A 72089-nucleotide genomic window follows, 5' to 3' on the forward strand; every position below is an offset into this window, starting at 1 on the left:
CACAAAACCCAAACTGCCACACACACTGTGTCACACTTGGTATTCGTACAGCCAAACATTGAGTGAAACAATCTAGGCTGCATGTCATTATGTGGAATGGAGTTCCCAAACATAGAACTGCATGCATTGGTGACTCAGTGTCTGTGCCGATTATGTTAAGTACTACTGCAAAATAAGCCACCATGGGGTCAAACAAAGTGGCAAGTGTCAACACATTGATTAAAAGAAGGTGACAAATATTGTTCAATTGAAGGAAAAACTTGAAGCTTAGTATTAGAGTGCCTCTCCTTTCACTTCCTCTTTGTTCACTCATCGCCTTCTTCGCCCACAAGTCTTCAATCAATTAAAAGTGTTCCTAAATGTTCTTTATCCATTTCATTTATAATTTCTATCCATTTTACATTTTCTTGTGCATGTAAATCTATAACTAAATGCTATACAATTTGTTTTTTGTTCAGATTAGAACTGATTTGCAATATGTATTATGAAAATGGATTTGTTTCTGTACAATTCAGTCTTTGTCCAACCTTTTGTTACATATTACGAATAGAGTTTTTTTTAAATGAATATATAGACACCACTGTTCAATATTTCAATGCCTAAAACAGCTGATTTGACTATAAAAGTTTAAACAAAACATTTATATACACTACCGTTCAAAAGTTTGGGGTCACATTGAAATGTCCTTATTTTTGAAGGAAAAGCACTGTACTTTTCAATGAAGATAACTTTAAACTAGTCTTAACTTTAAAGAAATACACTCTATACATTGCTAATGTGGTAAATTACTATTCTAGCTGCAAATGTCTGGTTTTTGGTGCAATATCTACATAGGTGTATAGAGGCCCATTTCCAGAAACTATCACTCCAGTGTTCTAATGGTACAATGTGTTTGCTCATTGGCTCAGAAGGCTAATTGATGATTAGAAAACCCTTGTGCAATCATGTTCACACATCTGAAAACAGTTTAGCTCGTTACAGAAGCTACAAAACTGACCTTCCTCTGAGCAGATTGAGTTTCTGGAGCATCACATTTGTGGGGTCAATTAAACGCTCAAAATGGCCAGAAAAAGAGAACTTTCATCTGAAACTTGACAGTCTATTCTTGTTCTTAGAAATGAAGGCTATTCCACAAAATTGTTTGGGTGACCCCAAACTTTTGAACGGTAGTGTATGTTCCCACAAACATATTTTGTTTTGTTTTGTTCATTTATTATTTACAAATGTAACTGTATGTATTTATTTTTATTAGGTTTTGCACTATTCCAACTGAGATATCTTTATATAATTATCAAGTCTATGTATATTTGTTCCCTATAAAAAAAAAGGTCTGTATTTATATGGGGCTTTTACTATACCTGCACAATACAAAAAAGCACTTTACATTATACATCACAGTCACTCATTCACACACTGATGGCAGTAGCTGCCATGCACGGCGCTAACTACAACACGTCAGGAGCAAGGTGGGTGAAGTGTGTTGCCCAAGGACACAACGGCTGTGACTTGGATGGCGAAAGCTGGATACGAATCAGGAACACTAAAGTTGCTGGCAGGACCGCTCTGCCAACAGAGCCACACAACCCTAAAGTTAGAAATAGGGAAGATTTAATTGATACCCGTGCCAAATCAGTACTTTAAAACAGAAGTTCTTAACTTTTTTGACCTCAGGACCCATTAATTTCACTACAAGGGGGCCTGGGGCCCATTCAAGTAGTAACACTGAGTTAGCAATCTTACTCTTGATTTTAATCGGATTCAATAATGATATCTAACCTACAAACAGTTTAACAGGCTAAACCTTTTAAATGATATGAAAGCATGTGTGTTTTAAGATTAGTATCCAGGCTTAGGTCAGGCTGATTCCAAATATAAATCAAATATAGTGGTGGAAATATCAGAATCAGAATCAGAATCAGAATCAGAATCAGAATCAGAATAGTTTTTATTGCCATTGTTTGAGAACGGGTTCACAAATTAGGAATTTTTCTTGATGCAATTGTGCAAAATAAAACACATATAACACAGAATATGTATAACAACTGAGCACCACAGCTGCCGTACGGACCACAACTGAGAAACATACATTTTTTGGCGTTCCTCTAGGGGGCGCTCGCGGCCCAACAATGGGCCATGGCATAGGCGCATATCCTGTGGGTGCTCGGGCCCCGAAGCACCCACAATTCCGAGCACCCACGTAGGATTGATGGCAAATTATTTCTCACCACCAAGCAAAAACCGCGTATGCTCTGAAAAGTAGCGTCAGATTTACCGCCCGTCCGAGCACCCACTGGCATAAATGTAGATTGGCGCCTATGGGCCATGGCCCTATGGTTAAGAAACACTGCTTCAGATAATGTGCAAAAATAATACTTTTTGGTGTTGTAATATTGATATTCAGAACTCTCTGTGGCCATAAATAGTGATTAAATGATTCCCGGGCGCGGCTACGCTGCTGCCCACTGCTCCCCTCACCTCCCAGGGGGTGATCAAGGGGATGGGTCAAATGCAGAGGACACATTTCACCACACCTAGTGTGCGTGTGACAATCATTGGTACTTTAACTTTAACTTTAACTTAATGAGGAAAGGTTGTGTTGCTGTTGTGACAAAGCGGCAACATGTTGGAACTGAGAGCTACTGTTTGAGTGTTAGGGTAATAAGGCCAGAGCATCTTCTGCCGGGGCGCTACATTACTTACAAGACATTACTTGCACAATATCACCTTGAAGCATTTGTTGCCTGTGATGCTACTTTTTTGGTGTGGTTACAGCCCTTTACATCAGCACCGGTGATATTGTGGAATATTTGATACAAATCCCTATAGAGGGAAAATTAAACACAAAACATTAACAATCAAGCTGGTTAAATAGGTGACTCAACTGCTACTTTGGTGCCTTATTTACAAATGACTGAACTTATTTGTGTGATTGTTTTGTATTGCTGACATGTCAGGTGGGTATCCTGCAGGTCAAGAATTTCTTCTCACGTATTTCCTGCTAACCAGATTTTAATCTTTAGAGTTTTTGAAGCTTCAAAACATGAAGAAAGCACATTTTTAAGGCTTGCGAAACCTGTTGCGGTATTGTTTGATACATCATGAGTACAGGCAGCAGGCTCAGCAATGAATGCTAGGACTACAGTATGCCGTGAGTTGAGGAGATAATGCAACAAAAGGTAAAAGGTAAACAAGAGTGTCGGTCATTAATCAAGCTTTCCGCCGTGCCCTGCTGCCGCCACACCTTAGCTGGTTGTGACAACAGTGCCAGACGGAGCTGCCAGCCCACATCAACTCTCATATTTTAAGGTACGTTGGACAAGCTCAGGTCTAAATAAACACTGACATGACCTATTGACTCTCGACACATCCGGGATGCAATAAAACGTACATAAAACTGTCTGCCTTGTCCCACAATGACAGTATAATCAGAGCCAAACAGCCAATATTTTTGTTTGGCTTCTTCATGAGCGGCGAGCTGCAAGCCAGAGTGAGAGAGAGGAAAATGGCTTTGAAGGCTTTCAGCGTGCAGCCAGTTGCGGAGAACCGTGCACGTCGCTCCAATTGGTGCCTTTCACTCACACGCGCCTCTCCCGTCGCTACGCTCGCACGCAGCGTTTGACCCAAAGGGTGGCTGTTAATTTGGCATGGCCAAAACATGACTTGAAAGGGAATGGTGGCTCTGATATAACCACCCAGCGGGTAAGGGAGCATTGGACTTTCTTAAAACTTGTGTTGTACAATTTGGCACTGGACCAACATATCTAAGAAAAAACGCCGATAAAGAATTATTTTTTTTTAGGTTATGTGGGTTACATTTATACTCGAAAATAGCAAATAAAAACAACAACAAAAACAAAAAAAAAGTGATTGAAACACCCGCCTTGGTAAATGTTTGGCACACTCACTGGCTGTATTGACACAACACTGATATTGTGTCGGTGTTCCATATTGGCGCCATCTCCTGGATTAAAATAAAAGTCACTTCATTTTACATGCAGTGACTAATTAAAAAGTGAGAAACAAAATCAATTGGTAATAATATTTATTTTATTTTTTGACAATTAGCTGTGCAGAAATTAATATCAAACTTGCAACTCTGGCCAATGAGCCAAATTGCAAACAGGAAAATACTTTTGTGGTATACGATCAACAATATCACACACTTTTTCATTTTCTCATTCTCAGACTAAAACCAATGTCAAATACGACACTCCACCCCTTTGACTTCTTGCTCTCTTCTATTAAGCTTCTTTCTTGTGGATTTGGCACCAATTGCAGGGAGTACAATTTACAAATGAAAGCGCTCAAACATTCAAATTTTATACCTACATACAGTACTCTGTGGTACGCATACCACTAGTGGTAAGTGGTCTTCATCTAGTGGTATGCCAAATAATCACTTAATTAAATATTGTATTGATGTGACTCAAACCATTATCAAAGGTTTATAAGCCTTCAATGTAAGTCGTTACAATCCGACTACTATCGGCCATTGTCGATGCCAAAATAAACAATTGAGACACAAACAGATTTTATTTGATTCATTATTTAAGTAGAGTGTTTTATTTTCCTATATTCAAACACAGTGTTACTGTACAAACTGTGTGTAATGTTACAGTGGCCTAACATATTAAATATATTTGTTAAATACAACTTATGCCTTCTGTTTTTAATGAACACTTGGGCCTACTACACTACTGTAGTTTATTGTTGGTCTTTATGTTGGTAGTTGGAGAGCTAAGTGTTTTCTGAGGTTGTAGTTGGTGAAACATGTTTGAAAACCCCTGCTCTGTATCGTATATTGGATTTTGTACATGGCCAATTTGAATAAAAAAGGTATGGGGTAGAATCCCTAAGGCCCCTATTCGCCCTATTACACACTAGCAGTCACACACATTCCTCTTATTAGTATTCTCCTATCCAGCCTATGGACCAACCCACCCAACGTAAGTGTCGCATGTTGCGAATAAGATTGCCAGGCAGAGAATGGCGCGAGGCAGGAATAACTAGCTCTCTGATTAGTGAACGGGAGCAGGTGAGTGTCCCGACCACTAATCAGAGGCAGATGAAAAAAACTCAGTACCCATAGCAACAAAGTAAACAAACAAGGGTGCTGAAACAGAACTAAACAACTAAGGAAATTCAAAACTAAACAAAACATTTTAGTTTACCCTGAGGTCAGGATGGAGGTTAGGTCTTTTGAGCAGAGGATGAATAACTGCTTTTTTTTAATGTTAGGACAACAGTACCAGATACGTTAATAACATTTAGCACTGATGGTCCCATTATTACAAACAGCTACATGATAAGTTTTCCAGGAAGTGGGTCAAGTAAACATGTTGTTTGTTTTGTCTCATTTACAAGTCAGAGGAGTTCCGTTAATGTTATTTCTTCAAAAAGAGAGGGATTAATTTGGAGGGCAATATCCGTCTTACATAAATTCGTATCTGTGTTAATAGAACCCAGTTGGAGCTGGCACGCGTTATCTTTAATCTCCTTTCTAATAAATTCAATTTTCTTAGTAAATAATTTCCTAAAGTCATCAGCCGAGTGGGTGGAGCTACTGGGAGAAGTCCCTTGTTGGGTTGGCTATGCTACTGTACTGAACAATTATTTAGGATAGTTTTTATTGGCGCGGATGACATTGGACTAGTAATTAGTTTCCGCTAAGGTAAGCGCATGTTTATAATTTATTAATCTATCACTCCATGCTTGATGGAAAACCTTTAGTTTAGCCACCCGCTATTTGCATTCCAGCTTTCTACATGATAGTTTAAGAGCTCTGGTTTCTTCTGTAAACCACATGGTACGCCTTTGATGGGCCTTTTTTAGCTTTAGCGGTGCTATACTATTAATGGCGTAGCGCAGGGCATCATTAAAATTGTTGCTGAGGTTATTGATGGAGCCCACATAATTTGGGAATGGTGCCAATATCGAAGGAAGTAGGCTAGCAAGAGTCGTAGTTGTGATGGCATTAAAGTTGCGGCTGCTAAAGCATTGGTTATTAGTAACTTGTTGACAATGAGTCAGAACTTCAAATTTTATAAGGTAATGATTGGACATTACTTTAGTGTAAGGGAGTACCATAACTTTGGAGGTTGTGACACCCCTGACAAGGACTATAGGTCTATCATATTTATCGCTGCGATGCGTAGGTTCATTTATTATTTGTGTAAGACCACAGCTATCAATTAGAGTCTAGATCGCCATGTACTGCCATGTCTGACGGGGTATTCATACGAGTATTAAAATCCCCCATTATAATTATATTATCTATGTGCGTCACTAGATCAGCGACAAACTCTGAAAATTCACTGATAAAATTCGGGTAGGGCCCAGGGAGGCTTTAGATAACAGCCAGATGGATAGGTAGTGGTGTGACAGACCTCATAGTAAGCACCTCAAATGATTTATATTTATTACTTAGGTTAGGGATAAGGTAACGGTTTTCATTGGTTATTAATGCCTCGTTAAGTGGGGAAAATCAATCTGGTTTTAGCCAAGTTTCACTGAGACCAATGACGTTAAGATTGTTGTCTCTAATGACCTCATTAACTAATAACGTTTTGGGAGACAATGATCTGATGTTTAAAAAGCCCATATTATAGGTAGTGGGCTGTTTTGAGGCATTTTTGTTAATGGTAGCTGTAGTAATGATATTAATAACCTTATGCCTATTTTCTGTAGTGCGATTTAAATAATTTCGATCACATCTTGGAATTAATATGATGGGGATCTTGAGATTATTTGCTTGGTGCCGCAATATATTTAATGGGTCATAACTTGCCAACTCAGTAGAATGCATGTTCACCTCTGGCACAGTCACTACAGAAAAAACTTTACGGGAGTTGTGTATTATTCTACAATAAATGCTATGTGTGCAGGAATTTTCCACTCTGGCGCTGGTTAGTTTTACCTTAAGTGACTCCTCACTCTGGCTCACTGACACTGCAGTTCCCTGTGTCCAAGCTTGCTGTAGTGTAGTTAGTCAAGCTTAACTCAAATAGTAATATACTGTATATTTCTGGAGAGTGATGGCGCCTTCCCGGTTAGGGTAAAGGCCGTCCCTCCTCAGCAAGCCCGGTTTGCCTCAGAAAGAGGGCCAATTATCAATAAACGTTAGTCTCTGTTCTCTACAAAAACTAGCCAACCACTTGTTAAGCGAGACTATCTGCTATACCTCTCATCATGGCCTCTCGCATGCAGGGGGCCAGAGACAAGTACTCAATGCAGAGACATCTTTCTAGCGAGCTTACAAGTCCTAGCTTTTAAGTCTCATCCTAGTGTCATTGGAGCCGACATGTACAACTATGTTCGCGTAGCTAGTGGTGTGATTAGCCTGTCATATGTGTTTACTAAGCCTGTTGCCAGTCAGCTCCCTAAGACTAGCTTAAATTTTGGGTGCTCTGGCCCCGGGAATACGCTTAATTATGGCTGGTTTACTAAGCTGTCTATTCCGGGTGATGGAGTCCTCTATAACTAAGGTGTGGTGTCCGGTAGACTAGGGTGTAGGACTAGTTAAAGGGCTAAATCAATCATGCATCTCAACTGGTTCAGGCTGCTTAGGGCTGCTACAAGCTGGGCTAGTCAGCTCGCTACAGCTAACGCTAGCAAATGTGTCACGGCGTCTAATGTTATGAAATTACTTTGCTCTAACTGGCCGACACGGTCTTCTAGTAAGGACAACCTATCCATGAGAACTGTGCACGAAGAGCAGGCAGCCATACACACGTTGTTTCTTTCACCGAGTCGATTTATTGCTGTCTTCGGAGCTATAGGCGAAGAGTAGCAGCCGCATGAGGAAGCAGACGCTTTCGGAGCATAGTTGCTTTGGACCGCCACTAGCTTAGCTTCGTTAATTTAGCAGCTAGCAAGCTGAGATAGAGTCGGTGAGACAAAGAGTGGGTGCTTTGTAAGTTTGATAAGACCATACTTGCCAAACCTCCCGGATTTTCCGGGAGACTCCCGGAATTCAGCGCCTCTCCCGAAAACCTTCCGGAAGAAATTTTCTCCCGAAAATCTCCCGGAATTCAGCCGGAGCTGGAGGCCACGCCCCCTCCAGCTCCATGCGGACCTGAGTGGGGACAGCGGCGACAGTCTGTTTTCACGTCCGCTTTCCCACAAGATAAACAGCGTGCCTGCCCAATCACGTTATAATTGTAGAATGATTGAGGGTGAGTTCTTGGTTTCTTATGTGGGTTTATTGTTAGGCAGTTTCATTAACGTCCTCCCAGCGCGGTAACAACACACAACAACAGCAGTCACGTTTTCGTCTACCGTAAAGCAGTTCGTCTGCCGTAAACAGCAATGTTGTGACACTCTTAAACAGGACAATACTGACATCTAAATCTAAAAAAAATATATACATATATATATATATATATATATATATATATATATATATATATATATATATATATATATATATATATATATATATATATTTATATATATATATATATATATATATATATATATATATATATATATATATATATATATATATATATATATATATATATATATGTATATATGTATATATATATATATATATATATATATATATATATATATATATATGTATATTATCGGCCGATAAATGCGTTAAAATGTAATATCGGAAATTATCGGTATCGGTTTTTTTATTATCTGTATCGTTTTTTTTGGTTTTTATTTTTTATTTTTTATTTTTTTATTAAATCAACATAAAAAACACAAGATACACTTACAATTAGTGCACCAACCCAAAAAATCTCCCTCCCCCATTTCTTTCTGTTATCAATATTCTGGTTCCTACATTATATATCAATATATATCAATACAGTCTGCAAGGGATACAGTCTGTAAGCACACATGATTGTGCGTGCTGCTGGTCCACTAATAGTACTAACCTTTAACAGTTAATTTTACTCATTTTCATTAATTACTAGTTTCTATGTAACTGTTTTTATATTGTTTTACTTTCTTTTTTATTCAAGATAATGTTTTTAATTTAGTTATCTTATTTTATTATTATTTTTAAAAAGTACCTTATCTTCACCATACATGGTTGTCCAAATTAGGCATAATAATGTGTTAATTCCACGACTGCATATATCGGTTGATATCGGTATCGGTTGATATCGGTATCGGTAATTAAAGAGTTGGACAATATCGGAATATCGGATATCGGCAAAAAGCCATTATCGGACATCCCTAATATATATATATATATATATATATATATATATATATATATATATAGCTAGAATTCACTGAAAGTCAAGTATTTCATACATATATACTGTGTATATATATATATATATATATATATATATATATATATATATATATATATATATATATATATATATATATATATATATATATAGCTAGAATTCACTGAAAGTCAAGTATTTCATACATATATACTGTGTATATATATATATATATATATATATATATATATATATATATATATATATATATATATATATATATATATATATAAAATATACATGAAATACTAGAGTTGGTGAATTCTAGCTGTAAATATACTCCTCCCCTCTCAAACACGCCCCCAACCACGCCGCCCGCCCCCAACCACGCCCCACCCCACCCCCCACCTCCCGGAATCGGAGGTCTCAAGGTTGGCAAGTATGGATAAGACTACTAAATATGTTTGAGATTGAATAAAGACATATGTAAAACAATTAGAAGCAGATCAAAAGACAGTACTTAGCGTTTTCGCAGGAGCGAGTAGCAGCATATTTTTCCAGACGTGACATCCGGTACTCAGTTGTAATTTCTCGACAATAGGAGCAAAGGAACAATAACACTTTTTTTTTTCATCAGCATTGATTGAAGGTGCTGATTGAATATGCCTAACCCAAGGTCAACTTGCTGGATTAGTATCTGTTTAGCCATAAGGACTAAAAAGATACCTAAAATAAGGTAAAATCAGTTCTTCAGTAGGTAAAATCCAATCAGGACAGTATCTGGAAAAGTCATGTTAACAGCTTGTGCCTTTTTGAGGGACTACAAAATTGTGATGCTCATTAGAGTCTCCATGGCTCCACAACGGTTGAAGCAAAGTCAAAAAGACTAAAAAAGTTATGGAGGAAAACATTTTGATTTCTATGCCACACAGAACAGGAATATCCTCGTCTATATTTCACCCTGAAGTAGACGATGATGTATGACGTCACGTCTAAACAGGAACTGAATTGCACCGCATCATTCTTACTAAAAGCACAAATGGGCACACATTTTTGCACCGCAGAGTACGATTTTAGCTCAGTGAGTGTCTAACGCCTTAACTCTGTGTTCTTGGTGGGATGCCACCCCAGCAGGTGAAAAAGGAAAAATCTTGTGATGATAATCATAGAAGACGTGGTAATGTAAACTATGCAAATCTACAAAAATAATTTAAAAATAAACAATACATGACCTATTGCACAGCCATGTTAATCTGAAAGCAGCAGAATATCCCTTTTATCATATCTCACTGTCACTTATAATCAAGTGTAAATACACAATTTCAACAGTGCATTTATTTTACTTCTTCTCTTGCATGAGTAATCTGTACAAGTCAGAGATGAGGACGACAGGTTGGGACAGATTAAGTATGTTTACAATAGTTCCTATAACAAAAACTGATTCTAAAGCTAAACTAATTGCATTTGAATCCTAAAAATATGGAGGACATGATATGCACCTAAGAGAAACATTTAGGAAAATGTCTGCTGTGGAAACATGCCGATTATTACAAACTCATGAAGTTTGTTGTGTTTAAGTGTCATTACTCTAGATCACTTTCACAGTTCAGTAAAATCAGGTATGCATGTTCGGAATGCATGTTGAGTGTAAGATTTTGAGTTTTGTTGTGTTTTTATTTGGAAAGAAAATGGTGGGGCACCGAGCACTCACTGTACTGTAGGTATGCTCTATATCAGTACAATTACAGTACCTACTTTCTAATGTGTTTTTTTGTTTCCTCTTCTAGTTTCTTTTTTTGTAGTGATGCACAAAACAGCCATGATGTTACCATTAAAAAAATAAATAAATACTTGCAGAGTTATAGAGCGAGTTTATGGAGCACAAGCTAAAAACAGTCCAGTTGTTTTTAATGTTGTGGCCTGTGAGTTGCGCAATTCAGCACATAAAAAGCAACAATAATGACTGAATAGAGATCAAATGTATTTTAAAAGTGAGAGGTGTATTTGAGCTGACATGGGAAATGACAACGAGAAGCTGACAGCCTCACAGAGACAAAGGGCGAGTGTCAAGGTGATAGAGGAAGTGCTTTTCTCCTCTTCCTGCGCTCTGTGGCACAAGAATGAGGAGGATGTGTCCATATCCATTACTAAGTTAACAACGTCTCAGCTACTTTATAAGTGAAACCCAACGTTGAAAGACAAACACACTCTTCTGTGAGATGTTACTCAGGGTTTCCTGCCCAGGGATGCTAAGTCGTCCTTTAAAAACAAAACAGTGCTTACAGATCCGCCACAATGCCATCTTGGCATGGTGTCTCTGCTAACGCCAATAGGGAAATTCTTGGAAGGACAACTCCTGCTAAATGGACTCGTTCATCCAGTGGAGACACACATTTTCATTTTAACGCTAAAGCTTGTTCTAACTTACTGTCGGTGTAGAAAAGTCAAACTCTGCATACAATTTCATATGTACTACAATATTTTCCAATATTGTATTACAGCTTAGGTTTTGAATTTGGTACTTTTAAAGCTAGCTATCGAATTCCATCTGTACTACTAGGTATCGATTCACGTAAAATCACACGGTACCATATTTTCGATACATAGCTTTGTCCAGTGTTGGGACTAAAGCGTTACTAAGTAACGCGTTACTGTAACGCCGTTAGTTTCGGCGGTAACTAGTAATCTAACACGTTATTTTTTTATATACAGTAACTCAGTTACCGTTACTGCATGATGCGTTACTGCGTTATTTTACGTTATTTTTATGTAGTATCGGCTAGAAACTGAAGATCTTAGTGTGTTTTATTGGAGCGCTCCGGTGGAAAAGAAGAGGCGTGCTTTCCCCCACCCACAGAAAGCACGCCTCGCCGCAGAGGAGACGTTCCTCCAGAGCCGTACTTCGGGTCTAACAACCTTCACTTTACCCGGAAGAGGGTCTTTACAGCTGAGAGTGAATGACGAGCCCGGCGGTTTGTTGCAACTTTGTGACTTTATTGCACGCAGCCATCCAGGGGCGCCGAAAAGGGGGGGTTAAAGGAGACGGATTCTAGGGTCCTGATAACAATACCTTTATTTGTTTTGGAAGCATCAACACATGCAGGGCCCTCCCTTCCCCCCTCTATTTACGTAAAATGGTTCAGTCCGACTGGACCAGCTGCAGGTAGAGCACCGGCGATTCGTCACAGTCAGACAGCTCCACAGCGGGCAAAGCGGAGGAGACAGCAGTATGCCTCAAAAATCAGGCAGCCAAAAAAGAAAGGAAAATAAAATAAGAGAGGAGAAGGAGTTGAAGGCTCGACAATATGTCACCCAATATTTCCAAAAAAAAGGTGGGTTTGTTAGTTGTGGTGGAAAGTTATGCATATTAACTTTGTCCCTGTCTGTGGTAATAAGCTAGCTCACTTTTCTCACCATGTTAGCTCAAGAAAACTCTGGATTTTTACATTTTACTGCTATATTAGTTAAATAATCAATCCAGTCAAACATTTATCAAGCTGTTCTTATTCAATAATAGTTGATCTCCCCTCTGTCAAAATGATGCCTCATTCTGAACAGAGTCAAGTGCACCAGCAGCAGCAGCAGCTGTCTGTCAGCCCCCAAGTCCCCCTGCCCCTGAATCAGCCCCAGTGCCCCCACATGAGGAAGGAGGTGAGCAGCTGTGTGTGTTGAAATAATAATAATAATAATATAATACAAAATATAATACATTTTACTACAGTCTCAAGAATCAGTGGTGCAGCAAATAAATTACTCAAAATTAATTCCATTGTATTCAGAATACCATTAAAATGCATAATTGTATGTAAAATAGCATCAACAAATGTTGCCGCTGTGTTGGGGGCCCTGTAAAGATTCTTTTCATGGGGCCCAAAATCCCTAGCGGCGCCCCTGCAGCCATCCACCAAGCTAGAGCACCTACAGCACTCGCCGCTCCCTCACCTCTCTCGCCCACTCACTCACTGACGTCACTCACCTCTCATGCTGTCATATCTTAAAGGGCCACACACACACACACACATACGCTACTCTCATAACAACTAACAAGACATCATGGCGAAGCCAGAAGTCGAGTTTTTTAACATGGAGACATTCTCAATACTTTTCTTTTGTCGAGCACAAAGAAAATAACATTTTAGTTAAATGTAAGTTGTGTCTTGGATCAAAGATCCTATCTACTTAGAGTTAAAGTTAAAGTGCCATTATGTTGCAGCTATTTAAAATAGTTTTGTCAATTTTTTCTGGCCTGAAATAAATTGGCCCTTTGAAACATATCTTTGTCTTTGTGTGTTGTATGTAGACCACATTGCTTTCTGAGTTCAGTGATGCAAATGCATGTCAAGTTGATCAACAGATTGTATTATTCTCCAGTGCAATAACAGTACCGAAATGAAGGCTAAAAGGGCATTAATGGGAGCCTTAAAAAAAGAGGGAAAACAAGAAGTAACTAAATAGTTACTTTTCACAGTAAGGCATTACTTTTTGGTGTAAGTAACTGAGTTAGTAACTGAGTTACTTTTGAAATAAAGTAACTAGTAATTGTAACTAGTTACTGGATTTCACTAACTAACCCAACACTGCCTTTGTCACATCGGGTTGCATACTATTCACCGGCTCAAACTCTTGGTGGGGAAACAAGCACTCAATCGCTCAGAGTGGACTCAGCCAAACTGCTTCTAGATAATGTTGCAATTTTCAATTACAGCAAAGAAAGTACACCTGATATAAATTGCTCTATTGAAGAGTAGTACTTTACTAATAAAACATGCTAATTTACATTTTATATGCCATATACATGCTACTGATTAGCATTATTGAATTTACATGGGGATTTCAACACCTCCAAATTTAGTAATGCAAACTATTACTAAGATGCACGGTACAATCAAACAGCTTGTGAGTAATAAGTATAATACTTACAGCATAAACACCTTGTAGGGCTCAACATACGACTAGACTGGTATGTTCAACTTAATGGCAAGGACTACTTCCTGGCTAAAGCAACACCCCATAGTCTATATACTACTGCCATCTGGCATCTTGAAATTGTAACTGCATGAAAAGTCTACTTAGAAATGAGACACAGAAGAGTAAGGAAACCATATTTATTAACTGGACAGCATTGTTATCACATTCAGCTCACTGTTAAATGTTAAAGTAAAAAAAATAGATTGTATTATTAAACAATTAACATTTATAACCAAAAAAGTACCCAAAATTGACATAGCTGATTATCGGTATCGATCCGGTTCAAATTTGAAAGGTACACATTCCTAATTGTGTTACGTGTGGTCCTCAGGTTACAAACAAGGTCTATGACTTGTTGTTCGTCAAATTTTAGTGTAAGGCAGAACTCATAGCTTAAGTAACAGTTCGGCTCGGTACCAAATTCAGTATTTTTATATTCTCAGGGCATTCAATCGATTGCAACTGGTTTGTCCTAGAAGATGTTTCGACTCTCATCCGAGTAGGCTTCATCAGTTCTTGCTCATAGACTTAGATTGGTCAGATATAGTGGCTGGTGCCAAAACCCCAAATATTTATATTCCAAAACCAGGAGGGTGTGCCTGGGCAAGGATGGTTTCACCCTATTGTAGTGAGAATAACAAATGTTTTGAATCAAACGAGCGATCCTAATGTCAAAGCCAATGACAGTCGTTGAAGGGCAATTTTCTTCTAAGACAAACCCAACAGTCCAGTTGTGATCGATTGAATGCCCTGAGATTACAATGACCTGAATGAATGACAACATTCATAGACTAATTATCGACAGTTAATGAGTAACGATTCATGTAAAATCAATATGATACCTTAGTTGCACGGAACGTCACGACAAATTGCAGACTGACAGGCAAACGGGCACTTTTTTAGCTGATTTAAATTTTCCTATGCAAACAACCTAAGCAAGCATGCCTGATAAAAGTTGCTACTGATTAACAATACCAATTTTACACAGAAATTCCAACAATTCCCAATTTGGTAATCGAAACTACAAGTAAGAAGCATATAACAATCAGACAGCTGTTTTTTAACAAGTACAATACTTACAGTGTAAACACTTTGTAGGCTCAACATAAGACAAGCCTGGCACTTTCAAAATTATGGCGGAGACAACTTCCAGAAAACTGAAACACAGCTAAAACAAACTAAAAAGAATGCAATGAATGAGACTCAAAAGTGTGGGAAAACAAAACATAACAGCTGGATAGCACAAATATCATGGTAAATGTAAAAATGAGATTGTATTAATGAACAAATTAACAGTCATTACCACAACATCAAACACAGAAGTACCACACATTGGCACCGTTTATTACTGGTAACATTTCCCAGTTACAGGGAATTTGTTCAAATGTGGAATAGAATAGAATAGAATAGAAAGTACTTTATTGATCCCCGGGGGAAATTCAGCACCACAGTTCGCTCACAATAGACAATAATAATAATAAATAATAAATATATATATATATATATAATATATTATATATATATTATATAATATATGAATAATATAAATATATTCTACATATACTGTACATTCAAGTGCAGTCAAGGAACATACGCATTATACAGTCTGATGGCTGTCGGTATGAAGGACCTCCTGTGTCGTTCCGTGTTGCATTTTGGGATTCTGAGCCTTCCACTGAACGTGCTCATTCTCTCCGCAAGATGGAATGTATCCATCCCTACTCAAACTACATAAAACACATTAAGTAGATAAATACAGTAATACAAACATAAATAGAATAATTGAATGAAACAGTATTAAAACAGAAAATAATTCCTTACTTTTCTTTCATAATTCCAATCCATTGCTGCTTCATCATCCGCACCAGTAGCTTCACCTTGAATCTTAAAGGGGAACGGCCCTTTTTTTTGAATGTTGCCTATCATTCACAATCATTATGAAAGACAAGACAACAGATATAATTTTAGATTTAATTTAAATTCTAACTAGTAAATAAACTTAAATAAAAGTCTGCTTACAGCAGAGCCAATGGGAGGTCCTCTATTCGGCCCACAAACCCCCCCCCCAAAAAACATCAAAAAAGCGCCAACAATACTCCATTTACATTTCGTGACTTGAATATTAACCAAGTATTAGTGATATTTTTATTATGAGCTCTAACACAGACAAACTATTTATAGCTGCGCCGTGATCACGAGCTTGTGTGCCAATGTTGAGATGAGTGACTGATCAACTGCTTCCTCGTTTCCGTGCTCGTCAAACTGTATTGTAGATCATGCCTCTCACCTGGATAGTAGAAGGATAAGGACATATTCCGACAAGGTGGTAAACTTTGAGAGCCAATTTAGACCCACGAATGGTGAGAACGACACAAAAAGATAATTGGTTCCACCCCCCTTTTCTTGGCAAATGGGGATATTGTCAGGCTTGGTAAAAAGGATAGGACTCAAGTGCAGAGTAGGGAACTTTGACAGGCTTTTATTTTGGCAGGAAGAAAGGAAAACTCAAAATAGCCACGAAGGGATTCAAGATAAAGGAACATAAGCATGAGACAAGGCAAGGCATGGACATATGGGCATGGACGCTAGAGAGCACGAATAAACGAGACAATCTGGCACAGAACAAAGGGAGGAGTGGGCTTATAAGACACAAGAGGCTAATAGGGAACAGGTGGAAACAATCAGGGAACAGGGATGACGTCAGACTGATGACACAAAAGGAAGGGCAAGTGACCTGAAACGAGAGGAGAGTTACTTTTCAAACCTAAACATGCAAATCACAAGACAGAAAAAAACAAGACAAGACATCCCTCACCGCGGTGTGACAGTACCCCCCCTTCTAGGGCCGACTCCTGACGGCCCAGATTGTCCAGGATGGTCCCTATGAAAGTCTTCAATGAGGGTGGAGTCCATGATATGTCGAGAAGGCACCCACTGTCTCTCCTCCGGTCTGTACCCCTCCCAGTCTACCAAGTACTGTCTGCCCCAGCCCCGACTGCGAACTGCCAACAACTTCTTGACCTTGTAGACAGGGCCGCCCTCAATCATCTCGGGTGGTGGAGGGGACGTGGTGGCCGGAACCAGCGGGCTCTCTTTGACAGGCTTTACTCGACTGACGTGGAAGGTCGGGTGCACACGCAGGGACCGAGGCAGACGGAGTCGTACTGCTGAGGGCCCGATGATTTTGGTAATGGGGTATGGACCTACGAACCATGGTGCTAGCTTCTTGGAGGGAACTTTGAGCCGCATGTCCTTAGCTGAGAGCCATACTCTCTGCCCTGGCCGATATGCAGGGGCGGGTCGCCTCTTGCGATCCGCTGCCTTCTTCACTCGGTCTCCTTGTTGAACCAGCACCTGACGAGCTGCTGCCCAGATGCGTCGGCAGCGTCGGACCATGGCATGTGCAGAGGGGACCGACACTTCCGGCTCATTGTCTGGAAAGACTTGATGATGAAAACCATAAGCACTTTTAAAAGGAGAGAACCCTGTGGCAGATGTAGGTAACAAATTGTGTGCATACTCGACCCAGACCAGGTGTTTGCTCCATGTAGGGGGATTTTGGGACACCAGGCACCGGAGGCAGTTTTCCAATTGTTGGTCGAGGCATTCGGTCTGGCCGTTGGCCTCCGGGTGATAACCTGAGGTCAGGCTGGCCTTAGCTCCGATGAGCCTGCAGAACTCCCTCCAAAACCGTGAGACGAACTGGGGCCCCCGGTCGGAGACAATGTCTTTAGGGAAGCCGTGAATCTTGAAAACATTGTTCATCATGATTTCTGCTGTCTCCTTGGCGGAGGGCAGCTTAGGCAAGGCAATGAATCTCACCATTTTGGTGAAACGGTCCACCACCGTGAGGACGGTGGTGTTACCTTGAGAGACCGGGAGCCCCATGACGAATTCCATGGAGATGTCGGACCACAGTCTGGAGGGAATGGGTAGGGGCTGCAATAGGCCCATTCAGGCTCCAGAGGACGTCTTGTTCCGAGCGCAGACCGAACATGCCTCCACGTACTCCCGTACCTCTGGTTCCATGGATGGCCACCAAAACCGCCGGGAGATGGCGAACATCGTTCTCCGAACTCCCGGGTGTCATGAAAGCAGGGAGGTGTGAGCTCAGTGGATCACCTGTGGGCGCAACTCAACCGGGACAAACAAGCGATTATCTGGGCACCCACTAGGTGGCGGGACTCCACCATTTGCCTGCTTCACCTCATCTTCTATTTGCCAGGTGACTACTCCAACCACACGGGTAAGTGGAAGGATAGTTTCAGGTTCCTTGGCAACAGGCTCGGGGTCGAACAGTCTAGACAGGACGTCTGGCTTTACGTTTCGGGACCCCGGCCTGTAAGAGAGAGAAAAAGAGAAGCGGTTGAAAAAGAGCGCCCACCTGGCCTGGCGAGAATTGAGTCTTTTAGCCTTTTTGATATACTCAAGATTTTTATGGTCAGTCCAGACAATGAACGGGAAACTGTCCCGTCTAGCCAGTGCCTCCACTCCTCCAGAGTGATTTTGAACGCCAACAACTCACGGTTACCGACATCATAATTCCTCTCGGCTTTGGATAGGCGTCTTGACAGGAAGGGGCAGGGATGCATTTTACCATCCTTCTCCGAGCGTTGGGAGAGGACGGCTCAGATTCCTTCGTTGGAAGCATCCACCTCTACCACAAACTGGCGTTGGGGATCTGGCATGGTGAGGATAGGAGTTGAAGTAAAGCGATGCTTGAGGTTCTGGAACGCCCTTTCAGCCTCTGGAGACCAGCGGAACTGCACCTGGGTGGAAGTGAGAGCATGGAGAGGGGCAGCTATTGTGCTAACATCTCTGATAAATTGTCTATAAAAGTTAGCAAACACCAAGAACTGTTGAAGCCTCTTCCGGCTATCAGGAGTAGGCCAGTCGGCTACGGCGCTAACTTTAGCCGGCCATCTGGCTAAAGTAACTCCTCCAGGAGCTACTATAAAGCCCAAGAAGGAGATAATAATAACTGTGATTTATATAGCGCTTTTCTAAGTACCCAAAGTCGCTTTACATGTTAAAATTAAGTTAAGATAGTGTTGGCATGAAACTCACTCTTTTCGGCTTTGACAAATAGCTGGTTCTCCAGTAGCCTTTTAAGGACCTTGGTCACGTGGACCTTGTGAGTCTCAATGTCTGTCGAATAAATTAAAATGTCATCAAGGTACATATATACAAAATGGTCTAGGAAGTCTCTTAGCACATCATTTGTCATGGCTTGAAATACAGCAGGAGCATTGGTGAGTCCAAATGGCATGACTAAATACTCATAGTGTCCACGGGGAGTGTTAATACCAGTCTTCCACTCATCCCCCTCCCTTATGCGGATGAGATGATAGGCATTACAAAGGTCAAGTTTAGTAAATACCTTGGCTTGCTGGAGTTGGTCAAACACAGAGTTCATGAGAGGGAGGGGGTACCGTTTTTTTTATGGTGATGTCGTTTAGTGGGCTGTAGTCGATGCAGGGTCTCAGGGTTCCATCCTTTTTGTCCACGAAGAAGAATCCGGCACCCGCCGGTGATGAGGAGGGGCGGATCAGTCCCGCTCTTAATGAGTCTGTCAGGTACTCCTTCATGGCCGCCCTCTCAGGACCGGAAACTGAGTACAGGCGACCTTTGGGAATGGTGGATCCTGGCATCAAGTTAATGGCGCAGTGATATGGGCGGTGTGGAGGAAGAGACATGGCTTTAGTCTTGCTGAAGACCTCTCGTAGCTGGTGGTAACATGGGGGCACCGAATTCAGGTCCGGGTATTCCGATTCTGTGGCGGGGTTTGCAGAAAACAAATTGAGTTGCGCTACACCCTTATTTCGTGTAGCACTGGTGAAACACTCATTTACACAGTCCTTTTCCCCATGTTTTAATTTCACCTGACCTCCAGTCTATATGGGGGTTGTGGGGAAAAAGCCACGGTTGTCCCAAAATCAAAGTGTGCGAGGAGGTTTTGAACAGATACAAGCAAATTTTTTCTTCATGGTCCTTTATGCATATGCGGATGGGTTCTGTGGTGTGGGTAATAATAAACAGTTCCTTACCATCCAGAGCTCTAGCTCTAATGGGTTGAGCTAATGGCTCAGACTTGACACCTAATTTAGCAGCCAGACCCCAGTCTATTAAACTCTCATCCGGCCCTGAGTCAACAAGTGCCCCAATGTCTGTGACAGTGTGATGTTTTACCTTGATTTTAGTGAGGGTACGCGTAATGGGAGTAGAAGCAGTTAGTTTACTCACTCCTATGGGTCGTTTAACCGGACAGGTGGCGACAAGGTGGCCCGGCTCCCCGCAGGAAAAACACCGCCCTTCAAGCTGTCGTCTCTGGCGTTTCTCCTGCGTCAGCCGCGCTCTCCCCAGCTGCATGGGATCCTCACCTTCCTCCAGGGGAACAGGGTGACTCGGCGCGGGGGAAGCGGGGTAGAAAGCTGGTCCGTACTGTGTCTGAGAGTGTGTCGCTCCTCCCGTAGTTGTGGTCCTTACGCTCCGATGTCGTCTGAGCTGAGTGAGCCTGTTGTCAGTGCGGATGGCGAGCGCGATAAGCTCGTCTAACCCGGCAGGTAAATCTAATGGAATGAGTAAATCCTGACTAGGTGCGGCCAGTCCCTTCAAAAAAGTGTCATAGAGTGCCGCGGAGTTCCACCCGCTCTCCGCCGATAGCGTGCGGAATCGGATGGCGTAATCACACACAGAGTCTCGACCTTTCCTCAGTCTGCTTAGCTCCTGTGCTTTCTCCCGGTCGTCTGTGACCGGATCAAAAGTCATTTTAAGGGCAGTCTGGAAGTCTGTGAGAGAGCTGCAGATAGTTGAGCTCCGGCCCCACTCGGCGGAAGCCCAGGCCTTGGCTCTACCCGTCAGATGAGAGATCATGAAAGTGATTTTCGCTCGCTCCGTGGAGAAGGCGTGAGGAGTGAATTCTAAATGAATTGAACAGTCTATAATGAAAGCTTTGCATTGTCCTGTTCCACCTGAATAGTCAGCTGGGGATGCCAATTTACTTCCGGCTCCAGCGGATGACGTAGGTGGTGGAGAAGCAGGTACGGGAGCCGATGCGGGGGATTGCGGAAGTCGCAAGACCATCTCCTGTAGCTGGGAGGTAAGGCGACCCATATGTTCGGCCATCGCCTTCTGAAACTCCTCTTGGCGTGAGAGGCGGGCTTCCCGATCCTGTATGGCCGCGGAAAACTGTCCTTTCTCTGCTGGGTCCATACTGGCCAGATTGTAATGTCAGGCTTGGTAAAAAGGATAGGACTCAGATGCAGAGTAGGGAACTTTGACAGGCTTTTATTTTGGCAGCTTCCTTTCACCTCCAAAGTCAAGGAATACAAAATCTATATTAACCAAAAAACTAACAGGCGAAAAAGGTTCCAAAAAATAGGAACAACCGAAAATCACTCCGAACGGAGAAAACACAAAAGCAAAGACGAACTATAATTGGCGCCATGTATGCTATAAAATGTATTAACAAAAAACGCTCCAACAGGAGGAAGAAACAACAGCTATGAAAAATTCTACACTATCTAATCTAATAAAGTTTAACAAAAATAGTCACTCAAAAATTTGAGGAAAGAATGAAAAATAACTGATAACTCACCACTTCGGCTGAATAAACTCAATAACAAAAAATCACTCTGCTGAGGAGGAAGAAAGGAAAACTCAAAATAACCACGAAGGGATTCAAGATAAAGGAACATAAGCATGAGACAAGGCAAGGCATGGACATATGGGAATGGACGCTAGAGAGCACGAATAAACGAGACAATCTGGCACAGAACAAAGGGAGGAGTGGGCTTCTAAGACACATGAGGCTAATAGGGAACAGGTGGAAACAATCAGGGAACAGGGATGACGTCAGACTGATGACACAAAAGGAAGAGCAAGTGACCTGAAACGAGAGGAGAGTTACTTTTCAAACTAAAACATGCAAATCGCAAGACAGAAAAAACCAAGACAAGACATCCCTCACCGCGGTGTGACAAATATATGAACACGTTTGGAGATTTTTCCAAGGGCTTTAGAGGCAGAATAGCACATCTCCCATAGACTCCATTGTAAGCGGACGTTTGATTACATTTCTTTACGAGTTAGAATGCATTAAAACATATATATACGGTAACACTTTAGTATGGGGAACACATATTCACCATTAATTAGTTGCTTATTAACATGCAAATTAGTAACATATTGACTCTTAATTAGTCATTAGTAAGTACTTATTAATGCCTTATTTTGCATGGCCTTATTATACAACCAGTAAGCCATTAACTAAGAGTCTTACCTTAATAACCTCATAATTATTGCTTATTAGTAACCTTAACACTTATATGTTCCCCTAGTGTCCACATAACTCTAAATTAAGTATTTGTTACTTTAATAAGCAACTAATTAATGTATGTCCCCCATACTGAAGTGTTACCATATATACATGTATCGTCATGTCTTTCATAATGATTGTGAACGATAGGCAAAATTCCAAAAAAACTACAGTTCCCCTTTAAGTTTATGCAAATGATTGGATAAAGGATAGATTCTGGTCCCCCAGAAAAAAGACCAGCAACTTTTCCATCTTAATAATGGGACCACTATGCAGATTATGTTTTACTGCCTCTTTCATAGGAGCATACCCTTTAACATACCCAGAGATAACAACGTTATCCTTAATGATGGCCATGACAGTCGAGCAGTTGTAACTAAAGGTACAAAACCAATATTGGTGAACGTTTAACCGCTCTCAAAATGTTTATGATGTTATTTTTCACTTGCTTTGGTTTGCCACCAAATTAATCGTCATTATTCACAACCTTATCCTTTCTTACTGTAGTTGTGTGTGAGGCACTTGATGTATTCACTATATATGTGCACAGCACACATATTACTTCCTCCATGACCTCTGACGCCGTAACTATAGTCCACAAGTGAGTCTCCTATTTACAGACCTAAATTATGTTTTAAATTAATTAATGGGAGCGCAAAAGGGAGTGTCCATAACCACAACATGTCGTAGCACAGAACGCCATAAAATGAGGACCACCTGTATATTATGTTGAAAATTCTTGTATTCACACAAATCTGTTTACGTAAAAAAGGTTCAAAATAAAGTTTCCACCTAAATATTATCTTGTAAGTGTGGAGTGTCATTGAGTGAGTGACGTTCTTAATCAATTTAAATCCTATCGGAATTTGAAAATCTCAATGGCCCTATTCTCCCTTTGGCACCTAAATGTTTTCTTTTTCTTTTTTTATGCCTTAGAAATTATGCACTTGTCTCTTATTCGTATTCAGCCAGCGGACAACCCCACCCTGGGTATGTCTGAAGTGTGGAATGAAAGTGGGCTCATTACTAATACGGCAAACTTTGCCATGACGCTTTTTTGGCGGTGTGAAAATAAAGAGCATTAGGTTTTACCTACATTTGTGAAAGTTTTTGAAATCCATGAAAAATATTACACTTTAGATTTTAAAAGGCAGTATCAATCAGTGACATGCAGTCAGGGGAAGCAGGTGAGGCGGGGCCTCACGTGCCATCATGGAAAAAAAAAAAATGTAAAAAGAAAAAAAAAAAATTAAATTGTTATATGTATCCAGTGATTATACTATAAAGTTATTTTCCATTTAACTTCACCAGTTTTAGATTATTTTTATTCAAAATCGCTGAATTTTCACATTTGCCGTTCAAATACTGAGAAGAGACTTGCGGTGAGTCACGAGCCAATTGAGCCTCACCATGGATTGCGCAATGACTCGGCTAACTGCTGGTCTGCTGTGCAGTGAGACCGTATTGCTATATGATTTATATTATACATTTCCATAGTTTAGTTAGCTGAGGTATATAATGTACAGTGTATTTTGTCAACAACTGTATGTGTGTAACGTATTTCTTGTGCTGAGCAATCATAAAACGGCTGCGAAGACGCACTGGGTGAGGCTCGCAGTAATCCTGCCTCCTGGTGGTAGAGGGCGGTAGTGATCCCAGATATCATTCTTGCGACTACTCGACAACAAGCAGCAACAGTTAGCAGCGATCGTTTATTTTTTCCTCTCGCCTGAACTTTTAACATGGAGGATTACATATCTAAAATAAAACAGTTTTCTAAACTGGACTTTCAATCGAAGCAGGAGGTAATAATTAAAAGAAGATCTCCATCGAGACAGAGAGACTTTTAAAACTGAAGAAAGATAAGGAAGACTTCTATAAACAAGTTATCGATGCTTTTGTTCAAAAGGAGCGGCGCATGGACTACATTTATAAGTAAAGGTAAGACCATAATAACATTTTTTTTAATTAAATGTGCTTTTTTGTGTGCTACAGTTTGTATGTGTAAAGTTAAAGTTAAGTTAAAGTACCAATGATTGTCACACACACTAGGTTTGGTGAAATTTGTCCTCTGCATTTGACCCATCCCCTTGCTCACCCCCTTGGAGGTGAGGGGAGCAGTGGGCAGCAGCGGCGCCGTGCCCGGGAATCATTTTTGGTGATTTAACCCCCAATTCCAACCCTTGATGCTGAGTGCCAAGCAGGGAAGAATGCTGGTATGAGCTTTTAAACATAACCTGTTAACTGCTGCCAATCAAATGGTGAATAAGATACTCTTTAGGGTTCATATGTTTGTAAATCTGACTGTGACGAAGTCAGTGCCTCACCAGCTATGAACCTCACCGCACGTCACTGGTATCAATCCAGGCAGGGCTTGTCACGTGAACGTGCGTCGCCATGGTGATGTGGTGTGTGTATGTCCGCTGCAACAGCTTCTTCTTCCTGGCTGGATGTGAATAATAATGTGTAGATGAAACTTTGTTTTACTTATTATCATTACCACCCAGATGTTATTTGTGATGGTAAGAGTTCCAATGAGTAAAATGATAGTCACATGATGGGTTCACGGTCCATCCAAAATCGTTGTGTAACCCATATGCTAACGTTCCAGGATGTCTAAATGCAGCCAATATGCGTGGTCGCCTTGCGTTTTCCGCTGTGTCCTTCTTCTCCTCCACTTATGCAAAAACACAGCAGGTCGTCTTCTCCAAACAACGATGCACATTTTGTTAGTTTGAAAGTTAATTCAGAGTGGCATTATAGTGCTTTTATCATCATCTCAGTGGATGTTTCCAGGTGTCTTAATTGAAGCGATCAAAAGAGATTTGATATTTTTCAGATAGTCCCTTTTATCATTTTCCAATGTGTGGTGTACATTGCCTCCAAACTTCAAGTGAACTGTAATGTTACACCTTCCAGTGGTCCTGGACTTATTCCTGTCTCAGAGGCGCGTTAGGACACAATTATTTAAAGGTGCCATAGCTGGCCCTGCGATGAGGTGGCGACTTGTCCAGGGTGTACCCCGCCTTCCGCCCGATTGTAGCTGAGATAGTCTCCAGCGCCCTTGCGACCCCAAAGGGAATAAGCGGTAGAAAATGGATGGATGGATATGTAGTAATGTGGCCAGAAATGGTACTGCAATCACGGTTAAAATTCTGTAGTCGCCTCCCACTCTCCATGACTGAGCTTGCCAGATACGCAGCCGAATCCGAATCCTACTCCTAGGAAATTCAAATGACAATCGACGAGTCCTACGCTGTAGGTTTCTCTTGTTTATGCTTCTTGCAAGATGATTTACTAAGTAATTATGCCACATCTAACTGATCGATTAGCCAAATGTATTTGTAAAGTTACGTAGCGATATTTTAGTCGGGAGTCGGGACAGATTGTTGGCATTACCCTGCTAAAATGTCTAGTTTGACCGCATGGACCACCATTGAAATAATTATATATAATAATATATAATATATTATATATCACATAGGTCTACTTTGATGGCAAGCCAAGGCCAACAGTAAAATTATCGCCACATTTCGTTCAGCATAACTCCATGTTGCATCCAACCTGACACACTGCATTGTCTTCCATGTATGCACATCAAAAGAACATCATACACAAATACAAATAGGGTAAAAGAAAATTGATTTTTGGGTGTAAAAATAGATGATAAAATTAACTGGAAATCTCATATAAAATATATGCAACATAAAGTGGCAATAAATATTTCAATAATGAACAAAGCAATATATGTTTTGGACCAAAAATCCCTCCATATTCTCTACTGCTCACTAGTCTTACCATATCTGAGTTATTGTGCAGAAATATGGGGAAATAACTACAAATGTGTGCTTCGTTCACTAACCGTGTTACAAAAAAGATCAGTTAGACTGATACATAATGTTGGATATAGAGAACATAAAACACTTTATTTATTGAATCAAAGACACTGAAATTCAACAATTTGGTAAAATTGCAAACAGCTAAAATGATGTACAAAGCAAACAATAACCTCCTCCCCAAGAATTTACAACAATTATTCTCAACTAAAGAGGATAAATATAACCTTAGAGGAAAAACTAACTTAAAACTTTTGTATGCACGTACAACATTTAAGACATTTAGCATATAAGTATGTGGAAATAAACTACGGAAAGTATTAAGCAAATACGTTAAACAATGTACTGATATGATCCAGTTTAAGAGGTTGTTAAAATTAATTGTGCTTACAAAGTACAAGGACGAAGAATTATGAGAAATACCCTATTGAAAACAGGATATTCTTCATCTCAGTATATTTATCATGACTGACTGACACGACCCATATCCACGTAAGATTTATTTGTCGAAAATATACTTTTCTCCGTCAGTTGGATGACACATCGACATACAGGCTAACGGGGGATATATATGCCCGTTCGATGTGTCATTTACCGGGCGAACATGCAAAGCATTCGTTGCGCGAACATACCAGCTTTGTTAGACAAGATCATAGACTGTATTGGACAATATAGTTTACATACCAAATGTCTATTTCCATTTCCATCCATCCATCCATCCATTTTCTACCGCTTGTCCCTTTCGGGGTGGCAGGGGGTGCTGGAGCCTATCTCAGCTGCATTCGGGCGGTAGGCGGCGTACACCCTGGACAAGTCGCCACCTCATCATAGGGCCAACACAGATAGACAGACAACATTCACACTCACATTCACACACTAGGGCCAATTTAGTGTTGCCAATCAACCTATCCCCAGGTGCATGTTTTTGGAGGTGGTAGGAAGCCGGAGTACCCTGAGGGAACCCACGCAGTCACGGCGAGAACATGCAAACTCCACACAGAAAGACCCCGAGACCAGGGATCAAACCCAGGACCTTCGTATTGTGAAGCACATGCACTAACACCTGTCCCACCGTGCCCCCATTTCCATTTTTTACAAGTAATACGAAAATGTAAATGCTTACTATACTTACCTATCAAGGAGGAAATTAGCAAGTTTGGCGTCAGATGAAAAAAATCTTTACCGCCTTCAATCGTCTCCATCTTTCAAAGGCACCCCAGATACAAATCCTCCTTTTGTTTGCCAAATTATACACATTCTGCTGTGCATCACGCTTTGTCATGAATAAGTTGAGAATCGTAACGACGGCTTTAAAATTTACTAAGGTCTGACATGTTTCGTAACTTTACCAGTGGCAGTAGCCAGACGGAGGTGGCGGTGCGTATCTGGCAACCTGGATATGACACACTCACGGACAATCTAATTGGTCAAATGGTGGAGGGCGGGGCATCGAAATGAAAACAATAACGAGATTTCGGGGCTGTAAATCTAATTTTGAAATGAGCATATCCCGGCTGAACTACTGTTATAAAGGTATTCAAAAATAACATGATTTATTAATGCCTTTTGACATACCAGGGCCATTTAATGATCACATGACATTAAAATCATTACATATGGCACCTTTAAGTCCATGGGAGAATACACGGAAGGCCAAATTTGACAGGGAACGCCCACATTTAAGGGTTGCTCCACCCAAAGTGAGCATCTTAAAAGAAGGGATGCACTTCAGACTTAAGTCGAGCAGTAGAATGGCGTGCAGACATAATCCACGCATTTGTGTAGCTTTTTTCCGTAAACAGATGTGAAAATAGGGCCCTTTGAGAATAAAATTATCAGTCAACTGACAGAAAACTGCAGTTAGCTTAGACATTGTGTGTGCATGCTAAGCTGATGAAGTCTCGCTTGGGCACTAAGTGACCAGCTGTCTGAAGACACGGCAGTCCTGGGCGAGTGCGGTAGGACACGACAACGGCCTGGTTGATGTCCTCTGAGACGTCCATGTCACCCGGGGACTGCCATGTGGACGGGACCAGCCCCTGGTTGGTGGGCGCGCATGCGCCATGAGAGCCTGTTTGGCTGGAACTCCGTCAAGCATTCTTCATCCATTCTTGTGACATGGCCGAGAAATCGCAGCCTTCCCCTCTTTCTTACGGTGAAAGTAGCTGTCCAACAACCTGCTTTTTCGTAAACTGCATTATTTGTGACATGGTGGAACCATCGGATACGAGGGATGTTCCTATGAAATGCTGAGGCGATGACACAGCTTCATTGCTTTTCTAATTGAGCTGTGATTCTCAAACTGTGGTACATGTACCACTAGTGGTACGCGGGCTCCATCTAGTGGTACGCAAAATAATCACTTGTTTAAAGTACACTGTGTCACGGTTGGGTCGCATGTTTATGCGTGGGTCGTTCTCCCAGGATGCAGATGGAAACTTCGGAGGCAATATGCAGGTAAGGGAAATGATTTATTCCTCATAAATCACACATGATACGAAAATACAAGAGACAAAACAAAAGAGATGCGTGGCGATCGCACAGGGAACTAAGGCAAAAACTTAGCACAGGAATCATGAGCAAAGAAGCAGGAATTCATTCAACGTAACTTGCTGCATAAGGAAAAAAGGGAAGCCAGACTGAGTGCGGCGAACAACGGGAATAAGTAGCTCTCTGATTAGTGGCCGGCAGCAGGTGAGTGTGCAGAACACTAATCAGAGGCAGGTGAAACCAGTCTGCACCCATGGCAACCAAAAACAGGAACTGAGGGAGTCCAAAACTAAACAAAACATGATCCGGGCAACAGATCATGACACACTGTTTTATGTTACTATATTCAAACAGAGTGTTACTGTTCAAATTGTGTGTCATGGTACAATGGCCAAAAATATTAAACATATTTGTTAAATAAAACCTCCGCCTTGTTTTTAATGACTACTTAGGCCGTATACACTACTGTATTTAAATGTTAGTCATTATGGTCGTACTTGGAAAGCCACATTTTTTCTGAGGTGGTTCTTGGTGAAAAAAGTTTGACCACTATAATAATAATAATAATAATACTAGGCTGTTTAGAAATGGTACTGAGTTGCTATTATTGCACTGGGATGAAAACAAGTTTCAGTGATTGCCGATTAGCTTTCATTTTCCAGCTTTGAATGACGTGAATTCAGGACTGCACATTCTTCCTGCACGGCATTACATGTGTCTTTAATTTTGATATTGTAGGATTTTCATGTCTTGGGTTTAAACCACATGTGTAGCAACAAATCAGCTTGTCCACTTTCATCATTTCATTGCATGTCAGAAGAATGTCGTTTCTCACTTGGGTGTTGATGGGGGGGTGGGTAAAGGGAGCAGAAGGAAGTCCATCTGCCGCATCCCTGCAGGTGTTTGCCTTTTTTTTTACCAACACATCTTACAGTCAAGCACACTCTGGTAAGGAGGAGGAGGACCTTTAGGTCTTGTGAATTCCTCCTATGTTCTTAAGAGTGTAATTTTGGGGACTAAATTTAGGGGGGAAGGCAAATCAGTTTTTATTGAAAGCAGACCCGACCCAAACACGGATTCACCACACTGTGGTCAGACTTTAAGCCAACTCGTTATTTGGACTTTTTCATGTTCAAACTGCAGCAAATCTCTTATTCCTCTGAACACAGCTTTAAAAAAAAGAGAAAACAGCATTTTATCCATCCTTGTGGGAGGTTTGAGATCTAGTAACACATGCAATGACAGTGTAGCGGCTTGACGTTTAAGCACATCTCTTATTGGTCGACAAATCACTTTGTGTTGTTTGCTTTTAGCTTTGCAGTATTTCCCTTTTTAGCACTCTTAGATCAAACTGTGATGAAGATTTGAGGTTAGATTTCATCATTAGAGTTAATCCATCAACAATGGCCGAGAACTGAATAAAGCCAGAGTCACTGTGTCTGTTTGCTCTGTCCTGGTGTAAATATTAGTTTGTCCAGATAATGCTACAGGCTGCTGAGGGTTTCCACAATGCTTAGGTTTCAGAAGCATTTGCTTTTTTTTTTTCCACAAGAAGAATGGTTGCCTGCTCTTTCTTCTTCTTGAAAGCCCAAACATCAGTAGCCGTCTCAAGTGGCTGAAAGTTTTAAATGATAATCCTTCCTGTCACTCAGAGGAGCCACAGTAAGATTAATGGAGGGGAACTCCTATGTAGCAAACATCACACTCTATCGAAATAGATAATTCAGTTCATGAACAGATCTTTTTTTATTATTACATAATGCAATTAAAAGGCAAAGAACATAATTCCAACAATTGAAATACTTCAAAAAGTAGTCATTCAATAGTGTTGTGTTAATAGGAATAGTTCCGGTGGAGCGTCAACCACTTACAAGAATCAATAAAATCCTCATATCATCTGATGTTCTTTCTTCTAGTTTTTTGTCAAACAGCAAGTATACTACAGCCCCTACTTACCACAATTCATGATGTAATTTCTACAAGAACAAGATTGGCACAGAATCCACAAGGCCGCGGAAAAACAGATCCTTTTTCATTCTATTTATTGTTTTGTCAATATTGACTTCCGATTTTTTAATGTGCATGCATTATCATTTTGGAAATAAGTGCTATTTCTTTATTTTAAAAACATTTCCATAAACATCTGACCAGGGGTGGACTTAACATTATCAGTTGCCTGGGCCCTGCAATGTCAAGGGGTCACAAAACCTCTCGTAAAAAAATGATTCAGAAGGTTTTCTTCTATTTATAATAATTATATAATTTTTTGGACTTAATTTGTACGCTTCAAAATACATCAAAATTAGAGGTGTGAAAAATAAAGAGTTAACACTTGTGATTAATCACAAAAAAATGCATTTTTCAAGTAAAGTTGCAGATTAATCAAACAATTTAATATTGCCTGCTCGTATACTTGTTTGCCTTAACCATGGATGGTTACCTGAAAGGAGGTGTGGGTCATCAGGTCAATGCATACGTTAGTGCAAAAATGAGTGAGGAGACCTCAGATGAAACTATAACTTGTTGTGTATGACAGTGGTTCTCAAACTTGTTTCACTATGTACCAAAAGACTTGGCTCTCCAAGTACCACCATAATGACCAACATTAAAATACAGTCAATCAATCAATCAATCAATGTTTATTTATATAGCCCTAAATCACAAGTGTCTCAAAGGGCTGTACAAGCCACAACGACATCCTCGGTACAGAGCCCACATACGGGCAAGGAAAACTCACCCCAGTGGGACGTCAATGTGAATGACTATGAGAAACCTTGGAGAGGACCGCATATGTGGGTAACCCCCCCCCCTCTAGGGGAGACCGAAAGCAATGGATGTCGAGTGGGTCTGACATAATATTGTGAAAGTCTAACACATCAGCGAGAGTCCAGTCCATAGTAGGGCAAGCAGGAACCATCCCGAGTGGAGACGGGTCAGCAGCGTAGAGATGTCCCCATCTGATGAACAGGCTAGCGGTCCACCCCGGGTTTGGAGCAGAGTAGAAAAGAAAAGAAAAGAAACGGCAGATCAACTGGTCTAAACAGGGAGTCTATTTAAAGGCTAGAGTATACAAATGAGTTTTAAGATGAGACTTAAATGCTTCTACTGAGGTAGCATCTGTAACTTTTACCGGGAGGGCATTCCATAGTATTGGAGCCCGAATAGAAAACGCTCTATAGCCCGCAGACTTTTTTTGGGCTCTGGGAATCACTAATAAGCCGGAGTTCTTTGAACGCAGATTTCTTGCCGGGACATATGGTACAATACAATCTGCAAGATAGGCAGGAGCTTGACCGTGTAGTATTTTATACATAAGTAGTAAAACCTTAAAGTCGCATCTTAGGTGCACAGGAAGCCAGTGCAAGTGAGCCAGTATAGGCGTAATATGATCAAACTTTCTTGTTTTTGTCAAAAGTCTAGCAGCCGCATTTTGTATCATCTGTAATCTTTTAATGCTAGACATAGGGAGGCCCGAAAATAAAACGTTACAGTAATCGAGACGAGATGTAACGAACGCATGGATAATGATCCCAGCATCGCTTGTGGACAAAATGGGACGAATTTTAGCGATATTACGGAGATGAAAGAAGGCCGTTTTAGTAACACTTTTAATGTGCGACTCAAACGAGAGAGTTGGGTCGAAGATAATACCCAGATTCTTTACAGAGTCACCTTGTTTAATTGTTTGGTTGTCAAATGTTAAGGTGGTATTTTTAAATAGATGTCGGTGTTGAGCAGGACCGATAATCAGCATTTCCGTTTTCATAGCGTTGAGTTGCAAAAAGTTAGCGGACATCCATTGTTTAATTTCATTAAGACACGCCTCCAGCTGACTACAATCCGGCGTGTTGGTCAGCTTTAGGGGCATGTAGAGTTGGGTGTCATCAGCATAACAGTGAAAGCTAACACCGTATTTGCGTATGATGTCACCTAGCGGCAGCATGTAAATACTAAAGAGTGCAGGGCCAAGAACCGAACCCTGGGGAACTCCGCACGTTACCTTAACATAGTCCGAGGTCACATTGTTATGGGAGACACACTGCATCCTGTCAGTGAGATAAGAGTTAAACCAAGACAAGGCTAAGTCTGTCATCCCAATACGCGTTTTGATACGCTCTAATAAAATATTATGATCAACAGTATCGAAAGCGGCGCTAAGATCAAGAAGCAGCAACATAGATGAAGCATCAGAATCCATCGTTAGCAATAGATCATTAGTCATTTTTGCGAGGGCTGTCTCCGTAGAGTGATTTGCCCTGAAACCGGATTGAAAAGGTTCACAGAGATTGTTAGACGCTAAGTGTTCATTTAGCTGCTGTGCTACAATTTTTTTGAGGATTTTCGAGATAAACGGAAGGTGGGACACCGGCCGGTAGTTTACCAGGAGATCAGGATCGAGGTTAGGTCTTTTGAGTAGAGGATGAATAACCGCTTTTTTGAATGCTAGGGGAACAGTGCCAGAGGAAAGTCATAAATTTATAATATTTAATACTGATGGACCTAATAATACAAAAAGCTCCTTGATAAGTTTCCCAGGAATTGGGTCAAGTAAACATGTTGTTTGTTTTGTCCCATTTACACATTTTGACAATTCCTCCAATGTTATTTCATCAAAGAGAGAGAAACTATTTTGGAGGGCAGTGTCCGTCGTATACACAGTCGTATTTGTGTTAATAGAACCCAGTTGTAGCTGAGATGCATTGTCTTTAATCTCTTTTCTAATGACTTCAATTTTCTTATTAAAGAAATTCATAAAGTCATCTGCTGAGTGGGTGGAGCTACTGGGAGAAGTCCCTTGGTGGGTTAGCGATGCTACCGTACTAAACAGAAATTTAGGATCATTTTTGTTGAGGTGGATGAGATTTGAGTAATATTTAGCTTTAGCTGAGGTAAGCATGCGTTTATAAGTTATTAAACTATCACACCATGCTTGATGGAAAACCTCAAGTTTAGTCGCACGCCATTTGCGTTCCAGCTTTCTACATGATAATTTCTGGGCTTTAGTTTCTTCTGTAAACCATGGGGTACGCCTTTTAGGGGCCCTTTTTAGCTTTAGCGGTGCTACAATATCAATGGTGTCGCGCAGGGCGTCATTAAAGTTGTTAGTGAGGTTATCAATAGAGCCCACATAATTTGGGAATGGTGCCATTACCGAAGGCAGTAGGTCAGTAAGAGTCGTCGTTGTGTTAGCATTAATGTTGCGGGTGCTATAGTAGTTATTATTATTATTATTAGTTTGTTGACAATGAGTCAGAACTTCGAATTTTATAAGGTAATGGTCGGACATTACTTTAGTGTACGGGAGTATCGTAACTTTAGAGGTGGTGACACCCCTGACAAGCACTAGATCTATCGTATTACCGTTGCGATGCGTGGGTTCATTTATTATTTGTGTATTATTACTTTTAAGAGGTCTGGCATCATGTGTATTGGTATAGCCAGGAGGAGATGCTTCATTTAGCGCAAAAAAATCGTCTGGTTTGAGCCAGGTCTCGGCGAGACCAACGACGTCAAGTTTGTTGTCTCTAATGACTTCATTAACTAATAACGTTTTGGAAGATAATGATCTTATGTTTAAAAAGCCCATATTATAGGTAGTGGGCTGTTTTGAGGATTGTTTGTTGAAATTATCTGAAGTAGCAATATTAATAATGTTGCGTTCATTATGCGTATTGCACTTTAAATAGTTTCGACCATATCTAGGAATTGATACGACGGGGATATTCAGATTGTTTGCTTGATGTTGCGATAAACTGAACGCATCATAGTTAGCTACCTCAGTACAATGTATGTCTGCCTCTGACACGGTCACAAAAGAAAAAACATTATGTGAGTTGTGTTTTATTCTAAGAGAATTGCTATGTGTGCAGGGATTATCCAGCCTGACGCCGGCTAGTTCTAGTTTAAATGGCTTCTTACCCGGAGACTCCACGTTTCTTTGGTTAGCTTTTCTCTTTGTTGTTAGCCCAGCTCGGCATCCCCGCTTCTGCTTCCGCTCGCACCGCCTATGTCGTCTCCATTGGCGGTCACCGCTAGCACTTGACTCCGCTGCTACAAAGGCCGCTCGGTGTAGCCCACGAAGTATTCCCATGCTAGCGAGGAGGTCCACCGTACATGCATCTTTCAGTCTATAACGACCCGATGTATCCACATCCAGAATCATCTGTCGGTCGTATGTGATCACAGTGTTCACGCTTTGAGCCAGCCATGAAATTGACAGAAATGACGGGTGTTTTTTGCCAAATCGCTCTACACTCCCAAGAGCGTTAGCAGAGCCGCAGCATCGCCATCGCCATAGTAGGCCTAAGTATTCATCAAAAACAGGGCAGAAGTTACATTTAATATTTAAGTATATTTAATATTTTTGGCCACGGTAACATTACACACAATACAAAAACATCATCAACAATGATACTCCATATATTTACAGACTTATTTGGCATAATACTAGTTTGAGAATCACTGGTGTAAGACATTCTGACAATAAAATTGATTTGTGTCAAAATATTGATGTGGCTTTTTTTAGGTTAATTTAAATTATGTAAGCACATAATTTACTGTGATGATTTGCAATTAATCTGAATCCTAAAGTGTGATTAAAAAGTGTTTATACTTTGGCAGCACTCATTAAAATGCTTAATCAATTACAGTGTTACCATTTTCGACAGCTCCCTTGTCCCTTCTCACGCAGTGGACTATCCCATGCTGCTGCACATGTGCAGACTTGATTGCGGAAGACAGACCAAAACAAACCTGTTGGAGCGGTTATGGGGTTTTTTAAGTTTTACATTTTTAATATGAAGCAGAGTTACCCAAGTGGAGCGGAGAAAAGGTGAAGGCAAGAAAATGTATTTTTATTTTTATTGAGGTGTCAACGTTTTATTCACTGACACCGAATGTATGTGATCAACACAGCAAGAGCTACTATCAGTGTAGGATGCAAGAGGAGAATAACATTTTTCATCACAAATATGTGAGTATTATAGAGCTCCAAATGGTAAACTCCTGTAACTGAGGTTCTGGTGAAATGTGGTTCAAACTCAACAGGTAGGAACTCAAGATTCTCGTCACGTTTAAACACAGCCACTGTCAACTTTTAAGAGCTTTCTTTTTCCCACCAGTCACACACATCCAGCCTGAACAATAATAGCGCTACACACTACATGTGACTGAACTGTACTCGCTAAATTGTGAGCAGCTAAAACAATACAGTTTGTATCAGGATCATCTCATATTTAGAGCAAATAAGTATGCATCCTGTATTAAGCCTGTAGGCACGTTGTCCCGTATTACCGTGAAAAGAAAACATACTTTGTTAAATGTCAATTATTTTTTACAGTACATGGATATTTATACAACATTTTACAGCAAACTTAAAACCAGCCCTTTCCTACCGATGAGAGATTAAAATGGCAACATTTACTAACTCTTCTGTTAAACCAGGGGTCTGCAACCTTTACTACCAAAAGATACATTTTTCCACCTCTTCCACCAAAGAAAAATAGAATAGAGCCAGCAAATGTAACACAGCTTATGAACTTTAAAACGTTTTACAGAAACAGCAATCTGTCCTTTTGAAATCAAACTATGTTTCATCTTTTTGACAAGTATTAATGGTTATCTTACCCAAGGGCTTGCACACTCGAGAAGCTGCACTGAACACAGTCTTCCAGTCTATTTGACTTGCATTTTTAAAAAAATACTAACTTTTCTCAATCCGGGGTTAAAAAAATAAAAATCTGAGGGAGCCAAAAAAATGAGGCAGAAGAGTTGCAGACCCCTGTGTTAAACCCTGGTGGTGAAATGTTGCACACGTCTGTCGTTTATTGGAAAGGGTGTGGGTTCGATCTTCTGTCAGGGGTTGCATCTAAAACGGTAAACAATAAGTTAAATCGTTATGAAATGATCTCGCTGTGGCCATCGTCAACAGGAAAAGCCTTAATTATTAATTTGATTTTGTTGATTTTGTTATTGTTATTGTTATTGTTATTAGTCATCACTTAGTTTGTTTCCAATGTATTTGTATCACCCTAAATAATTAGATCTAACTAATTTCAGGTTTCAGTTCATTTCAGTTAGTCAGTTTCACGTTGATCAAAAAGCACCAAAAAAGTATTCAGACAGTTAGGGATGAAAACAATCAGGTGAGGTAAAAGAAAAAAGAAAAAAGACTAAGAGAAAAGACTGAGAAAAATAAGGTAAGGTGCTAGTAAACTATTTTGCGTCCTCTTCTACTGATGTTTTATTGCAGGAATTGTAACTAGAGTTAAGTTAAACTGTGCTTGAGAAAATGCTGAAAGAACATTGATAGATACTTTATTTATAAGTCCACATGGGAACACACAGGGGCATCAAAAAAAGTATTCAAAATATCATAATAAGCTTAAGAAAATATCCATGACAGACAGACACTAAAACTATTATTTTTGTATTCATGTTCGGGAAATTTTAGTTATCTGGACGCTACGGGTTTTTAAAATAAAGCACAACTCAGAAAGAATAGCTTGTCAAAAAAAAATTAGGTGCCAGTTTGAGGAGTCCGTCTCACATCGTTGTTTTTAATAATGTGTTTTTAAATAGTGTCAAAACAAGTGGAGGGAAAGGAAACCCACCCTACACACACACACACACACACACACACATACACGCACACATCTTTTCTGTGTCAGGTTGGGTGAAGAAGAGCACGTCCTTACAAAAGGAAGAAATCAAACTTAAATATTGGACACAAACTCACTCATATATCAAAGATGGTTATCGCAGGGAGTGAGGTGAAAGAAACGTTTTTTTTCTGTGGCAAGTTGATGACTCGACATCCACTCTATGTAAAAAAATCTGAAACATTTTAGCTTTTGGTTGCTTAGGAGAACTAAGGAGGATTTGAGCTGAACATTTGGGCAGCCACACAAGTAAACAAACTACTGTAATATCCGGACTGGAGAATGCACGTAAATATAAGCCACACCTTCAAAATTTTGGGACAAATTGTATTTTTTACATATATATCCCCCCGGTACAACATCAACTCCACCCCACAAGCCCACAGACACACACACATGTTGACGCCCCTGGCCGTCTCGCGCTATCAAGTTTGCACGTTTAAATACATGCAACCCTTTAGTAGATCAGGCCCCAAGTGTGTGTATGGGATGGAGATGTTGGGTTGAGGGTGGGATCGGGGGCCCTTTAGGAGTCTTGTGTATGAGGGCTCTGAATTTTTGTCCTATGCTCTAGCCTGCAGCCTATGAACGTGTGAAGCCTGTTTATGTAAAAAATACAATTTGTCCAAAAATTTTAAAGGTGTCTTATATTTTCGTGCGCTCTATAGTTGCGTGGCTGCCCAAATATTCAACTCAAATCCTCCTTTATTCTCCTTAACATCACAATGTACTGAAGTCGCCACCATTTTTACATAGACGGAATGTCGAGTCATCAAGTGACTTGCCCTAGAAAACCTTTCTCTCACCTCACCTCCCGTGATAAGCATCTTTAATGAATAGCTGTGTGCTTCAAGGAGTGCCGACCGATAGCGATCGTTTCAGGACCGGTTAGGTTGAGGTCTCAATACCAATCAGGGAATTCCATCTTAACCATCTGGATGTCCTCCACAATGCCACACACTTGGAGATCGCGCTCGCAGTGGACCTACAACATAACAAAACTTGGCGTTCTGTCCTGACTCGACAACTCCAAGCTTGGACTCCCCCCTCCTCCCTTCGCCTCTACCCCATCGTCGACCTCAGGATCTATCTGTGGATATGAACGCTGACTCTTTGTCGGCGTGTTCCGATGTGAGGCTGAGATACAGTGGCGTATAAATAGGCAGCATTGCGGCTTGGACGACACAAAGCACAAGAGCAGCTCGCCTGTGAGTGCATCTCAAAAGCACAAATTGAGGCATTTGGCATAATCTCCTAGGAGGGGCCTTATCATCTCTGTGATGCACAGCAGAATGTGTATAATTTGGCAAATACTAGGCTGATACTGCAAATGAGCTTTAATAGCAGCTGAGGTCTGATTCAGCCTTATAATGTAGGTTTGCAGTTTTTGTTTAAACGGGTCGCAGGGACTTTTTCTTACAGAGAAAGGGCAGGGCATCAGTCAAGAAGGTGCATATTAGCTGTCATGTTACGTAATATCAAACTGATATTTTGGGTGATTAGGGTGACATTGTGTCATGTCAGAGTAATTAGAGTCCTATACTTTCTCACTCCCTCGGGGCAGAAGAAGGCTTTTATTAGTCTCGTGTCACTCTGCTGCTCTGCTTGACAAAATGTTAAACGTTGTTTTTGTTGTTGTTGGTTTTTAACACCTCCCCAAAAAACTGTAACCACTTGAGAAAGTGACATCAGAATGTAATCTGGTCTGATGTTGTCATCACAGCAATCAGTCTTGTCAGCAAATCCATTTTTTGATTGATGTTAAATTAAAACATAACGACGACGGAGCAGTTTTGTTTGAGTTGAGAAAAAAATAAATTCCATGGCTTTTTTACATTGCTTTAACTCTATTCTGTGTGATGTAGAGAATAGATGTATGGTAGTTTTTGCTGTAAGACACAGGTGTCAAATTTAAGGCACGTCACATCATTTCAGATGACTGGCGAAAGTCTGGAGATAATTAATAAAGTACTGTATTTTCCCGATTATAAGCCACTACTTTTTTCCTCTCTGCGGTTTATAAAACCATGCTGCTGATTTATGGATTTTTCTACGCTAACGGCCATAATGTTTTGTACTCAACAAATACTTTTTATAAATCACCGACAGAGACACTAAAAAGTTGTGTTATTGTTTGTGCTATGGCGCCATATTTTGGACGAGTTCACTCACTGCAGGTGCTGCAGGTTGACAATGTACTTCCTGTTTTGTTGCTTTAACCGGGAGTTAAACCAACCACAGCCTTTTTGTTCGAAAGGATTCATCATTTGTCACTCCAAGCAACTTTCGTAAGTTTTACAATATAACTAAAACAATTCACACCTACTAAACCGTCCTATGTGTGATGTCTGTAGGAATGTTTTCATGTTTTCATTTACATACTTTACATATTACATATAGCAGGCCAATATATCTGGCTGCCCGTGGGCCACATCTGGCCAGCCAAAGCTTTTCATTTGGCCCATTGAAAATTACCCAAATAGGCTTGATGAAACCGTTTAAACTAGGGTTGCTTATGTATGCAGTACTCCCGCCACCCCACAAGTGGGAACAGCTAGACAATGAAGCAGCAGTGGGGTGAGCAGAAGAGGACTACTCATTTAACCCTAAAAAAAATCTAATTAAATTGCGAAAATCTGACTTTTACAACGACTGGAAAACAAATTAAGAATGCTCTGCTCCGAACAAGGGCTCAAGTCATTGCTTCCTCTCGGACCTTTTAAGCGACAGACACTGTTCTAGACAAGAAGCAACAATGGTAGAAATTCACAAGTGTAAGCTTCATCACGAAACTTGGTCAAATATTTGCAAGTAGATATTGTGCATTAAGATATTTAGTTTGTTTTGTATTGAAATTGCTGAATTTGTGAAGTCAATCAATCATCAATCAAAGTTTGTTGTCTTTTGTATTCGTGGTTGTGTTGTTTTTAAATGAGCTCTGGGCGATCAGAACTCGTTTAATACATATAGCAGTAAATTTGACCAGTAGAAAGCCATAACTCTCCACCTTAGGTTTAATTGTGATGAGTCACATACCGTTGCATTGTGTGCAATGTTTAATGCACTGTAGATGTTGTTAAATTTCTATATGCGTAAACATATGTAGTTGTGTGAATGTATTAACTCTAAACCTTTTATTTTATTGTATACATAATTGACGCTATACTTTTGTAATGTTTATCTTATGTTTATATTTTCAGATATACAATCCTAAATGAAAAATAAAATAAAAAACTTCTTCAAGTTGAATAGCACTGACATATAGTCATATAGTGTCTTTGCATGTGCTTTGACTTTACATGTCAAATATAATTAAAACTAATTTCAGATGTCTCCATGGGTTTTTCATCAGTGGGATTTCTCCTAAATTAAAATAAGATTGTATTCCATATCTGTCCCCAGTTGCTATGGTGAATCGTAGAATCAGTGTTAATTGAGCAGGTGTTTTTATTGTGGTCTTAACAAGTCAACATACTCAGGATTGATCGAACCAACTCAGATCAAGTGTTCTGGATTCAGCCATTCAGAGTTTCCCATCTTAGATTAAATCAAGTCCGACTTCAATTTTAGACTCATCCTTTGTTGAACCTCTTACATGGAACACCCCTCTCGATGAGCACTTACATAAAAAAAAAAGATTTTGCCCTCTCATCCTTGTCTCGTGAGGCTTGTAGATAAAACCACCATTGTTTTTGCATCAATTGTGACCAAAAAAGAACGACACCTATGATGGCGTTGGAGTTTTGCATATTCTGAAAAAAAATTCTGAATCAGGAATTTAGTGCTCAAGGGTTCACTTCTCATTGCATTACAAGTCAATGTAACTTTACAGTCGTCCCTCGCCACATTGCACTTCAAAGTTTGCGGCTTCACTCTACTGCAGATTTTTTTAGCCTAAGCATTTCCAAGCATAAAATGACTAAATGAACTTAAATATCAACAGTACAGTAATATCGGTCACAAGATGAGATTTCCCCTTATATCAGTATTATATGGGCCTGACCTACTAAGATCCAAATAACAAGTGCTAAACGGTGTGTGCAAACTATAAAATTGTGTGTACCATTACTGGACGTGTTGTGAATGATCTACTAACACTGCGTGCACAATTGATAACAAGTGCAATAGTGGCGCAAACGCCCTTTTTAAATGATAATTTTTTTGTGTACTATAATGAATGTGCCCATTAAGAGACTCATTTTCTTCCACATATATAGCATCATACGGTCCAACATGTGGCATTGTGTCATGTTGTTGACATGCAGCACACAATTATAACGTCAACAACCTTTTCTGGACAATCTCAAAAAAATAAAAACTTTTTTAGCACATTGAAGGTGCGCTATGGGAGACACTGCGGTGTTGTGATGAAATTATTTTATATTTATTGAAACAAGTTTTTTCATAAAAGAGGTACAATCATATATTTACTATATGAAAAATCAAACACCATAAAAAAACGCCAGCAGACACCAAAAGGAATCGATTTGATTTGTTTTAGTCAGCCCCTTAAGTCATCCAGCAGCTATAAAATTATAAAATGGTATTGCAGAATCGACGATACGTCTAGTATTTTAATTCCTGACATATTTGTGATATTCTCTCTAGTCTTTGCAGCGTGATCCCTTTGTTTCTAACATTGTATAACTGTGACATTGTGCATGTACATTACAAATGTGCTAAATATAAAAGCAAAACCGTTTTCATCTTGATAAATCACATTGTGAGCACTAAATTGCTAAATGTGCATCTCCTTCTCCGAGCATTATGAGCGTTTTATTAACCAGCATATATTCTGCATATACATGAAAACAAACACACTAAATGGACTGCCCTTTCTATTTTGCTCACTTCTGCACTCAAACGAAGTAAATTAGCTCTGCATGCACTAGCAAACCTTTAGTAAATCAGGCCGATAATGCCTTATTTTTTATTATTACTAAAAGTGACTGTCTGGGCGCTATTTCATGTCTGGAGGGATCTTTTACTGTTAGAACCTGTTTTTAAAAAGTTCTAAACATGTTTTTTTTGCTCAAATGATGAAAATATTTGATTTATAACTGATAATTCTTAGTTTATCTAAATTCCATTACCACGGTCAGGCCCACACATATGGCTGTTTTGAAATATGATATAGTGTTATGTAAAAACGGAAAAGCTCCAAGAGGAATCCATATAACGGGACTTATTATTAAGTTTTTTAAGCAGGTGTTCGATTTTGAATTAAATTAAACATTTGGTCAGAAGGCATTTTTACATGTTTATGACTGGTGTTAATTAAGATGAATTTGACACATTTCAGCATCCTAATAAATAATGTTTTGTCTGTCTCGGGCCTTCTTAGGTTTCTCAGACACCCTTTTAAGCACAACCTATCCAAATAAAGAAGAGATAAAGCATGCGATGAGATGCTGCTGATGGAGAAGCTTTACCAGGTGTGACAGGTGATGACCTACCTGCCTTCAACAGGTAACTTTTTTGTCCCCTCAAAATTTTAGTAGCTTGTTTTGTTTACAATCTTAGAGCAGAAATGTTTTTTCTCATACGGACGTTTCAGCAGGTTTTAAACGCTGGATGTGAAAATGTGAGCTAGATCAATGAGTGTATCAGTCATTTAGGATGAAACACTCTTTGAGACCGGAGATAGGCTAAGCAAACACATTCCCATCCGCTAGTGAAAATGGATACGCTGTTGACCTGTCCGCTCACACAAAAGCCTTTCCCAAAGCTCAGGTGAGTAGTCTTCCTTTTGCCTGATTTACTTAGCTAAATATTGTGAGTGTCCCTCTTTTATATCTTAGAATCCTGGTGTTTACCCTCAGAGCTGGGGGATTAGAAGATCAACACCACTGGCAGATGAGGGGGACTTCTCATTCCCAGGTAATGTAAAGTGTACGACCGTGGTTTTACACTACAGAAAGTTACCGGTTTTTAAATGTACGGAAATTCGATGAATCAATCTGTTCATTTTTAACAATTCCAACAATACAGAAATAAATGATCCGGTGGGTACACCTGGGTCTTAATTTGAAGTCTGAGGTGGTTTACCCAAAAACGAGAAACTTTGAATTTCGGGTTCCAGAACAACCCAACTGAGTTAATTCAATCAATCCTGAATATGTTGACTCTGAGTTAAGACCACAATAAAAGGCAAATTCTATGACACACCGTAACAACTGGGGACAGAACAGGCCGTATTCATTTACCCAGCTCGAATGTGTTCATGTGTGTTTATGGTGAGTATGAGCACTTATTAAAAAATAGAAAAGTAAGAAAGTAAAATCAAATTGGATCGAGAAGAGACATAATTACTGCCAGAGTCAATGCATACGTTTTAATACAGTAGTTTATTGATTAAACATTTAATCACATGTTCTTATTAGCTTAAAGCTGGGGTCTGCAACCTTCACTATCAAAAGAGAAATTTTGCCACCTCTTTCGCTAACAAAAAATATTTTTTTCTCTTAGCAGTCTTTTATAACCAAATAAAAATCCCCTCTTGACATAAGTCTTGACAAATCATGTTTAAACATCGACTTGTTACAAATGAGTAGACACGTCATGTCGGGACGGCGGGGGTGCGTTATCCGGCACAATACGGGCAGCTTGCTTTACGTTTATCAGGAGGGGGAAGGAAAAAACTCAGGGTCTGTTAAAAAAAACAAAAAAAAAAAACGCCAGCGAGTAAGTTACTATGGCAACTAACTCTGAATTTGGCATACCTTTCTTTCTGAAATAAAAAAACCTGAAGTTTACCTAGTGAGGCTCGGTAGATGGATTAAAATGTAATATCTGTTGTTTTATTGTAAATGTACTGTATTTACTGTAGGCAATATCATGTGAGAATCCAGTGGACATTTATCATGAGGTTTTGTAAATAGACTGTATATAAACAAAGTTTTTTTAAGTCACCTAAACACTAATGTGGAAGGAAAATCATATCACATGCATACACCGTATTTTTTGGACTACAAGGCACACTTAAAATCCTTTCATTTTCTTAAAAATTGACAGTGCACCTTATAACCCGGTGCGCCTAATGTACGGTATAATTCTGGTTGTGCTAACCGACCTCAAAGCTATTTTATTTGGTACATGTTGTAATGATTAGTGTGACCAGTAGATTGTAGTCACACATAGGAGATACGTGTAGACTGCAAGATGACGCCAGTAAACAACACCAAAACTTTAAATGTTCCATTGAGAATGTAGAACATTACACACGGAGCTCAAAAACCTGTCAAAATGTTTTAGTACGACTTTGGTAAGCTATGAAGCCGCACCGCTTGATGGATTGTCGGAGCATTACGGCTATCGTAGTTAGACGTACTGTGATTCAACATTTGGGTATTATTATAGTGTGTGTATAAAGACCGCAAAATGGCACCAATTAGCAGACATATTATGTGATGTTTTGTCTCGCAATATTATGCAAAACCAACCTACTGATGTGTATTTGGGATCTGCATAAGTCCTGAAAATGTGGGCCCGCCATTGTAGTACGTGCCGACGCCGTAGTCGATAAGCTAAGATAAGGGTTTACATATTCACCCACGGAACTTTAGTTATTAGAGAGTTCCGGTCAGACGGTTTTTCACGGGACACGTTGTTGCACTAGTGATCCACGGATGAGGAGATGCTGCTCAATTATTGATTAAAGTAAAGTCTGAATGTCATTAAAACAGTTAGCTTCATCTTTTGACACTTCTTCCACTTTTGTCCTTGCACACTACACACCCGTGCAACAAACATGACGGGGAGGAGACGCTGTCGAAGGTGAGCCACGTAAATAAGACCGCCCACAAAACGGCGTATCCTGAAGTGACCGTCGGAAAGCGACTTGAAAATTATCTGTAAAACATAATCTATGCAACATTTTGACCAAAGAACCACCATTATATGTTATGTAGACCACAAGGAAGTGTTTAAAATGACCCCTTTAATGCGCCTTATAATCCGGTGCGCCTTTTGTATGAAAATAGACCTGAATAGATCCGCTCATCGGCAGTGTGCCTTATAATCCGGTGTGCCCTATAGTCCGAAAAATGCAGCACTGTAGTTGCGCTGTGCTGCACTGTAAAATTTAAAAAAAGTAAAATAGGGTCCATTTTTCAGCACATTATCATGACTTACATTTTCCATTGGTTTACATGAACATAGCTAAAATAATCATTTGTGTTTTAATAAAAGTCATTTGCACTACCTTGAAGAATGTTCTGCTAAAGAGTTCTGAGTGACTGACTCCTATTTTAAAACATTCCAGTTACCTCTGCATAGTGAGAAAGTAGGTGATTGTCATCATTTATGTTGTTTTGTGAAGCAATATATAACATATACATGTCAATAAAAAAAACAAAAAAACATTTTATTCTCAATATGATCAGCATTATTTTCCCGAAGTGCTGCAAAAGTGCCAAAATGTGCATTTTCCAATCTCATCTAATCTGACTAGGCTGCGGTCCAGCTGATTGTGCAGGGCTTTCCTACATAGGGGCACATTGACTAGAAGCAGTGGAGGGAGGAATACCAAAGTAGGAGACATCCACTTGGGTGGTAAAGGAAAAAAAAATCCATGAACGCTATCCACACTCACATGTGCAAAAAGAAAAAAAAAAGTGAAAGCAGGAAGGTGTTTCTATGTATCATTGGTTTTTATGGTGAAAATAACATAATGTATGATCTTATGTAATTCCTTGCACAAAAAATGTCTAAACTTGTAATTTCAATAATAAACCAGACCTTGACTTTTAGACAATACACCAATTTCCACTAGTCATCAGCTGCAAGCAGATGGAAACCTTCTGATTTTCAGACATTTGTTGCAAAGGAAATAAAAAAAGTTTGGTCAAAAAGTACCCTGCTCACTTTACTGCAACGCAACACAATCCTGTCATTTAACTCAGCCCATCAGTAAAGTGATGATAAAATACTTTGAAATAAAAATGCATTTTGGTGTATGCTTGATAGGAATATAATGTAAAAATAGTTGAGAATTAAAAATAAACAAAAAACTTTTTCAAGTATTTGAGTGGCCAAAAACGGTTAACTGTATGAGCATGTTATTAAACATGCTTAACTGTCAACCAAACACATACATTATAGTAACTAAAGTGGTACCACGGCTTGGTTCTGTGACGAAACTCGTAATCAAAATACTCAAATCAGTCTTCCCCATTGAAATGAATTTAAATCAAATGAATCCACGATGGACGCTTAAAAACACCACCATTTTAAAATGTAATATCCTTTTTAAATAAAAATAATAAGAAATAAAATATTGTATCAAAAACAACTACAGTAGTTTTATAAAGTAAATAATATAGTACAATGTTTACCCACTGTAGAACCAGACTTCTATGATATCTCTTGCAAGGTTGTACTCTGTCAAACACACCATCAGCAGCATCTCCATATTTTCATGGCTAAATGTACATATTTTAAAGCTGTTTTTTGATGGTGGAAGTTGTAGCAGTGCTATGCTAATACCGTTCTACCAAGCCAGCTACAGGCACACCTCGATCATCCACTTTGTCTTCATCTTTTCAGCACTTCACACTCACTTTCTTTCTTCTCATGATTGGAAAAACAATGTTTTGTCTTTCTAACTTTCCATCCATTGCTTTCGGTCTCCCCTAGAGTGGGGGTTACCCACATGTGCGGTCCTCTCCAAGGTTTCTCATAGTCATTCACATCGACGTCCCACTGGGGTGAGTTTTTCCTTGCCCTTATGTGGGCTCTGTACCGAGGATGTCCTTGTGGCTTGTGCAGCCCTTTGAGACACTTGTGATTTAGGGCTATATAAATAAACATTGATTGATTGATTGATAACTTTCTGCCTAATAGCTAGTTAGCTACAATCTAAATCTAGCGATTGAGAAGTGAAGAACACACATGTCTTTTTATTTTTGGATTTTAAAGCTCATAAAAAGCGTTTGAAAGATGTGTCTAATGGAAGTCACCATTGTAGCCTTCAAAGCCCTCTAAAACTACTTCAACACACTCCAACGTTTTGTTTACAGACACGTTCATAACAATATGCAATATGTTCAATATTTACCGTATTTTGGTTATTCTAATCATTTCCGAGATTTCTTTCTTCCACGCATTGATTTCTGTTTCCAAAGCAGCGCACATCCGACTTCTGGCAACAACTTGTGTTCCTACTTCCGGAATAAAACACGCGAGTGTGTTCTTATCATGGCAGACTTGGTAACGGACAACAAAGATGACTATTTTGGGGCAAATGAGGATTCAAAAGCTAAATATACAGAGGATGAACTGCTGCTTCTAGAAGCGAGCACAAAGAAGAGGGTGAAACTTTGGAGCAGACGGAAGCCGAGAGAATGAGGTAAAAGTCACTCGAAGCTGCAAATGTGGAACAAGCTATTTCGACATAAATGGATTGCTTCCCCAAAATCAACAGGAAACACTTGGTTATTATACAGGTTACGGAACTTAAATTAAGTATTGTTGACTGTTTTTGAACGCATTTTTAAAGTGATTTAAAGGCAGAATTGATTGCTCATATTAGCTGCATTGCTAGCCACCTAGAACGAGCCGATTTTTACATGTTTGAATGCAAAAAAAACAACCTTTTGTCTTCTTGTCTCCCGTAATGGCTGTGAACGATAGGTAAAATTCCCAAAAAAGTGCAGTTCCCCTTCAAGAGTAATTCAAAACTTAGTGGTGCATTTAGGCGTGACAGCTGGAGGCGTGACCCCAAGATACAGAGATGGCAGGCGGCGTGCAGGTAAGAAGTCCTTTACTTAAGTACTACCAGCAGAGTGGGGGAACCACAGCATGGCAAAACTTGTACAATGTTTGTGCCGTTGAGAGCATTTTTATTCCAAACAACACCAATACGGTGGTGTTCTGCCTAATTTTAACGACAACCTCACACTTAATTGAAATTCCTAATTAGGTTTTTTTGCCACGTCGGCAACAAAAAAGATGATCTTCACATCTGTTGAGAACACATAGTGGTGGTCAGTGTTCTGCTGTCATTTTTTCCTCTACTCTGTAGTGAGCTGATTTTTTTTTCCTCCAAGGACATTTAGCTTAATCCGCTTCAGCTGCCTTCATTCAGCATTGAGGAGAAAGATGCCGAGCTCTTTCTCTTGTTGGTGAAACTGCAAAGCTGTTTTTCATAAGACATAAATATCCAGAGGTGTGGACTCGAGTCACATGACTTGGACTCGAGTCAGACTCGAGTCATGAATTTGATGACTTTAGACTCGACTTGACAAAATGTAAAGAGACTTGCAACTCGACTTAGACTTTAACATCAATGACTTGTGACTTCACTTGGACTTGAGGCTTTTGACTTGACATGACTTGCTACTTTCCCCAAAACCCAAACCTTAAAAAGTTATTTGGGAGCGCTCCGTATCTTTCATTTTATACGTCTGTGTCTATAAGCGTGTGTGCTGCTTGTCAGCGTGTGTGCTGTCAGTACAACAGCCAATCAAATTAAATCTACGTTATTTTCATCCCACAGCTCTCATCCAATCCAATTGCAGGACAACCACCGAACATGAGTTGTCAAACAATGCGGCAGTGAGAAACAATTATGCCAAAGTTGGTTTCGTTCGGGTATAAAAACTACGACTTGGTCAACAAAAAACGAATTGCCATATGCAAATCACGCAGTTCGAATATTACAGACGGAGACGCAACAACTTCCAACTTCGTTCGACATTTGAAGTTGCACAAAGAAGGGTAAGTTTTGAATGTAAGATAACGTTTATTGGCTAAGTAACATGACTTTTATTTGCTGTGTAGTTAAATCAGTGAGGCTGTAAACTCACTGCTAACGTTATAACCATAGACATCTTATAAGGGTACGCAGCATTGAGCGCTACTGCCTACTGGCGCAGACGAGACGCAGAGCCGCCATCTTGGAGTGGTGATCCGCTCCACTCAGTGCAATTCATTTGGCAGGAGCAATGAACTGTCAGCAAATTTAATTAATCTTACCTCACTGAATACCACTGATTTTCACGCGTTTTTTTTGTCATACGTGTAGCTATGATAACGGACACATGTTTTGGCGTTTTTATTATTCATAGTTTGCTTAACAGTAATATAATATTCTTATACGCTATAAGTGACCAGACGTCCGAGATCAAAACTGGGAATATAATCCCAGAGAAGGGGGAAAAAAACGGTCAGCTATTTTTAAATTGAAGAAACAATATGATTAGATTATATATACATGCGTTTATCCTACATAAACAATGTATGAATACATTAGATATCTATATATTTTAGGGACCTATAGACTGTAACTCTGTTGCTGCAGCAGCAGAGAGTTTATTCTGTCTTGACACTTTGTATTGATATTTTGTATTACATTCTTCCCTTAAATGATAATGTTTACAGTGATTGTTTTATATCTATTTTTTATGTATGTCGCTTTGGATAAAAGCGTCTGCCAAATACTTAAACATATATAAACACCTGAAAGTCTTTATATCAGCTAAAACCACCAATCTGTTTCACTGGATTCAGAATAAAACCAAATGCTGTCTTACCCAACAATGTTAGTATTTGAATATTGTTACTTGAAGACTTATTCCTGGTTACAATTATACTGTTAAGAAAGTATTGTCTTATACTTTGCCTAAAATGAGAATGCATCATAATCAGTGGCGGCTGGTGAATTTTGTTTTAGGTGGGGCTGAAAGTTTGTAAACCAAACCCCTGTAGGGGTGTCATCCTCCCCCAGAAGATTTCTTTGTGATTCTCACATACAAATATTGAAGATCTTTGCTCCTTCTCAACTTTGTGGTAATGTTATTTTCATAAAATACAACCAATAGTATGTTAATGTTTGTTTTTGCAAATGTGTTTATTCTGTAAAGGAATGAGTTAAATGTTTAAAATTGTTTAAACTATTAAAATGACTGGTTAATAGTGCTATTATGAATTGCAATGTCAGCACTATTTTTTTTCCTGCAATTTCAAATGCACTTGTTTTAATAAATAAATACAGCGTTTTAAAAGCATACACAATCTGTGTAAAAATATTAGTCTGTGGTTAAAAGGACTTGAAAGGACTCGAAACTCAAAATGCAGGACTTGGGACTTGACTTGAGACTTTCTAGTCTTGACTTTGGACTTGACTCGGGACTTGCCTGTCTTGACTCGGGACTTGACTCGAGACTTGAGGGCAAAGACTTGAGACTTACTTGTGACTTGCAAAGCAATGACTTGGTCCCACCTCTGTAAATATCTGCTAAGACTCAGGGCGTGGTCCTACTTGTAAAAAATGACCAGGAACTTTTCCTTGTTGGTGGTGCTCCGTGAGCAGTTGCCGCCGCAGATATGACTTGTATTAAGTTCTTAGGCAGCACGGTCCTCTTGAGGATATCACCATTCTCATTTCCAACACAAAAAAAGATCCAGAGCGTTTAGAAAAAAATAAAAACTACCACAAGCAGGAATTCAATCAGTCTCACTGGAAAACCTCTTTAAGTTTTTCTAACAAGTCGAAAAGAAGCTAGAAATTTTGTAACACGCTTCTAAGTTATGTCAAATATTTGTTTCTTATTGAGGAACTGTACCCAACAATAAGTGACGAAGGTGTTGGGTCACAGTGCACAACTACAGTGGAACCTCGATGTAATAACTTAATTGGATTTTGAACAAGAAAAGTCGGTAGAGTGGAACCGCGATGTACAAATTTGATTGGTTCTTCAACATCGTTCATAAACCGAAAACGTCGTATAGTGAAGCAGAGTTCCTCATAAGAATCAATGTAAACATTAATATTTGGTTGTAGCCTCAACGAAAATCCATACACTATTTTAAGAAAAAAATTGCACACTTTGAAGACACTAGCTCTATATATATATATATATATATATATATATATATATATATATATATATATATATATATATATATATATATATATATATATATATATATATATATATATATATATATATTCCCGAAGGGAATAAGCGGTAGAAAATGGATGGATATATATATATATATATATATATATATATATATATATATATATATATATATATATATATATATATATATATATATATATATATATGTCTCACATAGCTGTCCTTCTTTGTGTGTTAGCTTGAAAAATGACAAATTTGTTCTTTTAGGTTGTCAAATTGTGCAATTAATAGCTGAGCAGAATATCATCTGAACATGGATCAAAGTGCACTGTACAGGTATACGTATTGGCGGGTAAGCTCCGCTCAACTGATGGCGGCATCATGGTCTACTACAAAAATTGTTTGTTTATGAGTCAGTATTTATTTTTGGACATCTACTTGGTGTAGTAAGCTTGATCCTGCGCTATTGTCTTTAATAGTAACAGTAATTCAGTACAGTGTGAGTCATTTCCAAATATTACCTTTGGCCCACTTACTGTTGCGTCATTTGTCCTGATGGTTTGTCTACAGATCATGACGCTTCAAGTCTGTTGTATTTTTGACAAAGAAAATCGAGCCACAACGTTAAAATGTTGTTTTGTTATTTATCGTGGCAAAAGTGAAGCGCGTTCATATGTCTTCCCTTCACTTTCTTTCTGGTGTAGAAGACATATTGTATTGATTTATTGTACTGAATCAAAACTGTGTGCCTTACAAAAACGCTAGTTCCGATTGGATACCTTTCATACCCTCTCCCACATGCCACTGTGTTTGGATATTTTATCCCACTCGCTTAAAGACAAAAATAAATATGATAGGATTTCATCTCTGTCAACCTTTTTTGTGTAGTTTTATTTAGTTGAGTAAATTGTCAATTCATTTCGTCTTCGTTTTAGTTATAGTGCATTTTTTTTAAAATGTGTTATTGTCCTAATTACATCAAGGGGAAATAAGGTGTTTATAAAAATGAAGACAAACATGTTTAGTCAACAAAATTAACATTGGTACGCCGAGATATGGTTTGCACACAGAGGCATATTTGGCGTGATGTAAAGGTTCGTAAACCGAAAAGGTTTAAATACAGGGAGAGTCCCTATGACAGTGGTTCTTAACCTGGGTTCGATCGAACCCTAGGGGTTCGGTGAGTCGGCCTCAGGGGTTCGGCGGAGGTCAAAGCACACCCGACTCATCGTGTAAATACACACTTCTCCCTATCGGCGTATTACGGATACGCCAACATTTGACTGATTTGCAGGTGTGTAATTTGTTGTGAGTTTATGCACTGTGTTGGTTTTGTTGTTTGAACAAGGTGATGTTCATGCACGGTTCATTTTGTGCACCAGTAAAAAAAACATGGTAACACTTTATTATGGGGAACATATTCACCATTAATTAGTTGCTTATCAACATGCAAATTAGTAACATATTGGCTCTTAACTAGTCATTATTAAGTACTTATTAATGCCTTACTCGGCATGGCCTTATTATAACCCTAACCCTCTAACCCTAGCCCGAACCCTAACCAAATAACTCTAAATTAAGTCTTTGTTATTTAGAATATGTTCCCCATACTAAAGTGTTACCAAAAACATATAACTTTGTCTTGAATTTGAAAAAAAAATTGTTTTTATTTTTCACTAAAGAAGGGTTCGGTGAATGAGCATATGAAACTGGTGGGGTTCGGTGCCTCCAACAAGGTTAAGAACCACTGCCCTATGACCTAAGAGGTTCATCTGTCTTTCAGAAAGCAAAAATGAGAACTATTTTAAAAAGTAAATGTGTTTCTGTTAAGAGGGTTCATTTGTGGAACAGCTTGGATGATGCCTCAAAATGTTCCAGTTCCATTCACACGTTTAAAAAAACCTTTAAGGCCAATGTCTTAAACAAATATATTGTTCTTGAATAAACACCAGTAGTTAATACTATAATCAATGTTAATTACACAACTAAATGTGGGACATAACTAATAATGGAAGTATAAGTGTTTGTAGATAGTGTAGTATTAGTACAAATGTTTAACCAACACGTGTACAGGGATATTTCACAACTGTTGGTCTATGTCTTTACTGTGTATATATTTGAACAGTGTTTATGCTGTGTACGTCTCCTGGTTATACTACATCTTGTATTTAAGTTTGTTAATAGGGTTAGGCAAGATACTGTAAGTGTTTAACTTCAGCCTAAACCCTTTCGGTCTGTAACATTGTCAATTCATAGATGTAAAATAGTTTTTCTTTATTTTATTGACCACTGACCGAAAAAATAATACATTAAAATAAAAAATTTAATTAAATTAAAAAAATAGAGGTGTTTGTAACTCAAGGTTCAATTGTATATGGAAGCAACTTTATCCAAAATAAACAATGTAAACATGAAAAATGGGCTTTAGCCTCGACAAAAGTCCATATTTTAGTAAATGTTTGTTAACTTTGAACACATACAGTATGCAGTACTGTTCATCAAACAAACACAACTATTTATTTAATAACAAAGCCAAAACAACAACAACAAGCTAAGCTGTCCTCATTTGTACCTGCCTTAAAGGCCTACTGAAACCCACTACTACCGACCACACAGTCTGATAGTTTATATATCAATGATGAAATCTTAACATTGCAACACATGCCAATACGGCCGGGTTAACTTATAAAGTGCAATTTTAAATTGCCCGCGAAACTTCCGGTTGAAAACGTCTATGTATGATGACGTATGCGCGTGACGTCTATGGTTGATACGGAAGTATTAGGACACATTGTATCCAATACAAAAAGCTCTTTTTTCATCGCAAAATTCCGCAGTATTCTGGACATTTGTGTTGGTGAATCTTTTGCAATTTGTTTAATGAACAATGAAGACTGCAAAGAAGAAAGATTTAGGTGGGATCGGTGTATTAGCGGCTGGCTGCAGCAACACAACCAGGAGGACTTCGACTTGGATAGCAGACGCGCTATCCGACGCTAGCCGCAGACCGCATCGATGATCGGGTGAAGTCCTTCGTCGCTCCGTCGATCGCTGGAACGCAGGTGAGCACGGGTGTTGATGAGCAGATGAGGGCTGGCGTAGGTGGAGCGCTAATGTTTTTAGCACAGCTCTGTGAGGTCTCGTAGCTAAGTTAGCTTCAATGGCGTCGTTAGCAACAGCATTGTTAAGCTTCGCCAGGCTGGAAAGCATTAACCGTATAGTTACATGTCCAGGGTTTAATAGTATTGTTGATTATCTGTCTATCCTTCCAGTCAGGGGTTTATTTATTTTGTTTTTCGATCTGCAATTAAGCCCAATGCTATCACGTTAGCTCCGTAGCTAAAGTGCTTCGCTGATGTATTGTCGTGGAGATAAAAGTCACTGTGAATGTCCATTTCGCGTTCTCAACTCTAATTTTCAAGAGGATATAGTATCCGAGGTGGTTTAAAATACAAATCCGTGATCCACAATAGAAAAAGGAGAAAGTGTGGAATCCAATGAGCCCTTGTACCTAAGTTACGATCAGAGCGAAAAAAGATACGTCCTGCACTGCACTCTAGTACTTCACTCTCACGTTCCTCATCCACAAATCTTTTATCCTCGCTCAAATTAATGGGGTAATCGTCGCTTTCTCGGTCCGAATCGCTCTCGCTGCTGGTGTAAAAAATGGGGAAATGTGAGGAGCCTTTCAACCTGTGACGTCACGCTACTTCCGGTACAGGCAAGACTTTTTTTTTTTATCAGCGACCAAAAGTTGCGAACTTTATCGTCGAAGTTCTCCACTAAATCCTTTCAGCAAAAATATGGCAATATCGCGAAATGATCAAGTATGACACATAGAATGGATCTGCTATCCCCGTTTGAATAAAAACATTTAATTTCAGTAGGCCTCTAAACGCACACACACTCTCACTAACCCTGTGGTGCACTCACTGTTTTAAATGACAAATCTTCTTAACTTTGACAGCCAGGTCGCTACAATGATTAGAAATAAATATGTACAATCCACTTGACCTTTAATCTTCTTGGCGTGCAGCAGAACACAGTGGATACTTCCTGAATGTTTTAAACACGCTTGGCCATTGCTTTCTTTGGAGTCATATTGAACTAGCAAAACTACAAAGAAATGATATAAAGGCTTAATAGAAAACAAAGATAAAGTAGACAAGGTATCACTGAGCACAGTAGCTAAGGCCTACAACACCTACAAGCAATGAACATTGGAGCTCGATCAGCCCACCTACAATGGATGTGCTGCCAGGCACAAAATGGTTGCATTGCGAGGCACACAATGGGTGGATAAAAGGTTTGTACAACAAAGCATATTTTTATTTGGTCCGTGATTTGCACAGTAAATCAAAAAAAAATCTTACAAGAATGGGTTCTTAATTCGAGGTTCCATCGTATCCGCTGGACGGAAATATACATTTTGTTTTGTAAATACAGTAAGTTAAGTGAAAATACATGTGCTATGAGGTATGTGTTGAAAGCAAGACGTCAACATACATTTCCAATATGTGAAAAAAAAATTTTTTTTTATGAGGAATAGTTCCAGCCGTTAAATGTGGCTTAATGCTTTGCCACAATTTATAATTTGAATAGTGTTAACGATACACATATTTGGGCCCCAATTCCCTTTTCAAAATGTCATTTTCTATCATTTGGGGTTTGGCTATTTGGACAGCTTTATCCCGTGTGCTTCCAGCTTTCTACGAGCTGGGTACAACACTGCTGGGTATTCTCCTTGAGAACAGTGACTATGAATCAGGCCTAAGTTTCAGCCAAGGCCTGGATGCGTGTGTGTTCGCGCACACGTGTGTGTGTGTGTGTGTGTGTGTGTGTGTGTGTGTGTGTGTGTGTGTGTGTGTGTGTGTGTGTGTGTGTGTGTGTGTGTGTGTGTGTGTGTGTGTGTGTGTGTGTGTGTGTTGGACTGCACAGTGCATATCTTGAGACCACACAGGTTCCATAAGCATGTCTAAATCTCTCTGCTGCCCTCTATCTTTGTCTGAACATGTCCCTCAGGGATGAGGTCACAAGTTCAATAACAGCGGGGAACCTTCACCAGGTTGAACACACACAGTTGTGCTGCTAGATTACCCTTCAAAACTCTAAAAAAAGTAAGTACATTTTTGTTTTTTTGTTTTTTTAAATTTAAAAAAACAAAGCAAATTTTGGATCCAAACCAAACAACTTTGGAAGGTGAGAAAATAAGTTATGATCAATCAAAAAGAAAAACTGTTCAAAAGGAAGGAAGAAAAATCTTAATTAACACCTTGAACCCTATGAAAATGTGATATTTATTGTCATTATATGAGTCATAACTTAACTAATAATTCACAGAACATATTTATTGATTGATGTTACAAATTTAGCACAGAAAGTGAACAAACAAATGTGTAAGAAATTGCTATAACATGTAAAATTGGCTGTATTTAATTAAGATCAGCTTCTTCCTACTCCTTTTCGGACATGTTGTGAAAAATGGCTTGTACCATATTGTAAATGTATGTATGTGCAAAATAAAACAAAACCATAACCATAACTATGCTGCAATCTTGTACTGTAGATTGTTCAGATACAAAAAAATCCACACAATTTAATCTAGAATGCTGGTTGACCTGCAATGTATTTGGATTCTCGACCAATTTTAATTAATAAGAATAGTAAAAATAAAAATCCACTTCTAGAATTAACCTGTCAAAGGAACAGTATACAATTGAAGGGGCTGTTTGCTGCAAAATGCCTGGAGGACGCTAACTTTTCAAAGTATTTTAAACAGTATATCTTGCCCGCTTACGGCTTCTCGTACGTACTGGCGTAATTACGTATGTACGTAACACATGCACGCACATTAGCTTTAGGTATTGTTAGCTAATAATAGCACTTTGGATAGGTAGCGTTAGCAGTCATTGAACGTATATTCTATCATAACAACATCATGACTACCAATCTTGGACTGCTTTTGGGCTATATATCTCGTTTGGTAGAGTGGCCAGGTTCGATCACCGCTTCCGCCATTCGAGTCACTGCCATTGTGTCCTTGGGCAAGACACTTTACCCACCTGCTCCCAGTGAAACCCACACTGGTTTAATGGTAACTTAGACTTTTAGGTTCCACTATGTAAAGCTCTGAGTCACAAGAAAAAAAAGCGCTATATAAATATAATTCACTTTTGTATGTGTGCACACTGACTGCACGTAGGTGTTGACGAGACCGGGTGAGTGACCGCCGTAAACCAATTATTTTATGTGGGCCGGTGAAAATTGTTTTTAGATAAACTTTGTAATTGTGAAAAACATAGCAACTTGTCAAACAAATTAGTTCTGTTAAACCACTCACAGTAACATAAGCTAGTTAGTTGTTTTCTTGTTATATTTTTTGCTTTAAGAAATGTTACTCTGAGGAAGTTGCAAACAGCACCTTCAATAGTCTTAGCTTTATCATTTTTCAGAAAGTGCAGCACGGTGAGACAGTGGTTAGTGCTCATGCCTCACAATAAGAAGGTTTTGAGAGGTAGAGTGGCGGTGCCAGCAACTTGAGGGTTTCAGGTTCGATCCCCGCTTCCGCCATCCTAGTCTTTTCCGTTGTGTCCTTGGGCAAACACTTTACCCACCTGCTCCCAGTGCCACTCTGGTTCAAATGTAACTTAGATAATGGGTTTCACTATATGTAAAAGCACTTTGAGTCACTAGAGAAAAGCGCTATACAAATATAATTCACTTCACTTCACTTCATGTTCTCCCCGTCACTGCGTGGGTTCCCTCTGGGTACTCCAGCTTCCTCCCACCTCCAAAGACATGCACCTGGGGATAGGTTGATTGGCAACACTAAATTGGCCCTGGCCTAGTGTGTGAATGTGAGTGTGAATGTTGTCTGTCTATCTGTGTTGGCCCTGTGATGAGGTGGCGACTTGTCCAGGGTTAAAATGGATGGATGTAAGGATTTCCAGAAAGCTAACGACCGGGACCGACTTCTCCCTTCATTTAAATTCTTATTTTGTATATTCCTAAAAAAACAGTGTCCTCTGCAGTGAACATTTGATTTGTGTCTGATTATTTTGTCGGAGTTAAAATATTCAGAAAATATATCCTTTCTACGTATGCAACAGGAGAGTTCTGCATTTTTTAAGGAATTACTACAAAAAGCTTGTCAAAAATGATCTAGTATATGACAGCACTTTAGTATTTTAATGAATCTGCAGCAAAAATGTTAGTCTATCCCAAGTTTTTTTAACTGAACTCATCAGCCGGTCTGAGTCATTCCTGGGCCAGATTTTGCCAGCGGGCCTCTAGTTGATTGGCACTGGCCTAGGCTATTTGCTCATTGGTCAAACTATGTATACTGAATGTGTTCAAAGCTTTTGAAGTCACACTGCTCACATTTAGGAAATTAGCTCACCAATGGAACTCTACTCTCAGGTTAATTTGAAGTTAAAAATGCAATTTACATAAACAGATATTGCATAAAATTCAATTTAGATTGGGCAGGCATATAGCACCAAATTCTGGGCTCCTAAAAAGCCAACCTATACAGGTACACACACACTTGGTTGTTTACATGCACTAAAAAAACTAATTATTGAATGGATTTGGTTGAAACCAGCTTTTTTTTTAAATATTTTTTTTTTAACATATCTATAAAATATCTCAATAAAACCGCCTAAATAATTACATTTTGTTAAAAAAAGAAAAAAATGTAAAAGTATATGTAACTTTTCTTAAAGTGGCCAGAAAATGAATTTAAATAATTATATCCTGTCATTAGTCCTTTAAATATTATTATAAATATGTCAAGTTTTCCTTTTAGATTAGCTGATACACATAGGATTGTCATTTGTGGATAACACAAATCAAGATAATATGTCAGTATTACTATGATTATATTAATATTAGTGTATCTCATGGCAGTTAAGTCTCCTCCTGTCTTTAAAAACTAGTGACGCTCTGTTTCTAACTTTAATCGAAGGTCTCTGAATGTACCACAGTTATGTGCAATGAGATGCAAAGGTGAAACTTGTACATAATGTTCTCCTATATTGGGGCTCAGCCACAAATCGTTGTATCACATTTGTATCTTTCTTCTATCAGCTCATCTTTGTTCCAAAATGTCAGTACTCTGTTTGTGAATGCTTAAAGGTGAGCTTTGATGACTTTATGATGTCTGTGTTGAGTCAAGTGTTCGATGTCAGGTTTGCCGCTATCCAGGTGAAACGAACGAATGAGGGAGTGAGTGTCTAGTAGTTAGACGTTTTGAATTTAATTTAAGCAACCTTGTTATCAAACTTTCACAGCTATAGAATTTTATATTAACATTCATGACATCTTTTTTTATACCTATTTGAATGGCAGAACCACCCCAACTTTGATGCCCTTGAGGGTGCCATTGAAGCTAGAACCGCTACTGGCCTCAACGTTTAGTAATTGTTGTGCAAGTGTAAAAATAAGCTAACCACAATAATATTTATCTATCCATCTGTCCATCAACAAATGACTTCATTGTATTTCAGACAGTGCGGTTGACGGAGGAAGGCACAAGTGATGTAATCCTAAAAGTGTTGAAGCTGGGTCGTTTTAAATGAGTTTGTCATCCCACCATGGTTGGCCATGAATGACCTCACCAGCCATGCTGCTGTAATAAACTAAAGCAATAAGAATGTGCAGGAGGGAAAACAGTGCCTGCAGAGAGCTACTGAGAAGCGGAGAAAAACACAAAATGTCTCCTGATGAATATCAATTGATGTCGCTCGGTTGCGTACACGTACACACACGCACACACACACACACACACACACACACACACACACTGACCATTTGCAGTGTGCTGTGAAAAGAGACTTCCATATGTACTTGTACATTCTGCGGCCCTCTAACCTACAACAGATGTCATCAATAAATACCCATGACCCACAGAGTTGTTTCCAGTGTGTGAGCAGACGTTTTTTTTTTTTTTTTTGTAGCACGGCTTGTCTAGCTGGTCAACACCTGATTAAACTGCACGTTTTTACAATAAAGACATGCAAAGTCTACAACAACACGTAAGATGCACGACGGACAGGAGCAGTCCAAGAAGCGCAATAACAGCTGAGCTCAGTCGGAGCTGCTACAAGCCGCCTCCTGTTCAAAGGTCTGTTACTTAGTTATGACAGAGCACCTCGCCATTCTAATCTTTCCACAAACATCTGGGAGGGGAGACTTGAATGCCCCTTACTCACTTATTTTAACACGTCTTCAGTTTTCCATTGGCTTTGAAAGCAGCACTCGCCTCATGAAATGTGGCATTTCCACTTCAGCGCTACTTTGTCCACTGTCAGTAATGCATGACTATCCTGGTTCATCTTCTCTTGTCTGTGGCTTTGTGGTGACGTGTCAAAGTCTCTTGGGCCGATCTGAAGCGTCTTGAAAAGCGTAACTATTTTCTATTAGGCTACAATATACCTGTTAAGCTTACAAATGTGTTTTTTTCCTCCAAAAAATCTAGCATCTCGGAAGTAGTTGTTACCAACCACATGACTGATGAGGTCCCTTGAAGTCCTTGTCAGTGTTTGACCGATCCTTCACTCATCTGTATCTGATAAGCATCACAGATGAATGGAGCATTTCAAAGGACACAAAAGTCTACAGGAAATACATCTCTTAGCCTGTTTGGTGCAAAAAGCAAGGCATTGTATTTAGTAGAAAACACTGTAACACTTTACAATAGGGGTACACCTCCATTTAAATGAAAACCTTAACATATTTATTTGTTCAACATTTACCTAGGGAATTGGGGGTGGCAGGGAATGCATGGAATATACTATTATTTCCGTATTATAAGACGCTACTTCTTTCTCACGCTTTAAAACCTCTTTGTCATTGCTATTCTGGATTTTTCGGGTTCACAAGCTTCAGATGCTTTACAAAATTAGCCTCATCCCAGCAAGCCAATCAAATTGCTGAACAGGTCACGGTGGGACAATATAAGTGTTCACATTAAATTAAACACAATCACACAATCATTAGTCAGTCATTTAGGGCCTAATCTATGAAGATCCAATTAACATGTGCTAAATAGCTTGTGCAAAGTTAAAAAAAAAATTGCGTGTGCAATAGTGGGCGTGTTGAGGGTGATCTAGAAAGATCATAATAAGGAGATACTCATTTCCCTCCACATTTAAGCTATCATGCGCTCCATCCAACCTGTGGGGTTCTGCGATGTTGTTGAACAAACATCACACATCTGTAATCTGTACCACCTTTTATTCACTGTAGAATCGGAACAGATTTTTAACAGAAACTACAGGGCTTAAAAAGTTTGACGTGGAAACCGTATTGCATTGTGGGTCTTGCTAGACTCTGAATCGCTTATTTACATGGCCTAATGCAAGACTCTGTGCTTAAGTTTCGTTTTTTGTTTTCTCTTTAATGGATTCAAAACAATTAACTGCCACAATTGTGGTCATAATCGCTTTAGGAAAACAAAGGAAATTGGTGCGATTTTACTCATTATTAGCGTGAAAGCACAGCCGTAGGAAGTTGGGTAATTAAGCTAATAAAGAGGCGGCTAGTAGCCTGGACGATCAAACATGACTTAACACCATCACCTGGAACATGTTGGTGTGTTCACGGCATTTTCAGACTGGTACGTTTGATTCAAAGCATGTTTTATTCAGTTACACAAAAAGTATTTAGTAGGCTGTTACAATTAGCCAAGCAGCTATCTGCGGGCTACAAAGAATGTACAGTTTAAAAAAAAAAAAAAAGCATGTTGTCTGTTTACCTTTAGCCAAAGGGATGCTCAAATGAATGTGTATAATTTTCATAGAAGTTAGCGCAGTGATCAAAGCGTTGGGAACTCGCATGACTGCAGTATTTGGGACCCCAAGATGCAGGAACCACGAGAACGACGAGCAGGTAAGAGGATTTTAATATATTTAACAGAGGAGAAGCAGTCATGTATACAAAGTTTCAAAACATAGTCAATCTTCGAGCCCCGAGGAACAGGCGAGGCAGGCATAAATAGCCGCCTGATTGGCAACTGCAACCAGGTGTACCCGGCTGCCAATCAGGGACAGGTGAGGGGAACAAGCGCTCAGGGACACATGCAGGAAATGTAACAAAAATGAGAGCGCTGACAGGAAATAAACATCAGACAAGGAAACAAACAGAAATGAAGTGACAGATCGTTACACAAAGTATTTAAAGGTAATAATGTTTTTTCAGGGAAATCTGCTTGTGAAATGAGGGTGGGGGACCTCACGCATCTCGGACACATAAGAGATGAAATAATAGGAATATGGTGCAGTTTATCTTGCTCTGCTCACTTGTTTTTTAAATTTTTTTATTTTGTACGGTTCTTTTTTTATCCAGTTTGTTGCTTGCTTTCACATTGTAAACAAAGCTTTTATCCATCAAGTATGTCTACCCAGCCACTACAATAAATTGCGAAATCACTTGGCCTTTCGAGACCTATTTTTAGCACACTAACAGCACATACTGCAATGAGGCGCACAGCACTGCAGCCTTTGGAATGATCCAGACACAAGAAAATGCACATTGCAAAACATTCATATAGGAAGTATGTTAATAAGTTTCCTAAATGACAAAACAAACACTATTAAAAAAGGACGCCAGAATGCATCAATTGAATATGTTTTAATCAGCCCCTTTTAAATTGTATTGCTGAATAAAGGAATAAAGTCTATAATGTTTTCTTTATGACAGTTCAAATATGTTGACACACATATGGAGGACAAAGTTGTGTCTGTCCAGCTAGCTGTCTCTGCTGCGGGATCCCCTCCTTTGTCACAGCCATGTGTGTTAAGCCTGGTCTATACTCTCGCATCACGTAGCTTGTGTCCCCTCTGACGACATCTTGTTTGATTTATAGTTCTTCCGTGAGGGGTGGCACCATACTTGTAATAACCTTCCAAAACTCTGAGGGGCAGTGTCTCCAGAAAGAGCAACTGCAGCTGTCGATGACTTGATACTGCATTTCCTCTTTGAGAAGAGTGACGTCAGACGACAACCACAAAATCAACATCTTTGACTACACTGCAACTAATCATTCACAATCATTAGTTGACTTCAAATGGATGTTTAACTTATAAACCAGGAGAAAATACTTTAATGAAGAAGGACTGTGCAACTTCTGAACGAGTCGCTATTATTATTTGCAACGCTATTTGGCCGTTTGGACATGTGACAATAGAGAGCTATTATGTAAATAAAGCTGTAAAATAACTATTGTAAGTTAACGACATGCTTGTGTTGATCTGTATGGTCATGTTCACAGTTCACAAATGTTTGTAAATATACCGTGCCTGACAGATAATTGACGGAGAATGAGAAGTGTGGTGTGTGTGAGAGAAAAGACGTGTGCGCATGAGAAAGAATGTGTCGGAATTGAACCTGTGGTTAGCACAAGATTGGCGATAAAAGTTAAAAAGAGTGTCATAACTTGTGACTCCTTCCGGACGCAACAACAACACAATAAGATGAAAAACACACATTCCGTAATTATTTTTGGAGTGCACCGGGATATTAGGTACACAATATCAGTTATTGTGCAAATGTTTAATCACTGTTGTTTTAGACACCAACATCTATTTAATAATACCACCTTAACATTTGACAACCAAACAATTACACAAGGCGACTCGGTAAAGAATCTGGGTATTATCTTCGACCCAACTCTCTCGTTTGAGTCACACATTAAGAGTGTTACTAAAACGGCCTTCTTTCATCTCCGTAATATCGCTAAAATTCGTTCCATCTTGTCCACTAGCGACGCTGAGATCATTATTCATGCGTTCGTTACGTCTCGTCTCGATTACTGTAACGTATTATTTTCGGGTCTCCCTATGTCTAGCATTAAAAGATTACAGTTGGTACAAAATGCGGCTGCAAGGCTTTTGACAAAAACAAGAAAGTTTGATCATATTACGCCTATACTGGCTCACCTGCACTGGCTTCCTGTGCACTTAAGATGCGACTTTAAGGTTTTACTACTTACGTATAAAATACTACACGGTTTAGCTCCAGCCTATCTCGCCGATTGTATTGTACCATATGTCCCGACAAGAAATCTGCGTTCAAAGAACTCCGGCTTATTAGTGATTCCCAGAGCCAAAAAAAAGTCTGCGGGCTATAGAGCGTTTTCTATTCGGGCTCCAGTACTCTGGAATGCCCTCCCGGTAACAGTTAGAGATGCTACCTCAGTAGAAGCATTTAAGTCCCATCTTAAAACTCATTTGTATAATCTAGCCTTTAAATAGACCCCCCTTTTTTTAGACCAGTTGATCTGCCGTTTCTTTTCTTCTCTCCTCTTCTCCCCTGTCCCTTGGGGAGGGGGAGTTGCATAGGTCCGGTGGCCATGGATGAAGTGCTGGCTGTCCAGGGTCGGGACCCCGGGTGGACCACTAGCCTGTGCATCGGTTGGGGACATCTCTGCTGACCCGTCTCCGCTCGGGATGGTTTCCTGTTGGCCCCGCTGTGGACTGGACTCCTGCTGATGTGTTGGATCCACTGTGGACTGGACTTTCACAATGTTATGTCAGACCCACTCGACATCCATTGCTTTCGGTCTCCCCTAGAGGGGGGGGGGGGGTTACCCACATATGCGGTCCTCTCCAAGGTTTCTCATAGTCATTCACCGACGTCCCACTGGGGTGAGTTTTTCCTTGCCCGTATGTGGGCTCTGTACCGAGGATGTCGTTGTGGCTTGTACAGCCCTTTGAGACACTTTTGATTTAGGGCTATATAAATAAACATTGATTGATTGATTGATTGATTATATTCATACAATAATTTGTGTATATCAAGCACTAAGTATATTTGCCTGTGTTCAGGGACCCTCCTTGGCAAAAACTGACCAATCTAAAGCTCTGCCTTCTGTGACGCGAACCTAGGATTTTTTTTGCGATGCAACCAAGCCTTGCGGGAGGCTACGTGGGGGTAGGGGGCATGACGGTGGCACAAGTTACGCGATGCAAGAGTATATTCCAGGCTTAACTGTGGCAGTTTGCACACAGATTTCAGACATACTATGTAAAGAAGCAAAATAGCTCCAGCAGAACAGTCTCAGCATCGATAAATCACTGTGCACGTGCTGAGTGATTATACTTGCATCTTCCTCTCCCAGTATTGTGGGCGCTCTGATGATCAGCATATAGTCTGCATATACATGTAAACACACACGTTAAATGAATTGCGCTCCTTATTTTGCTCACTTCAGAGACACAATTTTTTGTGCACAAGCTTAGTAGATTAGCTTTGCTTGCCCTATCAAGTCGGCACATGTTTTGGTACCAAACGGTTTAGTAGATTCGGCTCATAGTGCGTCATGCACTTTCCCTCCTCATGGAGAAGCACATGACAAGGCTCCAAAGCCGAAGGCGATCAACCCGGTCATTGGAAAAAGAAACAGCCGTCGCACAGAACAGAAATCCACAACCACTGATGGGCTCTGAAAGAGTGGGCGCAGGAGGACGAAAAGGATGAAGACCGTGCTCAATGACCTCTTTGGTAGGCTACTGTAAGCCAGGTTGAATTCCAGAATGAACACAAGCGCCTGTGTAAATATTTGATGTTTCAATGTGTACAACTGGGGTTTATAGACTTGTGTGTTCTATGTACAAAATTACATTTGTCCAAAATTTAGACGGGATGCCGTTTAGGCGGGATGCAATTTATATTTAGGTACGCTTTTTTGCATGGAAATTATGGTATCACAAATAAGTGAAGTGGTCTCTGTCCTGGCTTTTTCATTTATCCTTAGGGACTGTACTGGACATCTACAATGGTGTCGATAGAGAACATAGAAAAGGTTTACTGTGTTCCATTACCTTTTCACAGTTCAGTTACTGCGGCCTCGGTGTGTGACAGATTTGAATTGAAACCATTAAATACATTTAGAGTGGAATACGCACTGAAGTCTTAGAGTGCATGAAGTATTTTAAGGACATAGGACATGTTTATAAGCTGTGTGGAGTGTGTGGAGAGCTTAAAAATAAGTTAGATGCAAACAGTATTAATATAAATCTTAGTATGAATAGCGTCCCTACTTTGCCGAAATTCACATACAGCAAGGGGGTTCAGAATGTAATTCTGTGATAATCAAGGAACACTTTACTGCTAATGGATACGTGTCTTTTCTGTTTTCTTGTCTAGTTTTACATACAGTGTTTCACACTCTCTGTTGATGGTATAGGTTTTGTTGTATGAGTAATGTTACTTAATTTTTGTTCCAGTCTATTCCAAAGGGTCATTTGAAAACCGAATAGTACGAAAACTGAACACATTTGTCATGTCTGTTGATCATGTTTTGTTTAAAGGCCTACTGAAACCCACTACTACCGACCACGCAGTCTGATAGTTTATATATCAATGATGAAATCTTAACATTGCAACACATGCCAATACGGCCGGGTTAACTTATAAAGTGCAATTTTAAATTTCCCGCTAAATCAATGGTGCAGTCAAGAATCCTGAACACTTCTGTTATGCCGAGGAGACCAAAGTGGCGTGGGAGGAAGGACAACTGTCGGCGGTCATCTTTGAAAAAGCCTTTGGAGGATGACATATTCGCGTGACGTAGCCAGGGGAACAGAGGTATGGCTTCCCGATTGAATACAATACAAAAAAGCTCTGTTTTCATTTCATAATTCCACAGTATTCTGGACATCTGTGTTGGTGAATCTTTTGCAATTTGTTTAATGAACAATGGAGATTGCAAAGAAGAAAGTTGTAGGTGGGATCGTGTATTAGCGGCTGGCTGTAGCAACACAACAAGAAGGACTTACTTGGATAGCAGACGCGCCAGCCGATGCTAGCCGCCAACCACATCTGTGTTGGGGTGAAGTCCTTCGTCGCGCCGTTGATCGCTGGTACGCAGGTGAGCACGGGTGTTGATGAGCAGATGAGGGCTGGCTGGCGTAGGTGGAGCGCTAATGGTTTTATCATAGCTCTGTCAGGTCCGGTTGCTAAGTTAGCCTTAGCATCATTAGCAACAGCATTGTTAAGCTTTGCCAGGCTGAGAATTATTAACCGTGTAGTTACATGTACATGGTTTAATAGTATTGTTGATCTTCTGTCTATCCTTCCAGTCAGGGATTTATTTATTTTGTTTCTATCTGCATTTGAGACAGATGCTATCACGTTAGCTCATGCTAAAGAGATTCGTCGATGTATTGTCGTGGAGATAAAAGTCACTGTGAATGTCCATTTCGCGTTCTCGACTCTCATTTTCAAGAGGATATAGATTCTGAGGTGGTTTAAAATACAAATCCGTGATCCACAATAGAAAAAGGAGAGAGTGTGGAATCCAATGAGCCAGCTTGTACCTAAGTTACGGTCAGAGCGAAAAAAGATATGTATTTCACTGCATTCTAGTCCGTCACTCTAACGTTCCTCATCCACGAATCTTTCATCCTCGCTCAAATTAATGGGGTAATCGTCGCTTTCTCAGTCCGAATAGCTCTAGCTGCGTTGAAAACAAAAGGAAAATATGAGGAAGTGAACAACTGACAACGTCACGGTACTTCCGGTAGGGGCAAGGCTTTTTTTTATCAGAGACCAAAAGTTGCGAACTTTATCGACGTTGTTCTATACTAAATCCTTCCAGCAAAAATATGGCAATATCGCAAAATGATCAAGTATGACACATAGAATGGATCTGCTATCCCCGTTTAAATAAAAAAAAATCATTTCAGTAGGCCTTTAAGTCATGTTCTTTTTGGTTTTTGGACACATAGTTCCTGCTTTTTCACTCTTGTTTTGTCACCACAGCAACCATTAGTTTCACCTGTTTCACGTTTTGAGTCACGCACCTGTTTTCACTAATCATGTCACTGCTATTTAAGCCTGTCTGTTTCTGTTGATCGTCCTGGTGACATTATCCATCCATACTACCTCTGCTACCCATGATATTCCTGTCTACTATAGTTCATGCTTCATGCCATGCCACAGTAAGTGTTTTTGTTTCGTTTTCATAGTTAATTGCCTTTGTGCTAGTCTTTTGGTTTCATTAGTCAAGTTTGTTCTCCACCATTGTGCGCACCTTTTGTTTGCTTCCCTTTTTGCAGTCTGTTAGTGTTTAAAATAAAATATGTACTTACATTCACGCCTTGCCCGCGCCAACCTTCCTTTGCATTCCGGGAAAACAAAACAACCCATAGTCCACGTTTTGACAGAATGTCACCAGCATAAACGTTTTTCCGCACGAAAGTTGGACGAAGTGGACAAGTTGGACGAGGGAGCGTGGGCGGTCCTGCGCGCGATGAAGTAAGAGATGCTTCGTTATTCCTCCGTGGAGCGCAGAGACCGGATGTGGGGGCCAAATGGAAAACTGGTGCCAATAAACTCCGTGTGGCTCCACCACGTTGGCGCGTCGCTCCATTCCCGGAAGCGCCGGCAAAATGGGAAGCCGTCAGGAAGAGTTTCTCCGAGCTGGCAGGACGCGTCACTCCCGCAAGCTCCTCCCCCTCCGGGCGGAAACAAGCAGCAGGCAGCCCGGCTTTGCCCTGATGACGTCACAGACCAGGATTTTTTTTTCAATGCTTTTTCTTTTGATCACCCAACTCCAACAGAAGACTCAAGGACCATGATAAAACACTACCAAAACATGATCTTGAACATTAGAGTTAATCAGTCACAGCTATCTGAATTTCATGCCCCGCCCCCCAGGACTCAAGCCCCGCCCATGTCACAAAATTCCTTTTTTTTTCACCCACTCAATCCCAGGTAGAAAAAAAAAGTCTTTTTGGACAATTTAAAGGGGAGGATTCTGTGTAGAAGGATGCAAAATCTTGTCGTGGGGCCCAGGTAGAGCGGGCAGACGACCCCGGCACAGGGGTACGGCCTTGGTAACCGGCTGACTAAGACCCAAGTGAGCCGCTTTAAGCCGGTCCACCGTGATTCTTTCAGACCGACCCCTGATATCCAACAGGAAATGCTTGTCTCCGCTCTCCAGGACGCGGAATGGCCCATCGTAAAGAGGTTGAAGGGGGCCGTGGTGGGCGTCGTGGCGAACAAAAACAAATGTCGCTCTTTGTAAAGGAGCGGGAACATGAGACGGTGTGAGGCCGTTGGGAAGTGGGGATGGGAGCAAAACCCATGGCGGCATATGGTGGCAGTTTGTAGTTTTTTACGATGCTTTAGCGTTGGCCGTGTCTGGGAATAAACTACATCTCGCAGAGTCCTCTGCGCAGCGCAGGGCGCCAAGGTGGGGGCGTGGAACGCCGTAAGTAGGAAGTGAAATGTGTTCGTAGTCGATGAGAGGAATTGTTTTTTTGGACATTTCCTGAAAAATGTCATCAAAATCTATCCATACCTCTTTGAAACTTGTTGCTAACAAACAGACAAACAAACCCTGGCAAAAACATAACCTCTTCGGCAGAGGTATGAAAGTCAAAGCGCGCCACTTTTGTTTCGAGCGTTTTCAAGGCGACACAGAGCCACCGGGTCATGGCACAGTGTACGGAGGTAATCACCCCAAAAAATGTTCAACGCAGGAACTATGAGGAAACTGAAAAACTACTTGATACATCCTCAATCTATCCACCCGTGTTTCCACCGCTTGCTTCTCTGGATTTCACGGAGGGCTGGAGCCTCTCCGCCAATCTGCAGTCAGGCGGAAGGCAGCTTACACCCTGGACAGGTCGCCTTCTAATAAACTGTCATCCAGGAAAGATATTTGAAGGCAGCGAAGCCAAACATCAGTTTGTGAGGTATTTACATTAATAAAAGTTAAATAATTAGTTTAAAATTATCTTAGAAACAGCAAATGGCAGACTGATATAAACATGTCCACTGTGGAGGTCACTGCTTGTCAGAAAGTAAAAGTTGAAAGACACTAAAGAGAATATTATTGTTTTACACTGGATGTTTACATTGTTACTTTAAAGACACGCAATTGTAAGTTTTTTTTAAAATAATATTTGCTTGAAACAGTGGATGTTCCTGCACTATTCCCCTGCACTTATAAATTCATGTTTGGAGTATTAAGTATGATTAGAAAATGTTTGCATTATTTTCGTGTTCAATTACAGTAAGGGTGTTATCCTAAACCAGGAGCCCTCGAAAAATCCCCAAAAATATTTTTACATTTTTACATTTTTTTTAGATTATTAACTTTTTAAATCTGTCCTTTTTAATCCATTTTCTACCGCTTGTTACTCTCGGTGTCTCCTAGCCGCTCAGGCAAATCATATTGTCAAAAATGCATCTTCCCATCGATAACGTGACATCATCGCATCATTGCGCTCGGAATATACATATATATATATATATTTATTTTTTATATATATATATATATATATATATATATATATATATATATATATATATATATATATATATATATATATATATATATATATATATATATATATATATATACATACATATACTGCAATTATATCGTACTGTGACCTTATTACCATGATAATACCGTACTGTGAGAAAAAAAGTCGCTAGAAGAAGTTGTAAAGTTGTCAGATTTAGCAAGAAAGTCAACAAGTCAAATTGTCACCAACTCATTAAGCACCCACACACACACAATACATATGATTAAAGGGTGGATCTGTAACAAGACAGTGTTCTAAAACCGAGATAACTATTTTTGTTGAAAACCAAATCCTACGATAACCGCGGCGTACGAAAACCGAGATACCACTCTAATGTCTTTGGATGGATGAAATGTATTCAAATTGCATTCAATTTGGTTTTATAAGTGGGAATAAAAACATACAAGATGTTTGGACTACTAGAGAAATTAGTAAGTTTAAAAAAGAGGTAGGTTCATAGTTTTTTGTTGACTTTTTGTTGAATAATTTGCAGACAATCCAGTTAGCTGCACGGTTTATAGACCTGTAGACTAATAATTTAACTTATCATTCTGCTAACGTAAAAAAAAATCACATACAACACATTGATTCATCCAACAGTCATGATCGATTGCTGGACCTTTAGCTGGAACTCTACTAAACGAGGGGAATCCCGTTCAGGAGTTTGACACATGTGGTGACTCAGAAGCGTTGCATGTTAAGAGAGTGAACCTTGGTGGTCCATTCTTAGTCAGTATTAAAGTTGCATTATTTTTCTTCCTCTTGACCCATGGAAATGTTCACAACACCGAGATGCCCTCTCTTAGAAATACCAGCTGTGTGTGGTTACATAACAGGAAACAGCTGCCAGAGGCTATCCCACTGTCTGGACTTCTGTACAGGTTGTAGGGTTTGTTTTGAGAACATGCCTACTTATTGGGGAAGCATCTTGGAGTCAATGGACTGGAAGAAGCTCAGGGTTCACAGAGCAAGATAGTCAGCAGCATCAGGTGGCAACATGCTTAACTGGACCATAAATTCATGTGGAAGTTCTAATACAGAGAGTCAAGGACATTTTTCAATACTTTAAATAATATATAATAATAATAATTTTCAATACTTGAAAATGTTAGTTTTGTTTTGGCGGTTTGAATTACGGTCATGTAGAATGTTTATGTGTGTTTACTCCCATAGTTCAAAGACATAAATGCTGCTTCACGACTACAGGAGTCAATGTGAATCTCATCCAAAGTCAGCGGGATATAGGCTTCAGCTCACCTGCTGTGACCTTCAATAAGATACAGCAAATTATGGAAAATACAGAAATGGCCTTCTGATAACCAGAATTACTTAGATTCACTTTCCCCAGAAATCTACATCTACCCCAATATAGTACCAATAAATATTTATAGTATGGTAACTTACTATAAGTCTAAATAGCCTACACACGTGCAC

At 39.7% G+C, this 72089-nt stretch overlaps 1 long non-coding RNA gene across 1 annotated transcript; it reads left to right on the top strand.

Moving 5' to 3' along the window:
* The first annotated feature begins 12408 nt into the window (after positions 1-12408).
* Positions 12409-60199, top strand: LOC133645666 (uncharacterized). Its single transcript, XR_009825171.1, has 6 exons — positions 12409-12529; positions 12756-12848; positions 42813-42937; positions 43029-43201; positions 43270-43348; positions 59683-60199. It is a non-coding gene; the product is annotated as an uncharacterized LOC133645666 (long non-coding RNA).
* Positions 60200-72089: the final 11890 nt, after the last annotated feature.

The sequence above is a fragment of the Entelurus aequoreus genome, linkage group LG03, assembly GCF_033978785.1.
Source record: "Entelurus aequoreus isolate RoL-2023_Sb linkage group LG03, RoL_Eaeq_v1.1, whole genome shotgun sequence".
Lineage (NCBI taxonomy): Eukaryota > Metazoa > Chordata > Actinopteri > Syngnathiformes > Syngnathidae > Entelurus > Entelurus aequoreus.